At 38.1% G+C, this 65365-nt stretch overlaps 2 protein-coding genes across 4 annotated transcripts; one reads left to right on the forward strand and one right to left on the reverse strand.

Moving 5' to 3' along the window:
- The first annotated feature begins 18739 nt into the window (after positions 1–18739).
- Positions 18740–23782, forward strand: LOC145043940 (uncharacterized). 3 transcript variants are annotated; one of them, XM_078992716.1, is made up of 11 exons: positions 18740–19177; positions 19516–19653; positions 19779–19895; positions 20071–20467; positions 20552–20610; positions 20691–21055; positions 21145–21247; positions 21343–21402; positions 21954–22037; positions 22142–22258; positions 23188–23782. In XM_078992716.1, exons 2-11 carry the CDS (start codon positions 19558–19560, stop codon positions 23494–23496), a joined length of 1707 nt encoding a protein of 568 aa, XP_078848842.1. In that variant the 5' UTR covers positions 18740–19177; positions 19516–19557; the 3' UTR covers positions 23497–23782. The 3 variants fall into 3 exon arrangements, with proteins under 3 accessions (XP_078848842.1, XP_078848839.1, XP_078848841.1); XM_078992713.1 differs by having other exon boundaries at positions 18742–19177; positions 20071–20610; XM_078992715.1 differs by having other exon boundaries at positions 18742–19142; positions 20071–20610.
- A 26661-nt stretch (positions 23783–50443) lies between these two features.
- On the reverse strand, positions 50444–59690 carry LOC145043941 (Transducin/WD40 repeat-like superfamily protein). Its single transcript, XM_078992717.1, has 24 exons — positions 59587–59690; positions 59236–59410; positions 58919–59028; positions 58520–58685; positions 58300–58400; positions 58115–58187; positions 57879–58014; positions 57624–57784; positions 57264–57388; positions 57085–57184; positions 56869–56965; positions 56745–56796; positions 56559–56660; positions 55561–55707; positions 55306–55468; positions 55004–55234; positions 54761–54915; positions 54081–54209; positions 53550–53863; positions 53348–53459; positions 53115–53269; positions 51670–53032; positions 51166–51360; positions 50444–51093 (listed from the first exon to the last, which is right to left on the reverse strand). The coding sequence occupies exons 2-24, from the start codon at positions 59366–59368 to the stop codon at positions 50617–50619; spliced, it is 4797 nt and encodes a 1598-aa protein (XP_078848843.1). The 5' UTR covers positions 59369–59410; positions 59587–59690; the 3' UTR covers positions 50444–50616.
- Between the last annotated feature and the right edge of the window lie 5675 nt (positions 59691–65365).

Genomic DNA, 65365 nt, shown 5'->3' on the forward strand with positions numbered 1-65365 from the left:
CCGCACCAATCGCCTTGAGCACACTCGTGAAAAATCTAAGAGAGACCACAAAACCTACTAACTCGTGAAGTTCATTCATATGGACTTCCTTTATGAACTATATATAAGGAATTCTTAAATCGGAGAATAATGCAGGAAAAATCTAATTCTATAACAACTGACTTGTCTTTACTAGTAGAAACTTACCATCTGATCTTTTTTTTTCTTTTTGCAAACTCGTGACAGAACGATGCCACCAAGGAAAAGACCCAGACCTTCGGGCAGCACAGCGCCACCACCTCCGACGCCACCTCCCCAATTTGATCCCGAAATGTTCCAAGCTGCAGTAACAGCAGCCGTGGTAGCTGCAATGTCACAAATTGGCACAAATAGCACTGGTGGTGCTGGATCTGGAGCCACAAACCCTAACCACGGGGATAGTGCAGGACGCACAAGGGAATGCACTTACAAGGACTTCACAAATGGCAAACCCGATTCCTTCGATGGAAGTGGGGGTGTCCTCGCACTAATTCAATGGTTCGAGAGGACCGAAGCAATCTTTGAGATTTGTGCTTGCCCCGAAGCGAGCAAAGTCAAGTACGCGACATTCACCTTCATCGGAAGAGCTCTCACTTGGTGGAACGGCAAAGTTAAATCGCTTACGCTTGCAGTGGCTAACTCGTTAAGTTGGGAGGACTTAAAGAAGATGATGCTGAAGGAATATTGCCCAAGAGGTGAAGTGCAAAAGCTGGAGCAAGAACTATGGAATCTCAGAATGGCAGGCTCCGACCTTACAACTTACACCAACCGATTTTGTGATCTAGCACTCCTTTGTCCCGCTATGGTCACCCTGGAAGATAAAAAGTTGGAGCGTTACCTCTGGGGATTGTCCCCCGAAATTCAAGATAGCGTGCTGGCCTCAAGACCAACTACCTTCGACAGCGCCAAGGAGTTAGCACAACAACTCATTGACCATCATGCCCACCATGACACTATGACAACCACCCTTACCCAAGCAAGAGGAGGGAACAGCGAAAGAAAGTTTTGGGACAACAAGAAGGACCAATCAGCCCAAGGCCTCGCTAAGAAGCAACAGATCCTTGCTGTTCATGCTGCCACAACCATCACCACGCCAACTCCCATGAAACCATACGCTGGAACACTTCCAAAATGCAACAAGTGTAACTTCCATCACACTGGGGCTTGCCGAAAGATGCATTGCAAAAACTGCGACAGAGAGGGGCACACTGCTCGTTCCTATAAGGCACCAGCACGACCCATCAACCAGGTACCTGGCTCTGGAGTAAGCCCAACCTGTTACGAGTGTGGAGAAACGGGACACTTTAAAAGGGAATGCCAAAGGACAAGAGATGCCGGTGGTGGTGGGAGGGTGCTTGCAATCACCGAGGGAGAAACCACTCCGGAACTGCCCGCAAATATCAGTACGTGTTCCTAACATCGACATTTAAATCCCGAATTTCTTTATATGCTAAATCTAGCATCGATTAAAGCATGCATAGTAGTAATCAAATTCTTGTACTACGAAAAGTTATCCCCATCTTTCCCCTAAAGCCCTGGATCCCCATTCGAAGTGCAAATTTCGGGACGAAATTCCCTTTAACGGGGGGATGATGTGACAACCGTCAAATTCTGGTCAATTCAAAGTCAAATAAAGTCAACAAGTCAAACCGGTCAACTCAACTAACCCTTGTGTACCTGGACTTACGTTCCGTATTTACTAAACAACCCACTATTCTAATAAGAAAACATAAATCGAAAAGTACGTACAACTAGATCTCTTTACGGTAAGTGGCAAGCCAAACCGATAAAACAATGATGCTTACTCATCGGGAGTGTGTAAGATCCTTAAACAAGGCTTAACAGGGTTTACGAACCATGCATTGCGATGCCGAACACTCACAACTGTCCCACACGGAACCTCTCTCAATCGTTTTCACTCTATCTCTCTCTATGTCAAATCTCTCCCTAATCTCTCCAAGTATGTGAAATCTCTCTCTAATATCTCTCTGTATGAGAAATCTCTCCAAGAATGTCAAATCTCTCCCAAATCTCTCCAAGTAAGTGAAATCTCTCTCAAATATCTCTCTGTATGAGACATCTCTCCAAGAATGTCAAATCTCTCCCAAATCTCTCCAAGTATGTGAAACCTCTCTCAAATATCTCTTTGTATGAGAAATCTCTCCAAGAATGTCAAATCTCTCCCAAATCTCTCCAAGTGTGAGAAATCTCTCCCAAATCTCTCTCAAAAGTTTCCCGTAACTTTTTGGAATCATTCGGGTCATTCCGGCCCTTAACCGGGTCAAAAACGGCTTAAAACGGGGCGAAAACGAGAAAAATAGGCTTTAGGAACCGAAACCGGAGTGAGAGGCTTCTTAGGCGAGGACCGAGCCTCTGTTGGCTTCTTACGCGAGGACCGAGCCTCTGGTGGCTAAAGCACGCGAGGACCGAGCCTCTGGTGGCTAAAGCACGCGAGGACCGAGCCTCGGTCTCTGTCGCTACCCCGCCTCTCTGTCTCGCTCGGTCTCTGCTTCTCTCTGTTCCTTCTCTCGCTCGGTCTCTGTTCGCGCCCTCTGTTCTCTTCTTCTCTCCTCTCGGTTCCTTCCCTCCGTCTCCTTCCCTCTCGGTTTCTGCCTCTCTCCCTCTCGGTTCAGCACCAGAATTCGCATATTTGTCACATTTAGCCCATTTTTGATATTTTTAACATTTTAAGCCCGTTTTTCGTGATTTTAAAGCGGGATTTTCTCCAGAAATTATATTTTAACATAATAAACTCTAAATATTCATAATTTAAACATATTTTGATGAAAATCATTATTTAAATAATAAAAATCAAATGGGTGAATTATTAAAGGTGGAGTGTTGACTTTGCCTTATCCAATGTCACAAGCAACCACCCCACACCCACTCTTTGACTAACCACACCTCCCCACCTTACCTAGGTCACATCAATGTCATTTCCACTCAATTTACACTCATTCCCACGTTTTTAGAGCTGGAACAAACATCCTCTCTCCTCATTTTCTCTCATTTGCCCTCATTTCACTAAGTATCAAACACCACTTTCTCTCAAACTTTTCCCACTCCAAACTCGAGATTCAAGGCTGATCTTCACGTGTTCTTCCACTCTTAGTAAGTATAATTCATCCTCCTTATGATTATTTCACTTCATTCTACTCAAATCATGAATATCTTACACAAACTCCATCATATTAGCGTTAGAGCTTCGAATCTTCAAGTGATTCTTCAAGTGTTCTTGGGTTGAACACTTCTCTTCTTCAACACTTACCTACTGAAATCACTCAAGGTGAGTTCATACCCCTATATTTTCATGTTTTCTCAAGTTTTCAGGGGGGGAATACAAGTTAAAACACTAAGAACATAACTAAATTTTTCTAACAGCCTTCATCAGAAAAGTTCAACTCCATTCACGGACTGTTTTGGGAATCTTAAACATTTTTGTTTTCAAAACTGTACAAGGTGAAAATAGTTCAAGTTTTTAGCTTTAAGATGGCTACTTGCACATCTCCATACGATTTTTCTACAATTTATGGTGATTTTTACAAAACTGCCTATCATTTCAAACAACAATCCGGACCAGTCTGTGATTTTGGACTTTTTCACCCAGGTTGGAGGTCATTAAAAATCGTGATAAAAATTATGCGTAAACTAGACACATTTTTTGAACTCTCAGAATTTACGGATCTAGTTTTCGACTTCGTATGATTTTTCTATGATTTTTCCAAAAACATGGCAGAATGGCTAAAGTTAGCCAACAGCATGTAAATATCATAGCACTTTGTATTATGTTGAGCAAAGTGTATAAACATAAGTTCTAATATTTGAATGTGTTTCCTTGTTAGTTTATCATTATGAACTGAAACTAAGTCATTCATATTAAATATTATTCATTCATTTTAGAACACGTATTATTTAACTATAAAAAGTATAGTTTGATAAATTCATAACACTAATACATTTCCATAAAAGAGTTCATACGTATTACATACATTTTAGATAAACTATAATAGGTATAGTTTATGATACATCACTCAACGCACTCGTACAAGAAGGGTACATTCATACAAGAAATATTTATATTCACACACATTTCACGTAAACTTGTTAACCTATATTGTGAGACTCTCTCTCTCTCTCCCCGTACGTCCGAGTGCGGGATATAATTCCTGGTAGTTATAATCAGAATCTCCTTGAGGGAGAACGTGATACTTGTATATAGATCTATATTGGGTTTGACACCCCACACCTTGCTGCTAGCTACAGTTGGACCTGCAGGTCTACGGGTGACAAATGTCATTTTATTTTTCGCGACACTGAGAACGTCGTGGCAGGTTCACATAGTCATAGTATGATTATAGCGACTCACATAGGGATATAACAATCCATAAGTTTACGGGATTTTATTTTTAAAATCTAAATGAGTTTTATGTCGATTTAAAATCACCTTTTTATCTCTATGAGTATAGATATTACTGTACACTTTTGGTTTTGGTAGTTACGACTACACATCATTTGAAACCACATTTATACTTTTAAGTATGGTCAATACTTGTTATTTCTCAGTCCTCTAATTTAGGACTACATATATATACAAAGTATTAACGAGCATGAGAACATACAGAAATTTCATTTAATTCAAATGCGTCCATGTCCATTTAAGTGCATAACATTGTCTATTAATAAGAAAGGTTACTTATACATTTTGGTCTTCAGTCATAAGACTACATTACGCAGATTTTAAAGAAAATATAGGATTTTCTGGAAATCAAACTATTTTTCATCTAAAATTGTTAGACTTCAACTATAGTCGCTGAGCGTATATGTTTGAGTCATATAAGAATTTAGTCTTGATTGGCCTAGAATTGGTGGCGCCCGCCTCATCTCCTGTTCCTCGTTGGGTTGTGGACCTAGGGCAGACCCACTATATTCAACGTTTTATCTAATTTAAACCTTATATAACTTTTATACGCTGGACGATTATAGAGGAACTCTACGGGTTACTCTAGGGTTCATTAATGCATCATATAGGAATATTTCTATTCACACTTAACTAAGAAAATATTGGATTTTCTGGAAATCAAACTATATCGATTTTACAAGGAAAAACGGTTTCTACTTCAAACAAAACTCTTATGAACTCACCAACCTTTGTGTTGACACTTTTTAAAACTACTTGTATTCTCAGGAAATCAGTGAAACAGGAAAACTTCATCGCTTTGAGGATGGGACGTTAAACCGTCATCAATTTATTTTGTCATCATAATGTAATTGCTTTTGAAACATGTAAACATATACTTTGGTGTAACTTTTGCAATTATATATATGGTGGTTGTTTTTACTTTGAGCACTATTATACACGTTGTTGTGATACTGTACATGAAGTCCTCCACCCCCAGACGTTTCCGCCATCCTTGGTTTGGGGGTGTGACAGATTGGTATCAGAGCACTGTTTATAGTGAGCTAAGTATATCGAACCACATAAGATATACAAACTATAAATGCATTGGGACTAAGGTCTCTGATTTTAAGATTTCAAAACCACTATACCTTTAGGAATAAATAGCTTTTGTTAAAAGTATACATGCATGCATACATACTAAGGTCAGCATCATTTTAGGACAAAACAAAAGTAATGATTGTTGGATATCACAGGTAAGCCTGGGGATGTATGGTCAGTCTTGGGAGTGGCATAGCCTGATCAACTATGCTGGTCCGAGGAGTGATTAGCATATGCCCAAGAATGGTTTTGATGTGGCAACAAGTCTAAAAACTTACCAACACTACCACAATGAAATACCATAGGGGTATTTTGGCTTTATTATAATTACATATGTGAGAACTAAATAGATCTTTATCAATAGGTCAATAGTTGCTTAGTGGATACATTAAAATTTTATGTATCCAGGACATCATAGACTTAGAATCTGTGGATCTTTGCTCTACTTCCTGTTCTCGTTGGATTGGGGATTTAGAGTTAGGGTCGTTTATTCGAAGGTCTATCTTGTCCCGAATACATATAATTAGTATGCACTAAACAATTTGTTGAAGTACCTGATAAAGATCATCATATAATTAGCTAATTTGTATGTTTGCCTAGTTATTTCTTATATCCCCATTTCTCGCGAAGATATCATGGCTGGATTCCATCCACACGACGACCCGTACTACCCTAACCTCGACAATACCAAATGGCTCGGAGAGGAGCCAGAGAATGATTACCCAACCCCTGGAAATGGTCACCAAACTGAAGGCTATGCTGATGGTTCTGACTCCAACCCTGAAGTGGAGAACTTAACCCCGATGACTCTTGTTCCAAATCCTAACCCTTGTTCAACTTTTCAAGGCCCGACGCCTCCTTGGGTAGAGTGCTTGGAAACCTGGAGCGAAGAACAAGACCAACATATGTCGTTTAATAGAGAACGAAGTTTCTACAACATAAACGAAGGAAGCTCAGCAGATAGAATTTTTCCAATCCTAGTCTATAGAGTTGCCCGAAACGAGATTCAGGGTAGAACAACTCTCCATAGTATCGCAGAGGTTGATGCAAATGCAAGAATACATACGATCCGCACCAATCGCCTTGAGCACACTCGTGAAAAATCTAAGAGAGACCACAAAACCTACTAACTCGTGAAGTTCATTCATATGGACTTCCTTTATGAACTATATATAAGGAATTCTTAAATCGGAGAATAATGCAGGAAAAATCTAATTCTATAACAACTGACTTGTCTTTACTAGTAGAAACTTACCATCTGATCTTTTTTTTTCTTTTTGCAAACTCGTGACAGAACGATGCCACCAAGGAAAAGACCCAGACCTTCGGGCAGCACAGCGCCACCACCTCCGACGCCACCTCCCCAATTTGATCCCGAAATGTTCCAAGCTGCAGTAACAGCAGCCGTGGTAGCTGCAATGTCACAAATTGGCACAAATAGCACTGGTGGTGCTGGATCTGGAGCCACAAACCCTAACCACGGGGATAGTGCAGGACGCACAAGGGAATGCACTTACAAGGACTTCACAAATGGCAAACCCGATTCCTTCGATGGAAGTGGGGGTGTCCTCGCACTAATTCAATGGTTCGAGAGGACCGAAGCAATCTTTGAGATTTGTGCTTGCCCCGAAGCGAGCAAAGTCAAGTACGCGACATTCACCTTCATCGGAAGAGCTCTCACTTGGTGGAACGGCAAAGTTAAATCGCTTACGCTTGCAGTGGCTAACTCGTTAAGTTGGGAGGACTTAAAGAAGATGATGCTGAAGGAATATTGCCCAAGAGGTGAAGTGCAAAAGCTGGAGCAAGAACTATGGAATCTCAGAATGGCAGGCTCCGACCTTACAACTTACACCAACCGATTTTGTGATCTAGCACTCCTTTGTCCCGCTATGGTCACCCTGGAAGATAAAAAGTTGGAGCGTTACCTCTGGGGATTGTCCCCCGAAATTCAAGATAGCGTGCTGGCCTCAAGACCAACTACCTTCGACAGCGCCAAGGAGTTAGCACAGGCCTCATTATAATGCCAATTGGCCATTACCCGAATGCCATCACATGTGACGAGGCTCAGATAATCCTTCGAGTACCAGACTCGTCCCTACAACGGTTGGACTCAAACAAGAGCTGCGCAGTAGGATCAAATTCGGCACTCTAAGATTATCCAATCCTGATTACATGTGACGTGACGCATTCGACTAATGGCTAACTCCCATTATTCAGAGTCCCACGAAGCACGAAGCAAGCAACATTCAGACAAGGGTAACAATCTCAATTAACTCTATCCACTTTTAGGAACTGAGCTAGCATATAGTGCTAAGCTCATACTACCAGGCATAACCTATTCAGGCCATCCTACTTACTGTCTACTCCGTAACTAGCATGCAATTTCTCATACAACTGAAACACGAATAGTAGGCACATAAGGCATCACTCCTAGATCCTTAGTCTTATTCTAGCATGCGGTTCTACGAAAGCTGATAAACATAACATAAACTTGTATGGGTACTATGGGGAATACTTACTTGAGCTCGGCCGGTCGCGCAAGTCACACACTTCGCTCTTTCTTAAGACTCTTTTCTAAATTTTTGAGAACATTTTCTTTTAGAAAATCTTTCAATCCCTCGATTTGAGTTCAGACACTCCCGAAGATGTGTCTGAATCCCTCAAACCAGGGCTCTGATACCAACTTGTAACGATCCAATTTTCACATCAAAAAATTTGTTGTTTAAAAATGTTACTTTAGAAAATATTAATAACTAAAACATCATTTGATCATCCATAATATAAACTGAACCATGTCTGAAAACCAAAACATACAACTAATCAGAATATCAGAGTATCAATCCCAGAAAAGCTCGTAAATGTGGAAACCGGAGAGTGTGTGTGTGACATGCTGCCACCGTGCCGGATCCTTTCCCCTAGCTGAGGAGGTAGCTGAAACCAAAACTGAAACCGTAAGCACAAAGCTTAGTGAGCTCCCCCATAATACCCCATACCATGCAAGCATATAACAAACAACATTCAATTAGGAGATACGGGCCACGCCCACACTCGTGAAGATACGGGCCCCGCCCACACTTCGCTTTCTGAGAGATACGGGCCATGCCCACACTCGTGAAGATACGAGCCCCGCCCACACTTTGCTATCTGGGAGATACGGGCCTAGCCCACACTCCACTCTCGGAGAGATACGGGCCTCGCCCACACTCAACCGCCAACTCATATCATACAAGTATCGCACAGACAACAAGTGTAAATAATTCTATCATACTGGCATATATCATAATCAACTCAACTAAGAGATACGGGCTCGGCCCACACTCTAATCCTAACGTCTCGTCTATACGGGTCGGCCTTGGTGCCTTAGACCCGTTACTACTGGAAGGAAACTCACCTCGAAATAGCTGCTGGTCTGTGTGGGAATTGATCACCTACTACTGCTGCTGCTGCTCCGGAAACTCCCCAACTGCAATTCCCACAATATACTTAATCATACACTGCTAACTGTCCTTTGGGTAAAAAGACCATTTTACCCTTGGTCTAGCCCTAAGTCAATTCGGAGTCAACTTTTAGTTGACCGACTCGCCGAGTGGATCTCCACTCGCTGAGTCCCTGTCCAGACAATTGTCCTGGGTCCCTGATTCTACTCGTCGAGTTGAGCTATGACTCGACGAGTTCATCTTCTAAACTGACATTCAACTCCTTCATCCTACTTGCCGAGTTGTATGAACAACTCGTCAAGTTCATCTTCATCCGAAGAACACATATGCTAAGACTCGCCGAGTTGTATGAACAACTCGCCGAGTCTGTTTTTGATCTAAGAAGATTGCCTTGGACTCGCCGAGTCAGGGCATTGACTCGCCGAGTCCTAACATGGGTGAGTTCAACTCCCAACTCACCGAGTCACCCCCTGTGACTCACGGCTCAACTCGATACATCATGAAGGGACCAATTTGGTGACTCGCGACCAGACTCGCCGAGTCACCTATGCGACTCGCCGAGTCGCCGCCATGCATCCACCAAATACACCGATTTGCTCGATTTCAGTCCATGCCATTCATAGATCTGGACTTCTAGGACACAAATCACACGTAAAGTTTCCAACTTTACGTGTGGATATTCACCAATATGGATTTTAGGGCTCAAAATGCCTTAAAAGGGTAGATCTAGGGCTAACAAGCAACATGGGGCCATAAAGCTAACAGATCTGAGCTCCTGGAGCTCAATCTTGCCTAGATCCAGAGGCCAAACATCTTAATACGACATATAATGCACATACAAGCTTAGGGATTTGACCAAGAAAGACCCAAATGAAGTTTTAAGCATAGAATCATGGGGAAAACGAGTTATACCTCAAAGGAACTGCTGGAAGAACACAATAGTTGCTTGGTTGGCTTTCCTTCTTCTGGATCTACTTCTTTCCTCCTTCAAAACCTTCAAAAACACCCACAAAAGTCTCAAACTCTCAAGGAACGGCTTAAGACGAGGTATAAAGGGCTCTAAGGGTGAATGGGGGCTGGCTTGGGGCAGTTAAGTCGTTTAAATAGGGTGCAAACCCCTGAAACTTAGGGTTTCATCCAACAGCGGCGACTCGCCGAGTCTAGGATATGGACTCGCCGAGTCGCCAACTTAAAACGTGATCTGGGTCGCGCCTCTACTTGGCGAGTCGGACCCATGACTCGCCGAGTCCAAGGCTAAAATGGGAAATGTTCGAATAAGATTTACATACCAGAAACCAGGTGCTACAAACTACGAGTTAAAACATATATTTACCATGCTCTCACAACCACTCAAGAACCAGGTGAATGCTACAGGCCACCTCGCAGTCTTACATCATTACCACACTATCTACTAACCTAAAGAATGCCACGACCACCCCCGCAGTCTTACAATGCCTCTACCACTACTTTCCATTATAGTGAATGCTACGACCACCCTAAAGTTTTAAAACACTTCTACCACTACTTTCCATTATAGTGAATGCTACGGCCACCAACAATCTTACAACACTTCTACCATTACTTTACATTCTAGTGACTAGTACAGCCACCCCATAGTCTTATATCACTTCCATACTACCATGGTCACCGCCCATGGTCATGCCGCTTATCTTCCATTCCAACCATAATCATCATGAGTTGCACCCGCATCCGACTATACCCCAACCATATGTTTGGGTTATGCTTCGAACCCCAAAGCCTTAATCAGACAAGAACAGGCAAAGAGACTCTAACACAACCCTCAACCTGTTCCAAATCATATATCTACCAAACGAATCTCCCCCACTTTGGCTCGACTGCGCTCCTCCAATCCACAAAATTTGATGGATTTCTAATCCATTTCGCAACCTTACAATTTAAACTATAATTCCATTACTAGCCAATCTTCACGATCACATGCACTCCAAAATAGAATGAATCCTTACTGAAATCTCATCGAGCTCTACCATATAAAGTACATCACGTTGACCTCACTACAAGTCCTTAGAGACTTATCATACGACAAAGAACAATATCACAATTATTGGAAAGGGTACCCAACCGATTCCACGAACCACTTGCATTTAGATCAATTATCAACGAACCTACAACTGGCCACAATATGAATGTATGAACTTGGAAACTACCGATCTTAAATCCACGATCAACCCATTTCTTATTTTGTCAAAACCACAAAGAACCCCTACATACCCTGCATTTGAACTCTACATGACCACATCTAGAATTTCTTAAATCCCTACTGAAACTACCAAAGATATAATCGACCACTGATCATTTCTCACTTAAGATTGTTCCAATGATGACTGATGCCTCCCACATCGAAATCCTAATCTAGCTCACCCTAACATTCCTAAACACAACTTTCAGCATGCAAAATGGTATGTTGTTGACTTGGAAATGGGAGAAATGACAAAAATGACTAAGTGTCATTTATATACCCTTTAGGGTTTTCGACCCTAACACTATTTTGGGCCGAAAACTCCTAAATCTTGGAGTTTTGTGACTCAAATGATGCACAAATAATCCTAAAGTATACTTCTTTTTGTTTTTTCTCTCGAAGAATTAATATTAAAACACCCAAACGGACTTTAAACCGCGCTAAAAATTAGTAGAAATGAATTTGACTTTTTAATTGAAGTGTTTGACTGTAGAGTTCGTACAAAAGAAAATTTCGGGTTGTCACACTTACGCTTTGGTTGTAGGGTTGATCACGTATTCATGACATGTACTCGCCTTAATGTGTCTTTTTCCTTGATCATGGTCAGTAGCTATTAGGGAAATCTCGGTAAAGTTCATTGGACATCGGTTAACAACTTTCTCAAGTATTTGCAGAGGACAAAGGACATGCTTTTAGTCCTTGGTGTCAGTGATACATTGAGAGTGAGTGGGTACAATAATGTTAGCTTTCAGACAAATAAAGACAACTTTCATTCTCAGTTGGGCTGGTGGTTCACTCTAAATGGTGGAGCAGTAACTTGGAAGAGTTCCAAACAGGATACAATGGTTGATTCAACCTGCGAACCAGAGTACATAGCTACAAGTGAAGCATCAAAGGAAGCATTTGGTTGAAGAACTTCATCGGAGATCTTGGAGTTAACCCAAAAATTCAGAAACCAATGGAACTTTTCTGCGATAATGAAAGATCAGTTTCCTTGAAAGTAACATTACATCAGACATAGGGTAGAAGAAGTTCACCTCATCGTGAAGGAGGGTATCATCAGAAGAGAATCTTACAAATCCTTTGATGAAGGCTCTGAGTATGGTCAAGCACAGTCAGCATGCCAGGAGCATTGGTCTGAGAGATGATATAAGTTTTCAATAGTTAGATAGTTATTTTTGAAACTTGTAACAAAATAAATGTAATTGATTTTTGGTGATTAATGGATAATTATTTATAATGGAAGGGGTGATTGGGATATTGTTGCATATAATTGGGTGGTTGTTGGTAAGGTGGATATGAGTATTGTTGGGGATTGTAGATTGGTGGTGGATAAGATTGGTAGTTAGGGTATTGGTTGTAGGGAGGTTGTTGTTGTGGGTACATTGGGCTTTGGTACATTAGAGGGTGTTGGTAATTGGGTTGATTTGGGTAATGTACTTGTTGTTGAACTTGAAAAGCATTGGTTTGAGGTTGGTTATTTTGGTGGAATTGTTGGTTGTGTGATTTGATAATTAGGTTGGTTTTGAGGAGGGACTTGACTCCAAGGTGGCATATCAATGAGAGGTTCTTGTTGTTGTTGTCTTGGTTGTTGGGGTGGGGTATTGGCATATTGATTGTTTGGGTTTGGTTTGTGATTGTGAGGTGGAGTGTGATTCATGGCTATGTAGTTTTCAAACGGAATGTCTTTAAAGGATTTACCAACAACTGGAGAACTTGGTTCGGTGTTGGTATCACTTGAAGTCTGAACTTGATCTTTTATGTTGATTAGTGGAGATGATGAAGAAGCTTGAGCAAGTTGTTGTTGCTTTGCTTGTTTTGCTAACTTTTTCAACCTTTTTGCTTGCTTTTCAATTTCCGGATTGTAGATTAGTTCACCGGTTCTTGTAGACCTAGGCATAAACACTCAAATAACAATAACCAAATTCCCAAACAACGGCGCCAAAACTTGGTGGGATGTCAAGTCCACCAAACAAATTACACCATTTGTTTGTAAATAAAACGTAATATAGTAGTAAAAAAGGGTATTGATCATCGGGGAAATGGTTGTATTCAATCATCAATACAATCTAAAAGAATTATTGTAAATAAACTAAGTAACTACAATTAAACTAAAAGGGGGGGGGGGTGTTATGATTGCTTGAAAACTAAAAGACTTGCATAACTAAAAACTTGCAATTAAGCAAGAAAGTGAGATGCTCAAATATTGGAGAGAATTGGTAAACCAAGATAATTCAACACAATGAACATTTATGTGTTTATCATTAGGATTCAACATGAAGCTTATCATTCATACCAAATTGGTTATAGCAATCATGAAGCATGATATGCCATGATTCTCATATGTAGTATGGAGGTTGGGGAAGCCCACAACACGCCTTCTTAATCAAAATCAAAGATCCAATTAAAGTAATTGAACCTAAGAAGTTGATTAGCCTTAAGAATGAAGAAATCTCTAATTCCTAGAGGATGTCAATGCTTACACATCCATAAAGGAGTTATGATTCATAAGCTAGAGATGATTTCTACCATCATAAAACCCTTGTTCTAAGTATATTCAATGATTCAATGCTAAACCAAAGAAATAAACCAACAATTGTTTACTAAAGTACCGAGCTCATGATCAAAGCACTAAACAAGCATAGAAAATATGAACTAGAATCATAGACATAAGATAGATGATAAATAAACATAAATCCTTCAAAAATCCACAAACATTTAGAGGTTTTAGCCAAGATCTACCAAAATAGAGAGTTTAGCCACTCATGGCAATATAATAACAATAACAAAAGTCTAATTGCATAAAGAAACTACCAATAACTTGGAAAGATGAAAAGAAATGAGTATTGAGCTTCAAAATCGCCTTTTCCTAGTCTCCAATGGTGAAAAATCAAGAGTTATGGCTAATAGATCTGATCCCCCAAGGTTATGGTGTGCTAAATGACCAAAATACCCAAATTGGGCAGTTACGTGGGTACCCGCGCGACGGAGATTTCACCCACACAAGTGTTGTTGGCTCCTTATTCATCCACTCCACCCTTCCACTAACAAATATTCCTTTGGTCCCCTCTATATCCATGTGATTCAAATTAACCAATCATCTTTTAGCTTCAAATGTGGATGCTCCAAGCCCAAAATAAAAGTCCACGATCCATCTTCGCAAGCCCATTTCATCCAAGCCTTTAGCTTTTAAGCCCGATTCTTTTTTAATGGATCCGCAAAGCCCAATAATGCCTCGGAAGCCCACAAAGCCCATTTCAAAGGTAAACCATAACCGCAACAAGCTCCAAAACCCTGCAAATTTTCTTACGCAACATAAAAAGTCACCGGTATGATCCATAATAAAGAAAAAAAATACAATGCAATCATGATAAAAAGAGCTAAAATACTAAAAAAAAAACTAATAAAAATAAGGAAATAAAATAATCTATCAATGTTTTACTTCCTGAATAATATGATTATTTAAATTCCACAGCCGGTCCTACTTTTGGAAGTAAGTGGTGCATTAAGACCGTCATGGATTGGATTGTAGATTGTCTAATGGACTTAGACATAGAAATACTAATATTGCTGCAATATTCATAAGTACTTAGAAATGGAGATTTAAGTATTGGATAAACCCACACTCAAAGAATTACTTCATGGATTTTACCACGAGTAATTATGATATTATATTATCTTATGATCTTGAAATGAAGATATATGGGTTGTAATTTAAAAGTCGATTGTACATTAGTAATGTGTAAATGAATCAGTAACTTAATGTTATAAAACGTATTGTCATGCATGATTTGATGAGTAAATAATACAACCATATGAGTCAAATAATATATGTTCCTTTTGCCTTAACATGAAAAGAGATATTTCTGGGCCCCTTGGTGATTTGGTGTTGACTTATAGTGTTGGGCTCAGCCAAGACTAAACTGATGTGTTTAATTAGGAGTCATATATCATCACAAATCATAAATCGGGAAACAAAGTCTTGGACAATTATGAGCACCCTATTTATACATGTGGGTTCAATCCCATCTCATTTGTGCTTGGTTTTTGCAGTGGGTCATTTTATGTCATTATGTATATTCTTTGTGGACACGTGTTCTTTTACTTTTGCTTCATCGCTTTTTGGCCCAATTAGATTCGGATTTGTGTACTTCTTCTTCACCTCTTCCCACCTTCCATTGCTTCCAATTGGATATAGGCAACATAGGATCCACCACTTCCTCAATAGGTCTTCCCCGTTTTTCTCCTTCTTTATATCACCTACGGGTTTCTCCTTTATATCGATTACTGATGTTTCGACACCACGAACGAACAACTCCAATCTTGCCATCAGTACCGCTTTGCACCCTCTCCCAATTTGATGTCTTCACGCTATCTCCACCTGAGCTTACCGATATTGATTCTATAGTGAATCAGTTGTAGGTTATGTTAGCTATAGTAACCACCGACCATCCACCACATTGCCCGTGTCATCCAGTTTCCTTCCTCCACTGCCTCATATATCGATCTTTTATTCCATTTTGAGGCAGGTGGAGTTGATTCCTAGATAGAACTACCAAGAGCAGATTTAGCAACTATTACTTCGTCGATTTTGCTCTAGTCCTTCTCTATTTGATTATGCCTTTGATTTTCAACAAACCACCGCTTAAAGGCCATAAGATCCGTATGATTATCCGCAAGATGAAATCGATTTTTTGTTGGCGATTTAGGGCATCGAATTTAGTTTGGTTTGAAGTGTGAACCGCATCTACTTCGACAAAGAGTTGACATAAGAACATAACTGCACCTCCATTGTCGTGACCACCGCCTCCACCTAATTATGATGCTATTGAAGATGAGTACAATTTGTTTGAAGCGTCCGTTTTTTTTTTCTCACTTTTTGACTATTAAGTAGAGGTAATCATTTATCCGTGAGATTTTCCTCCATTTTTATTAGTTATTGATGCTTCGATTGATGTTTTTGCCATCTTCCTTCTCCAATTAGGAGTTATCATGGACAACCAAATAGATGTTGCAGGGGAAACAAACATCAGGGGAACGACAAGATTTGAACAAAGAAACGTGTCTATGAATCATCTGGTGGACTTTTGGGTTCTGGTGGTGGGTGCTTTATTTTTCCAAATATTTTTACCTGACTACTTGAGTCAATGGAAGCTTTTGAATCCTCTATTTCATCACCAGGTAAAAGTTAATGAAATAAACTAGTTGGCTATGTAATTAGGATATTAATAGGTGATTTTCGTGTTTCAGCTTTGTTTATGATGCCCTGGATAGTCATTATACATGCAAATTCGATCAAGGTAAGGAGTAATTCATTATTGTCATTAGTCACCAATGAAAATTTAAATGTTGTGAATCATGAAGGTCACAATTTTAGATAACTTAAACGTGAATTGTCCAAGATCATCATCTTCTTTTATTTTCAACTATGCATTATGATTTCAAACGTATACTACTAATACTAAGCAAAAGATGATGATGTAACAAATCTACAACCATAAATCTCCTTTCGTTTTCATCATTTAAACTTTTTTATTTTGTTGGGTTTTCCTATTCAACTTCATTTTAAGCCAATTGTTTGTAAACGCCCATTTTTCATAAAAACCGATAAATTATAGTTGTTAATTCTTACTCATGTCATCTTAAGTTTCGAAGAATCATTTTAATTTTGATGTTGAAAAAATGTAACAAAAGCCTTAAAAAATGTGAGTACAATTTAGACTACTTGAGGAAATGAAGATACTAATTTTACCCTTAAAAAACAAAACGTGGGCCCTTTTTAACTTTAATATAACTCAAATTTGCCAATAAGTTCTCACTTTCTCACTTTTGGATTAGACGTGAGTTACTTTTAAACTTCAAATTGCAAGAACAATTTGCAATTAAATGGAATTATTTTGCTGAAAGTTGGAAGAGCTGTTGAACATATAGGATATTGGGCTATATTTGCTGCTCAAGATGATTGTAAAACCTATTGTAACATGTTTTTGGTTTCTGCATCCAATCGCAGGTGCTCTGTTGGAAACCATTTTATGTTACTATGGGATGTTCAGTTCAAGTTTATATATACCGAGAAGATTAAAATTTAAGGTATGACTATTCAATTTTTTATACGACTTAAAGAGTACACATCATGTGTTTGAGAAAATGCATAAATGATTAAAATGGTTTTAAATGTTATAGGGTGTCATTTGTTTCTCCTTACTGTATCTCCACTCACTATAACTATAATACATACATCCAATGGTGTAGCGGTGCAGTTACATCAATTGCCACAAATGTCTTGTGTGTTGTCAAGGCAATATTGTAAGTATGTTTTTCTTATCAATCATATGTATATTACATTTATAAATGACAAAATAAAAGAATATTATTGACATTAGAATTGATATTTTCTGAAAAATTATGCATGATTACAAGGGCTTTTTAGTAATTTCTTGTATAAAATTACTTTTTTAGTCCTTATCAGGAGTACATTTGTTTGGATGAGATTTGTTCGAATAAGGAAATAAATAGAAGAATTAAAGAGCTTTTGTTTTTGGTTTAGTTCTAGAATGTATCTGTATTTTTATTATTTTCTTTTATAAGCAATCTGATTTGGACAAAATGGGATGCTACAAAGGAAAGCAAGACTTCTGGTATTTTGCATTTCTGATTCATAACATGCACAGTCGTATCGGTGACAGTAGGATCATTTTTAAAGCAGGTTGTAAAAGTGATTTAAGTTTTATTTTTTTGTATGAACTATGCACATTTCTAACTCAAGAAATTCAATAAAGATCAGTAATAGAAGTGAGAGGTACTAAAATAGTTTTTCTTTTGTTATGTTTTTATTAAGGAATTCGACCGAAAGTGTATGATGCGACAATTTTCCAAAAAAAAACATTGCGTTCTTATCAAATCCAAACACAGTAACATACTTTCATTGTACTTTATAGTTGGAGAGCTCATAGTACTATAGTTGGAGAGCTCATAGTACTGAGCAAACGAGTCGCCAATAATCTCCTTAACACCCTCTTTAACCTAATGTCTTTCATCAATTTTCTTTAATGTTAGCAAATCCAAACCTTGCAAAGCGGTGTTTCTTATCTAGTTGTGTATCATACTAGATAAAACTTTCTAATTAATTATAAATGCCTTTATAAGAAGAAAATTTTATATAGGCGTAGTGGGTAAACAAACAATAAGTTGTGCCGCAACCACTTTTTTAATGACAAAACTAATTCTTTTAAAAATAATATCTATAGATTTTGGAGTCATAACATTACTATGCATGACCGTTGGATTTTGTAATCTATTAAAAATATAATTTAGTAAATTTATCAATGATAAAAAAAGTATATATTAAAAATAAATAGTATAAATATAAATAACTAACAAACAACTTATTATTCCTTTTATAAATCAAAGCTAATCCGAATTAAAAAATAACTAATAAAAAATTCTGAATAATAAAATATTATTGTTATAACTTAATAATATTAAAATATAATAATAATAAATATAATCAAAACATTACTATATTAGGATTTATTTAGATTTAGATGAGAAGAGAAGTGGGAGGAGCTATGTATATATGTAACCGATGTGTAGTTGTTACGTTACAGAGCTTCTCTGCATCAGTCCATGGCGGTGGCCTACCAACACCTCTCTCTCTCTCTCTCTCTCTCTCTCTCTCTCTGCATCGAAGCTCTCAAACCTCTCCTCTCCTCTCGTCTTTTTCTTAATCTCTCTCTGAACACTGACTGAATTTGTTGCTTTTTTACTCAACAAACACAAGGACCCCTAGTATATCTCTTACCCCATGGACATTATTATATGCACATTCTCTCACATATACAGAGTAACCATGTTTTTTCGCAATTCCACCACCTTTTCCCGCTCACTACCACCTTAAAAAAGTATCTTTCTCCGACGAAAGCTTCTCTCACCTTTTTTGAATTTTGAGAGAGGATCTGACTAGATATGATAGGTACTGTTCGTTCGTTTGAAGATCATTTTCGTAATGTAAGTTCGTACTGTTTTATTTCGTTAATCGATGCTTTTCTTTTGGTTTTATGCTTCAACCCTTTTGGATTTAACGAAGAATGGGGAAAATCGAGGGATTTATTTGTTTTTCTTCTTTCAAATCTTCCTTCTTGCTCGATTTATCTTATCCGATCTCTGAAATTTTCGTCTTTCTTATGTTTATCAATTAGTTCACTGTAGGTGTTTGTGAAAATGCCGATGTGGCGCTTTGCTTTCTTTTGTTTCAAATCTCATATGCTTGTCTCTGATTTGTTTCTTCTAATGAACTCTGAAATGAAAATCTATCTTACTCTTTTCACCAAATGAATCTCATGTAGATCAATTATTGAACACCCAAAAGATTTGAATTTCCGAACACGATGGAAATCCAACGACACAAATCAACACCTCCCGGAAAACCCATTCTCAATCGACGCCTTACAAGAAGAGAAAGAAAACTTGCTCTGCTTGAAGATGTACGCCATTCATATCTTTCTCTCTCTCTCTCTCTCTCTTCCCCTTTACACACACAGAATCTGATTCCTTGATTGAAGATTAATCAATTTCGATCCTTTTTGGGATGAATTTATCGCATTTGCAGGTGGATAAACTGAAGAAAAAGTTAAGACAAGAAGAAAACGTACACAGAGCACTTGAAAGAGCTTTCAGTCGACGTTTAGGAACTTTACCTCATCTCCCTCCTTATCTTCCTCCACAGGTTTCTACTTTAAACCCAATCCCTCTTTATCTCTTCATTTTTCTTCCTAATCGAATATAATCAGCCCCAAATCTTTCCTTAAATTCATCACATTTCAAAGGGTTTATACACATTCTCGCAAAGCTTTAAACTTTTCTACAAATTGAACTTGAATCGTGTAAAAATCATTCGACAGACTTTAGAGCTGTTAGCTGAAGTAGCTGTTCTCGAAGAAGAAGTTGTACGTTTGGAAGAAGAAGTTGTAAATTTCCGACAAGGTTTATATCAAGAAGCTGTTTATCTATCATCAAGAATCAGCATCGGGAATTCCGACAACGACCCATCAGGAGAACAATCTTCAAAAACCACAACTTTTAAGCAAAATGGTGAATCAGGATCCTCAATTTCCCAAATTGAAGTTGAATCCGAAGCATCCAAACCACCTCAACATAAGCCCTTGAATTCCCTCTTGCGAAGTGGTTCATGTAGATCATCATACTCTCATAGAATCGGGAGCGATTTCTCGAATAGGGTTGTTGATACTGCTGATTTGAAGAAACTCGATTCGTCAATTGGAGATGATGGCGTTTTAGGTAAAGAAAATCGATCATCTTCTAATTCAAATAGCAAGATTACAAATTCTCCTGAAAAGATAACCAACGAAGTGCAAAATTCAGCGAAGAGACCTCAAAATAAGCCTGAAATTGTCGAAAAACGCACTCCTTCTAAACCACAGGTAACATCTGAGATCTCAATCATGTTTTCTATATAATTTCTAACGATTTAACTTATATAATCACATTCGCATTACTACAGAATAGATTAATGGATCAAGAAAGGGCACAAGAAAGCTGTTCAAGTTCATCTTCAAGCGATAGAATCATGGAAGCAGAAAGCGAATGCAACAAAATATCTGAAAACGTTTTAAACTGTTTGATTGGAATCTTTTTAAGATTAAGCAAATTGAAAGCAAAAACCATGGATGCTGAAGCTTTTTCAAATCTAATGACATTGGATTTGACCGGAGTTGACCGAGGACCTGGTTTTAGGGATCCTTATGGTGTTTGTTTGAAATCTAGAAAGAGAGATATTGGTCCTTATAAAGATCTTTTTGCAATTGAATCTGGATCGATTGATTTTAAGAAGAAAAAGAACGCATCCCTTTTGATTCGTAGACTCAAGTAAGTTCTTAAATTGTGTGTTTTATAAAAAGTTTCTTGATTATTAATTTATTATAATTGAATGTTTGTTTTATTGATTATGTGTTTAGGCTTCTTCTTGAGAAATTAGCTTCTGTTAATTTAGAGGGATTGATGACACATCAGCAAAAGCTTGCGTTTTGGATAAATGTTTACAATATTTGTATGATGAATGTAAGTTTTTACTTATATTTTCTTACTTTTGTGTGTTTTTTTTAACTAAAAAAAGCAAATTACAAAAAAAAAATATATTGTTTGTAAAATGATAGGCTTATTTAGAGCATGGAATTCCTGAGAGTCCTGAAATGATGCCAACACTAATGCAAAAGGTATAAACCATTTCTTCCCATTTTGCCCTTCCATTGAAGTTCTTTGTGGGTTTATTTTTTCATGCTAAACGTGTAGGGGTTTTATAGTAATCTCATTTCTTCCCATTTTGCCCTTCCATTGAAGTTCTTCGTGGGTTTTTTTTTTTTTTTTTTTCTCATGAAAGTGTATTATTGTAATTTCATTTCTTCCCATTTTGCCCTTCTGTTGAAGGTTTTTTTTTTTTTTTTTTTTTTTTTTTTTAATGCAAAACCTATAGGGGTATTATAGTAATTTCATTTCTTCCCATTTTGCCCTTCCATTGAAGTTTTATTCGTGGGTTTTTGTCTTGCTAAACCTATAGGGGTATTATAGTAATTTAGTGATGAAATATATATTTTTTTTCTTATGAGAATTGAAAATCAAAGAAAAACCTTTATATTTTGGGCAGTTTTGCGGTTTAAAAACTAATACTTCATTTTTTTCCAATCAAATCACTATAGTTTGGGAGATTTTATTGAATTGACCATTTTACCCTTGTGAAAACAACTAAACATTGATTCCATGTTATCAGGCAACAATAAATACAGGAGGATATTTGTTAAACGCAGTCACAATTGAGCATTTTATCTTGCGACTTCCTTATCGATTCAAACTTGTAAGTTACACTTTTTCACATATTAATATAATAAAATCATAATAAGTTAGTTATATTTCATTTTTTTTTTTAAATATAAACTTTATTTTTATTTTTTATTTCAGTCATACCCAAAATCTCCAAAAAAAGATGAGACTGAAATCCGTGACAAATTTGGGTTGGAATGGTCCGAACCACTGGTCACATTTGCACTATGCAGCGGTACCTGGTCTTCCCCTGCAGTAAGTTTTTTATTTTTTATTTTTAATTTCAATCTGGATAAATGACGTAATAAAATATTTGAGAAAATGAGGACAAATTTGTAAAAACTAAAAAGTTAAGGATTCAACGAAAAATCTCATTTCTTTTTATTTTCTTGATTAGCTCGTTTTTTCTGCATCAAGTAAAGAAGAAATCATTAGGGCATATCCACAATTGTTAGTCCTTTAAAAAGTACTTTTTTTGCCACACTAGTTTTCTACTACCTTTATTTTTAAAAAAAAAATCTTTATAAAGGCTTTTTTAATAAGCAAATATTTATCATCTAATGAAATGTTTTACAAAAGCTTCCCTCTCTTCTAATTAATCGTTTTGATATTGGTGTCCTTTTGATCAAATGTTTTCTCATAAAAATAAAATATGTTGTTATCAAAATAAACATACAAAACTCTAAACATATTTTGGGATCCGTACATTTTTTTTAATAATATTTGATATTGGTGTCATTTTGATCATCTCGACAAGTCATCTTTAATGATACTTTTTTGTATATATAAATTATATTCATTTCTAAATTGTAAGGTAAAATGAAAATGTTATTGATGGGAGGGGATAACGTGTCAAAAAGATAAATATACAAATTAAGCACTTATGTGAAAATAAATGATTATTTATTTTTTATATTTTTTCAAATTAAAAAAAGAAAGTCTTCATCTCCAATGATTAGAAAATCTTATTTCAATAGTAAACATTTTTTATATATAAAAAAAAAATTCCCATTGGATACGCTCTTAGTCTTAAATCCATCAGTATTCAAGCGTTAAATAAAAATCCTCTTATTATCGAACGATTCAAACTTCTTAATGGTTAAGAGAATATTCATTAAGATCATTAAGCAAAAAAAAAACAAAAAAAAAAACAGAAATATCTAAAACTTGTGATATTATTATAGGTGAGAGTATACACTGCGTCACAAGTAGAAAACGAGTTATCAACATCAAAGCGAGAATATCTTCAAGCATCATTTGGGATAATAAAAACAAATAAATTAATAATACCAAAAATGTTAGATTGGTATTTATTAGATTTTGCAAAAGATTTGGAAGCTTTAATGGATTGGGTTTGCCTTCAATTACCAAGTGATTTAAGAAAACAAGCACTTATGTGTCTTGAAAAAAGAGGAAGAGGAATAGAACCTCTTGCGAATAAAATTCAAGTCATGGAATATGATTATAAATTCAGGTATCTTATTCAAAGATGATAAAATTATATACCATTTTTGGACACATGGAGTTGAAAGATAAATCATATATTATGCATTAAAATTTAAAATAGAGCAATTTGATGTAATGATGTTACATTTTTTTGTTTTGTTATTGTTGTTGTGAAGAGTTTGTTAGTGTAGAATGGAAGGGGGTTTTGTACATAGTACATATGAGTACAATATACATAAAGAAAAAAATTTGGGGTCATTAGGGTGTTGGATTAATTTACTTTTCTTTTTGTATTTGTAAGTTTTACATAAAATTTATTTTTAGAGTTGTTTATTTATGGAATTATGATTTTATGGGTTGATGAAGTATTAAGAAGGCTCACCTCTAGTCCTTTTGGTTTCTTGATATTGAATTGTGAACCCTCGGATGGTTTAGAAATAGACAAAATTACAAGAATGGTCTCTGTGGAATGTTCAAAAATGCTATTTTGGACCAAACATGTTTGGACTAGCATCAATAGTTCAAAAGTTTTCATTTTGCTGCAGTTTTGGTCCAAAACAATTTAAAAAAAATCTAAAAATGACAAATTTGTTTTTTTCCATTTGTTTTTTGCTTTTTCTTTTGTTATTAAATTATTTTTTAACTAAAAAAATATAAAAAATAAAAATCTCTCTGTCTCTCTCAATGAAAATTAGGTTATGTTCTTCAAAATCATCTTCAATCAACATCAGTCATAAAAAATCCATGTATTCGATCAAATCATTAATGAAAAATTGTATTCACCTCATCCATCTGAATCGAATCATCAATCAAACAATTTCGGCCAGCCTTCACTCCTTTGATGAACATATCCGGTTCAACCAAATCGAAATCTCATTCAAGCAAATTTGAAACTCGTCAAATCAAATCAGTACTCGGAACAACTTCCTCGATCCAGGTTACATGTTACCGTATCTCTGATGAAGATCAAATGTAAACAATTACCTTCGGAATTAATCAAACCTTCATGATTCTTGTAGGGAACATTTATCGGAGTCGACTTGTTTAGTGTCATCCAAGAAAGGATTATTTTCCGTTTTGATACAACATTCTAATTCACGTTTCTTCCCTTAAAGGTTCTATATCATGTGCCTTTTAAAATCCTCGGAGACGAAGTAAAAGGTTGGTTAGACACGACATACTTGTCTGAATCTGGAAACCTTCGTATCTCACTCAAGTTCCTCGTAGATGAAACTTTCCTTCACATTTTCTCTGATTTGCCCATTTTAGATGAATATTAAGAAATTAGTTTAGATTTTACCGATGAAGGTGAAGAAATCTAGATCAAAATTGATATTTGGGTTTTATTGGGGAGGAGAGATAGGGATGAAGGAAGGAGATAGGGGAGATGGCGATAGGGTGGTTTACAGTGACGTGAAAAGATGGTGATCAACAATAAATCAAGAACAGAAGGGAGGAGCTGTTGATGGTTTACAGTGACTCTACCTTACTGGTGGTTGTGGGTGACAATTTGGTGGCTGTGGGCAGCGATCGATAACAACGAACTTGTCTTCTTAGGAACATATTGTGCTTCATCAAGATGGTTACCGGAGTAATGAAGCTTCATCGATTTGCGTGTATGTGTGTTTTAGGGAAGAACACAATCACGTAAGAGAGAGAGAGAGAGAGAGAGAGAGAGAGAGAGAGAGAGAGAGAGAAATATTTTCTTTTATTTTTTTATATTTTTTAGTTAGAAAATAATTTAATAACAAAAAGAAAAAGCAAAAAACAAATGGAAAATAGCAAATTCATCATTTTTAGATTTTTAAACTGTTTTGGACCAAAACCGCAGCAAAATGAAAACTTTTGAACCATTGATGCTAGTCCAAACCTGTTTGGTCCAAAGTAGCGTTTTTGAACATACCACAGGAACCATTCTTGCAGTTTTGTCTTAGAAATATAATGCAACCCCTTGTAAACTTGTGCTTTTGAAAAATTTCAGTCCAATTTTGAATTTACATGTCGAGGCCGGTTCTAATTAATTAGTCCCATTAATCTTATAACATTTTATGAGAATGAATCATTATGTTATAACTATTTCATTGTAAAATTTGTTAACGTGAGCTAAAATGGAATGATACTTGTACGTGTCCTCGAATTTTTATTGTAAATTCGCAAGGCAATGTTTTTAATCTAAATATTTAACATGCACATGCAAAAGGCACCTTTTACTAGCTACATGATTCAAAAGGGGAATAAATTGGGTGTCTTGGCAAAAGGTATTGCCCTTAAGGAATTGGGGGTTTGTAAGATATGAATTTAACCCATAAATTTGAATAGGGAAAATGTATTCATTTGGTAACTTTTTTTTTTTTTTTTTTTTTTTTTTTTTTTTAAATCTTATTTACCATTGAACTTGTTGTAGGTGTTCACATAAACCATTGAAATCGGCTATTGAAGGTTTACGACAATTTCTTATCTCCGATCATCTTCGAGCCTCCGGCAAAAATGAGTTTTTCTGGCGGACTTTTTCTCAACTATCATCCAAGCGGCACCCATCGCCGGTGTTGCTACTTAGTTTTCTCCAATCTCCCCTCTCTCATTCCTATCGATTCGTTGCTAGAAAAACAAAGAAGGGACGAGGCAGCAAGCCACCTGCCACCCTCTCCTGCCATCACCGGAACCCACTTGCCACCTCCCTTTTGCCGCCGATAAACCACCATCACCACCTCCTGCTGTAAGTCATCCAGCCGAGACCCAATGATTCGTCGGAAAACTCATTTTTGCCGGAGGCTCGCCGGAGAAATTGAACGGAGAGTCGCCGGAGATAAAAATTGTTGGAAATCTTCAATAGCTGGTTTCAATGGTTTCTGCGAACACCTACAACAAATTTAATAGTAAATCATATTTTAAAAAAAATAAATAAAAAAAAAAAGTAACCAAATGAATACAAAGACAATAATTAATTGCGCATATACGACATTTTTCCAACTCATGAACTCGTAAAGCCATATAAGTAATTGCGTAAGACAGATTGAATTAAACAAGTTATGATATCAATTAAACTACATTTAAACGGGTTACCCCTAAGGAATTGGCGGATTGAATTAAAAAAATATTTGCTAAATGTTGATGGAAACTAAAAGTAGAGCCAATGTATATGGGGTCTAAAATTATCATGTCAATTAATAAAATTAATGGTCATGATAATCTAATCACGGGCTTTGGTTTTAAGATCGAGCAGGATTTGGTGGAGGATGGAATTAAACTACAGAAGCTATTCAGAAGAGAGGTTATAAATAGATCCGATATTATGTTTTTGGAAAGATGTGTGGAATTTGCAAGAGCTCATGAATATAAGTGTTGGTTTTGAAAATCAACTAAAAGTTAGAAAAGAAGCTAATCATTATTTAATATTAGTAATCAAATTTTGTATTAGAACCTTAAAGAATTCATATCAGTTTTGATCAACAAAGGACAAATAAGTCAACTTTTTAAACTTAAAAACTATTTAATCTTTATGATTTAACTTATAATCACATTCACATTACTACATAATAGATTAATGGGTCAATAAAGGGGACAAGAAAACTGTTCTAGTTCATCTTCAAGTGACAGAATCATGGAAGCAGAAAGCGAATGCAACAAAATTTTTGAAAATGTTTTAAACTGTTTGATTGGAATATTTTTAATGTTTTGGTCAAAAATTAATAAGTGTAAACATGGGGGCGTTGAGGGTGGGTAAGGTGGGCAACTGCACAATGTCTAATTTTTATTTAAAAATAAAAACTTATAATAACGATAAGGACCCTTTTAATTAGTTCGTTTTGGGTCTTTGAGAATATTTAATTCCTGAGGACCGGCCTTGAGTGTAAATCAATCAAATTATACGAAAGGCTGTTGTGTTGTAATCGAAGTAAGTAGGTAAATCAAGAGAAAGTGAAACAGGTACTTTATAAGGAAAACCCACTGATCCTTGCTAAGATGCCGACACAAAACATTAGGAGGTGATAATAATCACCTGCATTGGTTGATTGTATTGATTAAAGAAATAATTATTGAGAATAGCTTGAATATCTAAATACAAATGATCGATTGAGTGTAAAATCATGTGTTGTGTGTGTGTTACATGTGTATTTATACTCTAAATCCTATAACTAGAAGTTCGATTTTCCCGGGGGATCCCGTTGAATAGATATTTGCATGTTGCCTTGACTTGGTATTTTTGGGTCTTAAGCTAGATTAAAATGTTTCTTTGGATTAGGTAAGTCTCTTGTTGATTATTTCTGCATATGCGAAGAATTAACAAGAAATATATTTATTCTTCTTATTAGTAAATAATATTGATAATATTCAGGATCCTGACTTACTGTAATGTTTGTGATAGGATCCTGATTTAATTTAAGATTCGAGATCCTGGACATGTTTCAGGATCTTGACCCCTAACAATTGCTTCCAAATTATACCTACAAAATATTTTGGATTAATTATGAATATTTGAAAGAATATAATTTTAGTATATAATTAAATTAAGATAAGAGTTTTGAAATTCAAACTCTAACGGATAGAAATCTAGCCGTTAGTTTAGTCATGATTATCTATCAAATCGTTTCGCTTTCCTCTGTGATTTTCGAATACATAGAGCATATAAGTTCCTGATCCTTCTTTACGTCTTCTAGCTTTCATCCAAGGGTTTCTTGTTATCTTTGAAGGTATTCTTCTTGCTTTTTTCTCATTAATTTTCTTTTTCTTTGACTATAGGAAAGAAGGCAGTCTGTTCTCGTGCTAGAATCACCGCCTCCTCTAACGAAGACTTAAGTGATCAAAATATCTTGGCTTACGAAGAGACATGCTCTTTTGACAGTGACAATATTAAATCCCTGAAAGTTATTTTTAGGTCCTTGGAGTTGTTTCTAAATTTTTTGAGGTTACCCAAATTTCCAACATCCAAGCCATGCCAGTGGTCTGGAGGATCCTCTTCTGGATTGATCAATTGAATCATTCCATGGATCTAGACATTGGTTCGTCTGAATTAACCACGTCTATGATCTTTCAACTTTTGGTTCTTCCCGTTTCTTATTCACAGTCAAAACAAACAAATCACATCTTATTTTGAAATCCAAAAAAAAAAAAAACAATGGTCCTTGGAAAGAAAAATATTTCTACGTGTGACGTGATTTTATCCCCAATGGAGATCTCCTGCCAAAAACCTAGGTTAAAAAGGGTAGGATTTTATTTTATTATGTTAAGGATCCTGAAATTCATGCTTCCTTATTTTGTTTGTTTTGATGCAGCTTTCAAGTTCAAGGAAGTTGCTCCAGCCGCTGAAGATACTAAAGGAGAAGGTTGAAAGTTTTCTTGCTTTGCCAAAGGCTGAAAGATCCTTCAAGTTCTAACAACCCAACGTCCAAGAGAGTTCCTCCGCTACAGTCGCAATCTTGACCGGTAAGGATCTATTGTCTATTTGTAACACCTGGTTCCTGGTATGTAAATCTTGATTGAGTATTTCCCTTTTAAGCCTTGGACTCGGCGAGTCATAGGTCCGACTCGCCGAGTAGGGACGGGACCCGAGACACGTTTAAGTTGGCGACTCGGCGAGTCCATATCCTGGACTCGGCGAGTCACCGCTGTTGGATGAAACCCTAAGTTTCAGGGGTTTGCACCCTATTTAATCCCCCTTTCCGCCCCCAAGCCAGCCCCCATTCACCCTAAGAGCCATATACCTCGTTCTAAGCCTTGTTTTGTGGATTTGAAGCCATTTGGTGTGTCCTCTTGGAGATTGGAGTGTGTAGGGAAGGAGATCAAGAAGAAGAAGAGGAGGTCAAGCATTTGGGAGCAATTTTAGAGTGATATCTAAGGTATGGCTCGTTTTTGATGGGTTTTGGTCATAAGACATCCTATGTGCTCATACAAACCCTAATGCTTGGATCTAGGTTTCTCTATTGTACATGCTTTGAATCCGAGACTATAAACCCTAATTCTAGCATATGGAAAACGATATTAACATATAATAAGGTTTAAGAACATACCTTGATTGTTATATAGCAATAACAATCCTAAATCTCCTTGTATTGACTTTGGAATGCTTAGAGTCACAAGTGTCACTCCTCTAATGGCTTACAAACACCAAGAGCAAATGGAGAAGGTATAAAGAGAGAGGAGAGAGGTTAGAATTCATCTCTAGGACTTCTTGGGAAGAGATACACGAATTCATGAGCCAAGGGGTGTTTATATAGGTGTAGAGATAGGGTTTCAGTCATTATCCTTATCTAGTTGCTTATCCACAAAGCAACCCATAAGATAATCCTTGAATCCTTATCATAGTCGAATTCTAAGGCCTTATCACCTCAAATTCGTTCACCCTATATTTAAGATAATCCTTACCTTATTTTGTAACTATCACATAATTACAAATCAGCCCCTCTAGTTTAATTAATTACACTTGATCACAAAATTAATTCCTAATTAATTATTGACCAATATTAATTAAACAAATATGATTTCTCCTTTAATATATTATTCTTATAACATATTAATAAATCATATTATCCTCTCTTTCTTTATTTATTTCTCCAATCAAGTTGCTTTGGTGAAGGCAACCCAAAAGGACCATGCACCATCGGGTCAAGTACATACCAAAATAGTTATGGACTTAGACACTAATCCAACAGTCTCCCACTTGGATAAGTCTAACAACTATTCTGCGTATGACTTCGGATCCCGATCTACAATCGTAGCTTTCCAAAGCCGCTGTCAACTCTGATCCTATCAGATACGCGTGTCCTTAGATAAGGGATCATATATTCCTCCATTCTAGATATCATATGAGATATGATTTCTAATCATTCTCTTTGTACTATATCTCGATTCCCGATTTATGACGGCTGACTAATTGAACAAATCAAATTAGCCCTAGCCCGGCCGAGCATTTACGTTTGTCATCACTAAACCATCGAGGGGCCCAAAGATATCGCTTTTAACCTTATTTGGATAAAAGGAGTGGATAAACTTTGATACAATGCTTGCTTGCACTCATTCACCGAATTACACACAACAATATGTTTTATAACACCAAGTTACTAGTGAGTTTACATATTATCAATGTGCAACCGATTCGCAAGATACAACTCACACATCTCAGTTTCAAGAATATAAGATGTTATCGTCTCACTAATCACTCGTGATACAATTCATGGAATGATCCAAGTGAGCGTGGGTTTAATCCAATGCTCAAATCATATTCATAAGCACTCATGAACGTTGCAGCAAACATTTGCTTATGTCTAATACTCTTCTAGACAATCCACACACCAATTCACGACAATCTTCATTCATATCTACTTCCAACATATGAATGATTGTGGCCCGTTCGAATAATTCGATTATTCTTAATAAATTCAATTATTCTGGAAGTCAAAACATGCAAAGTGAAACACAAGAATAATACTAATCCCATATGGCCTCAACCCTTTGAGTATAAATAAAACTCCTTTTATTTATCACCATATCAATTACTCATTATTTGTCGTTTCGGGTAATCAACTTCTTACTTGAATTATTACACTTGTCCCATGCACCTAGCATGCACACAATGTTTACCTATGGTTCTTACTTTTGTGAAATAGACAAATTGCACACATTTCCAATCATTCTCATTTCACAACTCCAAATCCATTTTCATAAGTGTAAGAATATCAAATTCTCGCTACTTATAGAATATGCTAGATCTTAACACTTTATGCAACGATCCTTTCGTAATGTCACTGCACCAAAGTCACAAAGACTATTGCCAATGATATTACAAAGTCCTCTATCAGAGATTGTTACAAGACAATTCCTTAGATATGATGTCTCTCACTCAAAGTACATTCCTTTGAACATCCTTTTGCATAAAAGTTTCTAATCTAGACATAGATTTTCAATATTTACTTCCTAATATGAACACGCTTCCATATTTTCCTGATGACAACTCATTCTTAATAGAATCTTTTCTATTTGTAATGATGTCGATATGGTCCATCCAATATGGAAACATTTCCATATTTTCCAATACTATACTTCTAACTACTCACAAGCGACCAATCCTCGTCGAACTTTGGATTGTCCTTTGATAGTTGTTTAATTATTTTAGTCAAAACCAATTCTAGTCCCTTTTCCCCTCTAAATGCGCTAGACATTTGGAAAATTTTAGAATGGTTAAACATTAAAGCATTTGCAATCGATCCTATACCCGAAGCGTATGGGACACGACGCATAATGTTTTATTTGCTATGTTCTCAAAATTCAAATTGTGAAAAGGAATTTCGTAATCATAATCGAAATTTTAAGAACACACAATGTACCTTTGATTAAATTTATTAACATTCCACAACCTAATCCTTTAGATTTGAAATGAAGCATAATATTCTCTCCCTTAATTATAGCAAAACAACTTTATAACCCTTACTACTTTGCAAGGTTTAACTCTTGTTTTCTATAATTAATATTGCCAACTTTGCAATACGTGCCTTAATAATCATACAATCATAACATTTATGCTCCCACTATCATGATGATTATTGTAAAAACATAACACTTATGCTCCCACTAGCTTTGACATGTATTCATAAACATCTTAACTTTCAGAAAGACAATACCTATTGAATTTCATAAGTCCATGTTTCTAATACTTAGTGCTTTGATAATCTTTTATCAAGGCTTCTTGAACTTATACACCTTTGCCTTTAGATAGTTCATATGTGTGTCTCAACAATTAAGACTAATTGCCAAACCTCACAATTCAAATTATGGAAAGGGATACCGTAACCATGATCGAATTCGAGAATGCAATTTTACAATCACTATCTTCTTAAAATCTTTCTTAGTGAAAGCATTTCCTCACAATCATTTTCATGAAGGAGGAAATCTTATGACACTTAGATTTAAATGATGTATTTGTTCCTATCCATGTGAATTTGTTAAAACCAAAGTTTACGACAAATTCAAACTCATATGGACCAAGCCTTTTTTAATCTTGATTTCTTGCCTTACGGTAGCATAGCTGCCCACCAGGTCTTCCAAGTAGTTAAGCATCTCACCCTTTTCCTATCAATGTACCTTTCATTGATCAAGGTGCTTTGCCTTTTATGCGTTCAAAATGAGTACTCATAGGACTCACATGCATAATTAACTTAATTGGAACAACACAGAATCAAAATATCGTCAACACGATAGGTTGTAAAACTCAACTCGTGTGCTAGTGATGATCGATAAGGTTTATTTGATTTGTTCTTGAAACCTTTCCAGACCATTAAGACTCCCACTGACTCCTTGACATATAAGATTCTTTTGTCAATAAATATTTCTTGACAAACAAATATTCAAGAGTTAGTTTAGTTTTTATCCAAACACTTCATAAATTGGTCCTAGTCGGTCTTTGTCTTATTCAAGACATCACAACTTTCCGCATTTGATGAATGTTATAAACCTTTAATACTTTTCACTCATTGCCACAATCTTAACTTTAAGACTTGTTATTGGAACGAAGTATTATAGACTTCTTGATTTAACCATTTCTTCAATCCTTGATTCCTCTTCTTAAACATAAAATTGTACTAAGACTTACTTAGAAGATCAATTGAGATATGGTTCTTAATCATTAAGACCCATTATAAAGCATAAAAGCTACTCTCCCTTCTTCTTAGAATGGAGAAACTTTTATCTTTCTGCGTACTTGATTCTTCTTATTCGTTCTACTATTGATCTAAACCCTTTAATCAATTCAGAGTTACACTTAATCTTGTAAGTATATAATCATATTTACTAAACCTTTAGCAAATCATGATGAATATCTTTGTTACTCTTATGGTGAACTTGATCAACACACAACTTTGTGTACTCGATCTCCTAGTCCTTCACTTGACACTTTGTCAACGAATTAGTCTAATTATCAAATATGAAATTTCTCATTCATCATGCAACCAAGTTGCGTGATTCCAAATTTCTGTCCAATTGAAACTTTGGGCGATGAGAAACTCTCCCTATTTGGTAAATTCTCGACATTTACATAAATAACATAACTAAGAATCATATCCATTCGTTGTAGAAATATGCAAGCATCAATTTTTATAACGATTTCATTGCAAGGAAGTAAACAAATAAATAAATAAGTCAAACAAAATTTATTTTATTTATAAAAGCAGCAGAAAAACATTTGTCCTTACAATGCAAAATATATTGAAAACTATGTAAAAGGAAAATTTCTAACAACTCTATCATAACTATCTAAGCTCAAAATCCAATCTTCAAGTCCATGCGATCGAGATCCATCTCTTGTGATTAGATTCATCTTGCTCTCTTATCAAGCTTCCTTTCTTTTCACCGATCCTTCAAAACATTCAAATGCAATCTTATCACATCATGTATTAACAATCAATGAATAGGAACTTAGCGGAGTTTGACAGTGGATTTTACCTGAAGCGTAGTCATACTTTTGAATCTCCCATCTCTTAGATCTCTTAGGTAATTAGGGCAGCTTCGTCTCTAATGCCCCTTCTCTTGGCAATAAAAGCAAATTGACTCTTTTGGAACAACACATGGAACTACTTCAAACATCGCCTTTCTCTTATGATCAAACTTTTCGATCATTGCATGTCTTTCATTGCCATTGTCTATATCCATAGAGGTCTTGAAGGCAGATTCACCAATCAAATTTGCTTTTCTATTGCGCCAAACCATTGCTGATTCAGCAGCAATAAGCATATAGGTGAGATCAATAAGGGTCACGTCGTGGTTCATCATATAGTACTCTCTTACGAACTCACTATACGAGTTAGGAAGTGACTGAAGAACCCAATCAACAGCCATCTCTTCACCGACAACGGATCCCATCATTCTCAACCTATCAATGTGTGACTTCATCCCTAAGACGTGTGCACACACCGACTTTCCTTCTTTATTTTTACTTGCCAAAAGGGCTTGAGTGATATTGAACCTTTCAATTTTACAATCTTGTGGGTTAGGAAGAATAATTGGAGGAGGAGGAGGAAGTGAAGCATGATTTCTTGTTCCTCGATCGAATTGTGGAATATCATCTTCATGTGGAATGCTTGTTCCACGGGATTTGGAAAGACCATAGTTGTCGAACTTTGACATCGGGAGAAAAACGAATTCAAGTTAGTTAATAGATTGAGTCCTTAGTAAATCACCCAAATGAAATACTAAGGCTAGGACCCAACACAATATTCTACAACCTAGAAAAGGGATGCCGTAATCTAGTTGCAAAATATTTGAAGGTAAGTGAATGACGATTCACTAATTTCCACCATGAAAAATGAAAAAGAAATTTAAGTTTTAAATCTATGAAAACTCCTAGATCCTTTGAGATTCATTGAACATTCAATGGCATGTTTAAATCTCGATATGCCCCTCTTGTTTGTGATTGGGATGCCGAGGATCACAAAGCGGGTGTGAATAACCATGCAAACTTACATGGTGTCCTCACATGTTACAATCACCTATTCGATGTGCCGGTAAACCACACACGCTCCACCGAACTATGACAAACATTGAGTCACCCTTTGCAACCTTTGCTTAGAACCATTTAGTGTGCCGGTAAACCACACACGCTCCACTAACGTCTTCGCAAGGGCACAAAGTGTAATTTCATGGAATTGCATCAATTCACTTTTGCCTAAGTAACTAAGATTGGGAATTTGCAAAACATTTAGGTACTTTGTATTTCATTATACTTATAATGGAAGGTTTCGTCCTATCCTACCCGTTCGGCTAACGACCCTCCACTAGTCAAGAGTGCGGTGGGTAAGAGTGGATACCCATTCAATCGCCATTTTATAGGCAATTTCCTTAAACACTCCTTATAGACCAGCTTCGTGAATGAGGCCTACTAACGGTAAGACTGACTTTTACTCATACATATATATAATGTTAGACTTTTAATGTTATATATATATAATATAGGGTGCATTTCATACTTTTAAAATACTATGTGGTCAAATTTAATAATTATACCTTTAATTCAATTAAATAGCAAACCAAAACTTTTATGGATTTATTAAATCTCTTTTAATTATACACCTTAATTAATTAATAAAACCATAAGGGTGTGATTTGAAGTTTTCAAAACAATACTAGGGTTTTAGAATTTAACACTCCTAATTAAACCTTTTTAATCAACTTTTAAATTCCAAAACTTGAGGGCAAGTTTTGAAACATTTCAAAACAATTTAGTTTTAATCTATCTTAAAATTTCGAATTTATGACATTTAAATTAAAATTTTAAATATTAAAACTCTTGATTTAATAATTATCTTGAATTAGACTATTAATTTAATTATTAAATCATAAGGGATTATCTAAATAATGAGGATAATTACCATTTATACATTTAAGTTATCCTAATCCCTTAAATATCTATATAGATTTCGAAAATATGGATAGATAATGCAAGATCTTGAATTACCATATATAACAATTAGAGGATAATTACAAGATATGGGGAAATCCAAATCCCTAAAAAATTAGGATCTTATCTTGGGGAGGAGGCAAATTTCGAAAATCAAGGGATTATAACAAATACTAGATTTCGAAATTTAAGGGTTTAAGGAAAGGATTTGAAGATCTTATTCAAACTCTTGCAAATTAGGGTTTGCAAACCCTAATCTTGAAAAACCCTAGCCTCTTAGGGTTTATTGGCAATAAACCCTAATATATCAGGTTCATACAATTGAAACCAAACCAATGGCTCTGATACCACTGATGGGTTTTGGTCATAAGACATCCTATGTGCTCATACAAACCCTAATGCTTGGATCTAGGTTTCTCTATTGTACATGCTTTGAATCCGAGGCTATAAACCCTAATTCTAGCATATGGAAAACGATATTAACATATAATAAGGTTTAAGAACATACCTTGATTGTTATATAGCAATAACAATCCTAAATCTCCTTGTATTGACTTTGGAATGCTTAGAGTCACAAGTGTCACTCCTCTAATGGCTTACAAACACCAAGAGCAAATGGAGAAGGTATAAAGAGAGAGGAGAGAGGTTAGAATTCGTCTCTAGGACTTCTTGGGAAGAGATACACGAATTCATGAGCCAAGGGGTGTTTATATAGGTGTAGAGATAGGGTTTCAATCATTATCCTTATCTAGTTGCTTATCCACAAAGCAACCCATAAGATAATCCTTGAATCCTTATCATAGTCGAATTCTAAGGCCTTATCACCTCAAATTCGTTCACCCTATATTTAAGATAATCCTTACCTTATTTTGTAACTATCACATAATTACAAATCAGCCCCTCTAGTTTAATTAATTACACTTGATCACAAAATTAATTCCTAATTAATTATTGACCAATATTAATTAAACAAATATGATTTCTCCTTTAATATATTATTCTTATAACATATTAATAAATCATATTATCCTCTCTTTCTTTATTTATTTCTCCAATCAAGTTGCTTTGGTGAAGGCAACCCAAAAGGACCATGCACCATCGGGTCAAGTACATACCAGAATAGTTATGGACTTAGACACTAATAAAGTCCATCATGGCTCATTTCCAAACTTGTATGTGCATAATATTTCGAAATCAGTTGATTGGTCCGAAGATCCAAGCATAGTTGAGCTCCAGGAGCTCAGATCCACTACCTTTATGAGCCTATATTGCATATAAACCTTAGATCCACTCTTTTGGTGCATTTTGAACCCTAAAAACCCCATAGATGGATATCTACATGTAAAGTTGGAAACTTTACGTTTTATTCATGCTCTAGGAGCCCAGATCTACGAATTACATGGATTGGATTCGAGCAAAATCGCATTTTTAGCTCTTACATGGAGCGGATTCGGCGAGTCCAGTCGCGAGTCTTCGGGTTTGTCCCCTTTTTGTGATGTCGAGTCGTGTGGTGAGTCCAGGAGGGACTCGGTGAGTTGGAAGCCAAAACTCACCCATAGTGGAACTCGGCGAGTCGATGCCCAGACTCGGCGAGTTCAAGGCAATCTCCTTAGATCAAGATCAGACTCGGCGAGTTGTTCATACAACTCGGCGAGTCACAATATAACTTGTTCTTAGGATGAAGATGAACTCGGCGAGTTGTTCATACAACTCGGCGAGTGGGATGAAGGACTTGAACATCAGTTTGGAAGGAGAACTCGTCGAGTAGACGCCTAACTCGACGAGTAGAAACAGAATTCAGGTCAGTCGTTTGGACATGGACTCGGCGAGTCGGGTCAACTGGAAGTTGACTCTGACTTTGACTTAGGGCATGATTAGGGGTAAAATGGTCATTTTACCCAAAGGTCAGTTAGTAGTTTTTGACTAAGTGTTTGGTGGGAATACAGCCGGAGGATTTCCGAAACAGCAGCAGCAGCAGTCAGACTATTCCCACGAAGATCAGCAGCTACTCCGAGGTGAGTTACCTTCCAGTAGCGGTGGGTCTAAGGCCACAATGTCGGCCCACTAGTAGGAGATGTATGATTAGATGATTGTCTCTGTGATATTCATCTAGGGTTTCTACTACCTGTGTTATGTTTATGTGGTTGTATGATATGATGCTATGTGCTATTGATAGTAAGGAAGATAGTCCTCAGGTTACCGGTCGATAGGGCCGAAGGGGCAGTCATGCCCAACCATGCTAGATATACTATGTGATATATGTGCTATGTGTTAGTAGTAGGGGGTGAAATAGTCCCCGGTACCCGGTCGAGAGGACCAAAGGGGAGCCAACACCTAGATATGCTAGGCAGTATCCGGTTGAGAGGACCAAAGGGGAGGCCAGCAACCAGATATGCTAGGCAGTATCCGGTCGAGAGGACCGAAGGGGTAGGTCGGGCACCCAGATATGCCTGACAATTTATGTATGTTATGTGATTGTATGGTTTGTGGTACAATGGGGGAACTCACTAAGCTTTGTGCTTACAGTTTACAATTTTGGTTTTAGGTACCTCTTCATCGAAGGGGAAGGATCTGGCTCGGTAGCGGCACATCATGCACACACATTGGGTTATGCATTTATTAGATTTCCTTGGGATTTATACTCTGATGTTTCGATTGGCTGTATAACTTGACTTTTGAACATGGTTATTTTGTGATGTAGTTTGGTCAAACAATGTTTTTATCTATTAACATTTTTTAAAGTAATGTTTTAAAAACGAAATTTTTGGACGTGAAAATTGGGTCATTACAAGTTGGTATCAGAGCCCTGGTTTGAGGGATTCGGACACACCTTCGGGGGGTGTTTGGACTCAAATCGAGGGTTAAAAGATTTTGGAAAGAGAAAATGTTTTCTAAAAGGGTTAAGTAAAGGGTTTTAAGAAAGAATAATGTGTGTGATGTGCGCAACCGGCGAAGCTCAAGTAAGTATTCCCCAATGTACCCATACAAGTTTATTTATGTTTATCAGTTTCTGTAGAACAGCATGCTAGAATAGGACTAAGGATCTAGGAGTGATGCCTTATGTGCCTGCTTTACGTGCTTCAGTGTATGAAAGAGCTGCATGCTAGAGCTGAGTAGACAGCAGTATGGTAGCCTGTTTAGGTTATTCCTGATAGTACGAGTTTAACACTGTATGCTAGTTCAGTTCTCTCTTCGAGGATAGAGTTACTTGAGATTGTTTTTCTTACGTCCAAATGTTGTTTGCTTTGTGCTATATGGGCTTTGAAGTGATGGGAGTTAACTGTTAGGTGAATATGTTTAAGTCACATGTGATCAGGGTTGAATAATCTCAGAGTGTTGGATTTGACTCTATTGCGTAGCTCTTGTTTGAGTCTTAATCGTTGTAGAGATGAGTCCCTTACTCGAAGGATTATCCGAGCCTCAGCGCATGTGATTGTATTCAGGTAATAGTTAATTGGCGTCACCAAGAGGCCTTCAGCAGCTGAAGGCTGGGTTGGGTGGAGTTAGAGGTTTCCTAGGGTAAGCCTAGGATAATGAGTAGCAGTGATCAACAGTAGGGGAAGGGACCTGGTCGAGTCGAGGCGGTCTTTGGGGAAGGTACGGATAGATGTGGAAGGTAGTATGGGCCCGTACTACTGGAAGCAGAGGATCCGTACCCGAACCGAGGAAGGCTAAGATAAGACTAGGGAACTAGTAGTGGGTGGGCTCCCTCCAGGGGTATTAGTATCGCTAATAGTTGTTATTTCTTTGTATTTCAGAATGGTGGTACTACGCCCGAGACCAGCAGTTGGCAGTTCAGGAGAGGGATCAGGTTCCGAGCCAGTAGATGAGAGGCTACGCGAGTTCATCGTGTCAGAGATCACCAGAGGTATCCTTGAGTCGACCCCCATTATCTTCGGGTCGATCAAGGAAGGGATCATCGAGTTGATGGAGGATCGCCTCGCGGCGTTCAGGAGCGACATGGCATCTGGCCAGTCGGGATCTCGCACGCTGTCCTTTAAGGACTTCAGGGGCAGCGGTGCACTGGATTTCCACGGGGTGAAGGACCCATTGTTTCCAGGCGGTGGATTGCAGACATCGAGTCTGCACAGTTGACTAGCTTCTGCCCTGAGGGGTCAAAGGTGAGGTATGCAGCAGGGTGTTTACGAGACTGAGCTCGAGATTGGTGGGAGTCAGTGGGTGATTCTTTGGGAGCCTCAGCTATTGAGGCTATGACCTGGTCGGACTTTGTGACTAGGTTTAGGGCAGATTTTGCGCCGGCTTTCGAGCTTCAGCAACTGGCCAGGGAGTTTTTGGATATGAGGCAGACGAATGAGACTGTGGCGGAAATCACCGCCAAATTCCGGGAGAGGGCTTTGTTGGTGCCCCAGTATGCAGGTGACGAGTATATGAGGAGGACCCGTTATCATGATATGCTTCAGGATGACATCCGAGAGCATGTTAGTTTTTCAGCTTGCCCCACCTTGGACTCCATGATTGCCAGGGTAAGGGAGAGGGAGATAGATTTGGAGCACATCCGGAAACGGAAAGCAGAGGAGGGGCTTCAGGGAAGAAGCCCAAGGGATCAGATGTGGGGCCAAAAGACCAACAGGGACGGGGCCGCTGCAGGAAATGCGGCAAGACGCACGAGTAGGCGTGCAGGTTGGGATCATCAGGCTGCTACAAGTGCGGCAAGTTTAGGCACTTTAGCAGGGATTGCATTGCTCCGGAAACAGTTATTCAGACATCGGAGTTGTGTTTTCACTGCAACCAGAAGGGCCACAAGAAGGCCAATTACCCCCAGTTGACAGGTTCAGCGCCGGTAAAGGCGCCAGCTCCAGCGACCCTGCGGATCACTGATGGCCGACAGGGCAAGGCAGAGGCTCCAGTGGTGAGGAGCCGAGCATTCCAGCTGACCACCGAGGAGGCACACACAGCACCCGATGTGGTGACGGGTATGATTCTTTTCTCTCTCGTTTATTTATATGATGTTATGATATTGATATATGCCCGGTATATGTATATGTGTTAGGATCGTTCCATGTGAACGGTATCCCAATCCAGGTGTTGTTCGACTCGGGTGCATCCCGATCGTTTGTGTCCCTTGCGCTTAGCAAGAAGTTTCCTGAGTCTTCGGGCATGCTGGATTGTCCTTTGGAAGTAGAGATTGCTGATGATCGATCGGGGCGAGCATCGATGGTATTTCGGGACTGCGTATTGCGTTTGTTCGAGGAGCGCTACTTGGTGGATTTGGTTCCCATTCTGTTGCGTGGTAACAAGGTGATCATAGGCATGGACTGGTTGAGCCCTAATGGGGCAGTGATAGATTGCGCACAGCAGCTAGTGCGAGTCCAGACCCCAGGTGGGGGAGAGTTAGTGATTCATGGCGAGAAGCCACAGCGCGGACCCACTGTATGTTCAGCAGCGAGGGCTAGACGTTACCTTCAGCAGGGATGCGCAGGATATGTTGTGTACGTGATGGATACCCGAGAGGCAGGTAATGCGACCATGAGCGAGGTTCCGGTGGTGCGAGATTTTGCAGATGTTTTCCCAGAGGAGCTTCCTGGGATACCTCCTGAGCGACAGGTGAAGTTCAGGATTGACCTCGTTCCTGGTGCGGCCCCGATAGCCAAGGCACCATATCGGATGGCTCCTCCCCAGATGCAGGAGTTGTCTACGCAGCTACAGGAGCTGCTAGACAAAGGATTCATTAGACCGAGCAGTTCACCCTGGGGAGCCCCGATTCTGTTTGTGAAGAAGAAGGACGGGTCGCACCGGATGTGTATAGACTATCGGGAGTTGAATAAGGTAACGGTGAAGAACCGTTACCCACTCCCGAGGATTGATGATCTCTTTGATCAGCTTCAGGGAGCATCTTGGTTCTCCAAGATTGATTTGCGTTCGGGTTATCATCAGATGAGGGTCACAGAGGAGGATACGCAGAAGACCGCATTTCGGACGCGCTATGGCTACTATGAGTTCGTGGTGATGCCGTTTGGGCTCACCAATGCTCCTGCCGCGTTCATGGACCTCATGAACCGCGTATGCAGACCGATGTTGGATCAATCTGTGATAGTCTTTATCGATGATATCTTGGTTTATTCCAAGATGCAGGAGGAGCATGAGGAGCATCTGAGAGAGGTTTTGGAGACCATGAGGAGGGAGAGCTTGTATGCCAAGTTCTCCAAGTGTGAGTTTTGGTTGCGCGAGGTGCAATTTCTCGGACACCTTGTCAACCAGAATGGGATTCTGGTCGATCCGGCCAAAGTCGAGGCCGTGATGAGATGGGAGGTTCCGAAGTCTCCATCTGAGATTCGAAGTTTCCTAGGTTTGGCGAGCTATTATCAGAGGTTCATTCAGGATTTCTGTAAGATAGTTGTACCCCTAACACGGCTGACGAAGAAAGTCGTGTTCTTTCGGTGGGGACCCGAGCAGCAAGCAGCATTTGAGACACTGAGACAGAGATTGTGCGAGGCGCCCATCTTAGCCCAGTTAGAGGGCGTAGAGGATTTTGTAGTTTATTGTGACGCGTCTATTTCAGGGTTGGGCGCGGTATTGATGCAGAGGGGGCATGTCATTGCCTACGCTTCGAGGCAACTCAAGCCTCACGAGGCGAACTACCCGACGCATGATCTGGAGTTGGGGGCTGTGGTTTTCGCCCTCAAGATTTGGCGACATTACCTCTACGGGGTTCGGTGTACCATTTACACGGACCACAAGAGTCTGAGGTACCTCATGGATCAGCCGAATCTGAACATGAGGCAGCGTCGGTGGTTGGACGTGGTGAAGGATTATGATTGTGAGATCCTTTACCACCCGGGAAAGGCCAACATGGTGGCCGATGCGCTTAGCTGCAAGGCGGCGATGATCAGGGATATTTGCATGAGGATGACCGTGGTGACTCCCCTGTTGGAGTAGATTCGGGAGGCTCAACAGGAGGCTATCAAGGAGGAACATCGGAAGAGTGAACGTGTGGTGGGTCAGGTTTCCTCCTTCGATTATGATAGTCGAGGACTATTGACACTACACCGCAGGGTGTGGGTGCCGTATCACAGAGGCGTGCGCCAAATCCTGATGGAGGAGGCGCACAAGTCCCGATTCTCTATTCATCCCGAGGCGACGAAGATGTATAGGGATCTTCGTCTAGATTATTGGTGGCCCTGCATGAAGCGGGATGTGGCATGGTACGTCGAGCGGTGCTTGACCTGCAGGAAGGTCAAGGCCGAACATCAGAGACCGCATGGGAAGATGCAGCCGTTGGACATCCCGTTGTGGAAATGGGAAGACATCACGATGGATTTTATCACAAAGCTTCCCAGGACTGCGCGCGGAGTAGATTCGATTTGGGTCATCGTGGATCGATTGATCAAGAGCGCCCATTTTATTCCGATCCAGGAGAGCATCTCGGCCGAGAAGTTGGCCGATATCTACATCAGGGAGATAGTAGCACGGCACGGGGTGCCAGTGTCAGTGATATCAGACCGAGATGTGCGATTCACTTCCAGATTTTGGAAGAAGTTTCATGACAAGTTGGGCACTCGTTTGCATTTTAGCACCGCCTTTCACCCGCAGACGGATGGTCAGAGCGAGCGGACCATCCAGACTTTTGAAGATATGTTGCAGGCATGCGTGTTAGATTTCGGTGGTAGCTGGGATACCTACCTTCCCTTGGCTGAGTTCTCATACAACAACAGCTACCACGCGAGTATTGACCGTCCCCCATTCAAGATGTTGTACAAACGGAGGTGAAGGACCCCGATATGCTGGGGTGAAGTTGGCCAGAGGCTCATGGGGAGCACCGAGGTGGTGCTCGAGACGACTGAGAGGATCCAGCAGGTTCGGAGCAGGCTTCAGACTGCTCAGAGTCGGCAGAAAAGTTACGTCGACAAGCGTCGATCCGACTTGGAGTTCCAAGTTGGGGATATGGTTCTCCTGAAGGTGTCGTCTTGGAAAGGCGTCATTCGGTTCAGGAAGCGGGGCAAATTGGGCCCAAGATTTATCGGACCGTTCAGGGTTGTACGCCGAGTGGGCAAGGTGGCGTATAGATTGGATCTGCCAGACGAGCTCAGCCAGATCCACAGCACTTTCCATGTCTCTCAGCTGCGGAAGTGCTTAGTGGATGATTCAGCAGTAGTGCCGTTGGAGGATATTCAGGTTGACAACAGCCTGAATTACATTGAGCGCCCAGTTGCAATCCTCGACAGGAAGTCGAAGGATTTGAGAAACAAAAGGGTGGAGTTAGTGAAGGTGCAATGGCAGCACCGCAAGGGTTCGGAGTGGACTTGGGAGCCGGTGGATGAAATGATGGAGCATTACCCCAAGCTGTTCCAGGATCAAGCAGCAGACTTCGAGGACGAAGTCTAAAATAAGTGGGGGATATTTGTAGCACCTGGTTCCTGGTATGTAAATCTTGATTGAGTATTTCCCTTTTAAGCCTTGGACTCGGCGAGTCATAGGTCCGGCTCGCCGAGTAGGGATGAGACCCGGGACACGTTTAAGTTAGCGACTCGGCGAGTCCATATCCTGGACTCGGCGAGTCACCGCCGTTGGATGAAACCCTAAGTTTCAGGGGTTTGCACCCTATTTAATCCCCCTTTCCGCCCCCAAGCCAGCCCCCATTCACCCTAAGAGCCATATACCTCGTTCTAAGCCTTGTTTTGTGGATTTGAAGCCATTTGGTGTGTCCTCTTGGAGATTGGAGTGTGTAGGGAAGGAGAACAAGAAGAAGAAGAGGAGGTCAAGCATTTGGGAGCAATTTCAGAGTGATATCTAAGGTATGGCTCGTTTCCCCCCTTGTCTCCATGCTTACGGCCCCAATAAAGTCCATCATGGCTCATTTCCAAACTTGTATGTGCATAATATTTCGAAATCAGTTGATTGGTCCCTAGATCCAAGCATAGTTGAGCTCTAGGAGCTCAGATCCACTACCTTTATGAGCCCATATTGCATATAAACCTTAGATCCACTCTTTTGGTGCATTTTGAACCCTAAAAACCCCATAGATGGATATCTACACGTAAAGTTGGAAATTTTACGTGTTATTCATGCTCTAGGAGCTCGGATCTATGAATTACATGGATTGGATTCGAGCAAAATCGCATTTTTAGCTCTTGCATGGAGCGGACTCGGCGAGTCGCTCATCTGACTTGGTGAGTCCAGTCGCGAGTCTCCGGGTTTGTCCCCTTTTTGTTATGTCGAGTCGTGTGGTGAGTCCAGGAGGGGCTCGGTGAGTTGGAAGCCAAAACTCACCCACAGTGGAACTCGGCGAGTCAATGCCCAGACTCGGCGAGTTCAAGGCAATCTCCTTAGATCAAGATCAGACTCGGCGAGTTGTTCATACAACTCGGCGAGTCACAGTATAACTTGTTCTTCGGAAGAAGATGAACTCGGCGAGTTGTTCGTACAACTCGGCAAGTGGGATGAAGGACTTGAACACCAGTTTGGAAGGAGAACTCGTCGAGTAGACGCCTAACTCGATGAGTAGAAACAGAATTCAGGTCAGTCGTTTGGATATGGACTCGGCGAGTTGGGTCAACTGGAAGTTGACTCTGACTTTGACTTAGGGCATGATTAGGGTTAAAATGGTCATTTTACCCAAAGGTCAGTTAGCAGTTTTTGACTAAGTGTTTGGTGGGAATACAGCCGGAGGATTTCCGGAACAGCAGCAGCAGCAGTCAAACTCTTCTCAAAAAGATCAGCAGCTACTCCGAGGTGAGTTACCTTCCAGTAGCGGTGGGTCTAAGGCCACAATGTCGGCCCACCAGTAGGAGATGTATGATTAAATGATTGTCTCTGTGATATTCATCTAGGGTTGCTACTACCTGTGTTATGTTTATGTGGTTGTATGATATGATGTTATGTGCTATTGATAGTAAGGAAGATAGTCCCCAGGTTACCGGTCGATAGGGCCGAAGGGGCAGTCATGCCCAGCCATGCTAGATAGACTATGTGATATATGTGCTATGTGTTAGTAGTAGGGGGTGAAATAGTCCCCGGTACCCGGTCGAGAGGACCGAAGGGGAGCCAGCACCCAGATATGCTAGGCGGTATCCGGTCGAGAGGACCGAAGGGGAGGCCAACACCCAGATATGCTAGGCAGTATCCGGTCGAGAGGACCGAAGGGGTAGGTCGGGCACCCAGATATGCCTGACAATTTATGTATGTTATGTGATTGTATGGTTTGTGGTACAATGGGGGAACTCATTAAGCTTTGTGCTTACAGTTTACAGTTTTGGTTTCAGGTACCTCTTCATCGAAGGGGAAGGAGCTGGCTCGGTAGCGGCACATCATGCACACACATTGGGTTTCGCATTTATTAGATTTCCTTGGGATTTATACTCTGATGTTTTGATTGGCTGTATGACTTGACTTTTGAACATGGTTATGTTGTGATGTAGTTTGGTCAAACAATGTTTTTATCTATTAACATTTTCTAAAGTAATGTTTTAAAAACGAAATTTTTGGACGTGAAAATTGGGTCGTTACACTATTTATTTTGAAGGCTCCTGAACTGATTAAGACTCTTTGCAATTTTGAGGATCCAAGGCTACACACTCTAACACCCATTTCTCACTCCCTGATCTTGATATGACCATGTCTAGTGGCCAACTGGTGGTGAAGAAAGAGAATGCCCCATATTCTCTTTCTCTAAAGAGAGCCTCGATTGATCTGACTATCAAGACTCCGGGATCCCGGAAGAGGAAGTCGGTTGAGTCCTTGGATTTGGAGAACCTCGGGGCGGACGAGGCGCTGAGGAAGTTGATATCTTTTTCTGTGACATCTTGTTAATTAAATAAGTAAATAGATATGATTGATGAACGAATAGTTGCCCGAAATCTGTATTATTTAATGGGGAGTGGGTTTTGGGGGAGCCAAATGTTATAAATTAGATTATTTGGGGGTTAAAGTATAATTTTGGGACTTAATTTGTAAGGATTTATGGAAGTGGTGACTAAAGAGTAAAATTTGGAACTATGTTGAAAAGAATTTGTAAAGGGAGGGGCTGTTTGGAAAATTACGGATTTGACATGATAGGGATTTTTGAAGTTAGGGTAGAAATGGTAAATATGGGATCGAAATTGAAAGAAAAGGATGGATGAGGGACCAGATGTCTAGTTATGGAATGAAGTTATGGGATCCGGGTATATAAACCTATCACCCTCTAAACCCATTCTAAACCCTAACCCTAATGGGTGTTATAGCCGCCAACTTCACCTTCACCTTCACCCTCCTTCTCTAACTCCGGCGCCGCACCACTCGTATGCCGCCTTTCGCCAGCGGTGTCATTCCATTGCTACTGAAGATTTGTTCCGCCACTAGTCATCATAATGGAGCCTCTCAACAACTAAAGCCAATCAACATCGTTGTTGAACAAGCCAAGCTGCTGCCGCCGCTGCCATTTGAGTCCGAGCACCGCCGTCGCATTTCTCGGATTACCGCCGCTGCCCGATCCCATTGAAGAGAAGATGTCGCCGATGAGGTTCGCAAACAGTGACTCCTCGTTGCTTCTGTTCCAGATCACGAATAACCACCGCCACCACCTTGCCGTGTTTTTCTTCCCCATCCCCGTTTCTGGGTTCCAGTCTTCGTTGCCACTCGTTGAGGCTGAGTTGGGAAGTTTCGTTTTCCAGAACATGTTCATGTGTGAGTGTGCTTCTCCTATTGTTGCGTTATCATGTAGTGTGGGTGTGTTGCTGCTTTTGTTGCGCATGTGTGTGTCGTGCGTGTGTGATTTTGTTCGTCGGAAATGTAAAGGGACCACCAAGGCCACCAGCCATGGTGGCTGCCACCATCTACCACCACTGGCCACCACAGGGTGGCTGTGCGTGTGTGTGTGTTTATTTTGAGATTAAAGCCTTGTAAAATGTAAAAGAAAGTGAAATAATGAAAGAAAGGATCCCTAACCACCACCGTGAGGTGGTGGCTGCCGCCTCCTACCGCCACCAACTGCCATGTTGGGTGGCGGTGTGCTTTGTTGTGTGGACTCGTATGGGGTGTTGGACAAAGTGGGCCTGATGGAGCAGTGGGCCCAATGAAGCCCTAATGGGCCTAAGGACTTAACTTTGGGCCTAGTCGGATTGTATTGCCCTAAATGCCATGAAGCCCTAATTTTGGGGATTGATTGGGACCCGCTCTAGAATTGGTTAATAAACTTAAAATATTGATTAAGAACATTGACAAATTAACCTGAAGGCAATATCAGACTTAATGGATTAAGTCCTGAATGGGTTAAGAAGGAACACTTAGACCTAATCATCATTTTATGTGAAACCCTAATTTCATTGGGCTTTAAGTTGGGCATTTCTATTGGGTTTTGATGATTGAGATAATAATGGGCCGTCCAAGAACAAGCAATTGGGCTAGAATAATTTAATGGGCCTAAGGTAAGGCCCATGTAAAGGGTTTGGGCCCAATTTGGAAAATTAGCCCATTGATGGGCCATAGTTTGGGCCTTAATGATTATATAATATTGGGCCATTAGAATGTTGAAAGTTTGTACTAGACTAAATGGTTGGGCCTTTGAATAAGACTATGTTTGGAAAATTGGGCCATATGTTGGGCTTTGGCCCATTACTTGAATATTAGGTCTTTGGGGTGTGAGTTGGACCTTGGGCTTGGAACCTAATTATTAATCGGGTATTGTTTCATGTTGGCAGTTCGAGAACCTGTCAACCAGCAGTTGGGGTTGCATCTGCGGGACTTCAACAGTGCTAGGTGAGTCTCCTCACCATACCAATGGGTCTAAGGAACCAAGGCCGGCCCATTCAGTTAGTTGTAGTGTTTATTGTAGATTCACTAATGATATGTCTGGTATGCATGTATATGTGGTATGCTAGTGATTATATGATATGTTATTGACTATGTGGTATGTGTTATTCTAGCTGTCTTTGCGATACTTACATGGAAGACTATGGGGGGAGCCCATGGCACCAGATGTAAGACCATGTGGAGAGCCCATGGATTTCCTACTAAAGACCATGAGGGAGCCCTTGGCACTTGGATGTAAGACCATGTGGGGAGCCCATGGATTTCCTATTGAAGACCATGGGGTGAGCCCATGGCACTTAGCTGTAAGACCATGAGGGAGCCCATAGCATCCTGGAGTAAGACCCTTGGGGGGGGGGGGGGGGGGAGCCCACGACATTTGTATATGTTTATATGCATGGTTATGTGATTGATATGGTTATCTGATTAATATGGTTTATGTAGTTGGTTTAGCTAATGTGGATTATGTGGTTATGTGGATTGTGTAGGGTATGCTCTGGGGAACTCACTAAGTTTTGTGCTTACGGTTTACAGTTTTGGTTTCAGGTACCAATGATTTGGAAAAGGAGGGCTCAGATTGATCGCAATGCACACACCTTCCGCAATGAATGACTTTGGGATAAACTCTAATAAATGTTTTACTTAATGATGATTTGAAATGTTTGAAATAAATGGAATCAATGTTTTAGCTATATTAAAAATGATATTTTTTACCCTTGATTTTTGGGTCGTTACATTTTCACAATCTGTAAGTATCTTTGTGCTTTTTTCTGTTTAACTTCAATTTACTTATCGTAGTCTTTTACAGTTATTGATCACGCCTCTCAATCCACCGAGGATCTTAAGGTTAAGATTTACCAGGCGGAACATGCCTTGAAAAAGCAAGAGGGGATCAACACTGAGCTTTTGCAGAGGGTGGAGAAGTTGAGTAAGGAGAAAGTGGAGAAAGAAGAGGAGTATGCGTTGGAGATGTGATTGCTAAGGTTAAAAGTAGAAGCCGCTGAAGCCATCTGGGAGGCAAAGATCAAGTTGGCAGAGGATATGGAGAATGTAAGATCCTAGAACACGACCAACTGGCGTGAAGCTCTGGCTAAGTTGATCGGAAAGCATGTTAATGCAAGTTAGGATCTTGCACAGAAAAAGAAGAGAAGAGGTGGCACCATTGTGTTCTCTCCTGATCTCTCATCGATTATTTCATAAGCGCAGGCAACACCATCTTGAAGGCTGAAGGTAGGTAGAACCATAAATATTTGTGTGAGAGAGAAAGGGATATAGAGTCGGTAAGGAAGAGACAACGTAATTTTCTTAAATTAGTTAAATTAGTTATTAGGAAATAATATATTTTATCCCTGATGTACACCTTTGATATTTTTTAAAAGTTTAGAATACCATTAAAATTGCTAATAATTACAATTATTTCATTCTTGATCTAGGTCATTAAATATTTTTAATATAACGTTCCACTTTTAGTGATGATATTTCCAAAAAAACACGAGTTAAAAGAAGCAGTCACAAAGGAAAAAGTATGACAACAATATCTTGTGCGTGGGTGGACACCGCACCAGCACATACCGGTTGGTGTGGTGTTCACATCAGTCTACGGTGTGCGGTGGTGGAGCATCATCTAGTGTTATGACCGAACCTCCGATAACTAATGCATGAACAAGAAAATCAATAACCCGAGTAACCACACCTAAAAAGCTATAACTAGTCATGATCGGGCTTTCCCTATAGGGTTCGAGGTTTTTATCCTTTTTTGACAAATATTATTAGGTGGAACTTGTAAATTATTAACACTGTTAACAAATTTATGTAACCGTGTTTTTCCATCCCGAACCAGGACCCAAAACCTTTCGAGCACACTTCAATAAGCAATAAAAAATATACTTCTCTTTAAACAAGCTTTAACCTATCTCTTATACAACAAGCCTCATAAAACAAAAACCACCATTCGAATCCGTATACACACAAATCAAATCTAAATTCTCGGGGGTATCTTAGTCTTTACACACAAAAAAAACCTACAACACACATTCATCACTCACCCAAAAGGCGAAGGAACAGGAGCGGGTCCCACAAGTGCATCGGACCGCTTAATACTCCCCATACCACAAATAATACACCCAGGAGAAGCCAAAGCCGAAAACTTAGCCCCACAAACATCACAAACATCATACCCAATAGTCGACAATCGGCTAAGTGTAGCACCACAGAATTGTGAAGGGTCTTCAAGTGGGTCGATTGACTTATTGGTCAAACCCCTTTGTAAACATATCTCAATCAAGCTTCTTAATTCCTCTTGTTTACCCGGTGGAGCTTTTGATAAAAGTAATTCAAGCATTTGTTTGGCATATCCGTAATTTTGCACGTCCATGTTTCGTTTGATGGCTGTTCGTATGCAATTTATTCTGTGTTTTGCTTGGAGTGGTAGTGACCCGAGGTGACGTGAGAGTCTTGCCATTTCGTCTTTTGCGCTTATTGCACTTGCACCTTGGACCTTTTGTAGTCGCCCGATTTCCTGAGGGTGGATTGTGTAAATTTGAGTTCTATTTTAAGTTTTAAAAAATTAAATAGTAATAATAAATAATACCTGAAGTAGGGTGACTGCGATTTTATACTGAGCACAAATTGTGGCTTGTGCTTTTACATCAGCTCCACGAGAATTATCCTTTGCTAATGCAAGAAAAGCTTCATCAAAACATGATAACGCATCTGGTAGTTGATTCTGTTCAAGATGCACTAGCCCAGTCTTGAAACAAATCGAAGCACCAGCCCCACGTGGAACCTATTATTTATCACAACAAATTTTAATAATGCATATTCTTTTTCATTTAGTTACGTTTTTGGTCCCTCAATCTACCTCATTTTTGCAATTCACATCCCCAAAAGGTTTTTCTTGCATTTTTCATCCTTATTGGACTTTTTTTTTTTGGTCCCTGGGTATTACAGATTTTTGCAACTTTGTTCCAAAAATTGTCATGTTTTACTTGGAAACCACAAGGACCAAAATTGTAAGAGACGAAAATTCGGGACCAAAACTGTAATTTACTATATTTTATATGATAAAAATTTTTAAAAAGGAAAACTTATCCACCTGTCCAGGTCGCACAGATGTTGGAGGAGGAGGCTCAGAAGGTTTCACTACATTCACAGCTCCCGGACCTTCAAGGGAGCTTAAATCAAGCGGCTGGGTCGACACTGGAGCGTTGACTGCCGCCTGAAGCGGCGGCATGGCAACAGGTGGAGGAGCCATGGATTGTGGTGGCACACCGCCATCCGGAAGTCCAAACGACTCTGTAGAAACCGGAACATTCACAGGCACTTGAGGAATTTCACTAGCGGGAGGCCCCGATGGTCTCCCTTGAGGATTCTGATCGTATCTCGAAAGATAAGTGCCAGGTGGCGGCAACGCAGCTGCCACCTGTAACGACGGAATAGTATTTTGAAAAAAATCCTCCGGGATCGGCCGCGGTCCCACCGCCGCTCCGGTTGACACCGCCGGACCACCCGCTGGAAACACTGGCGGCGTTTGCGTGAAATAACCGGCACCAAACGGATCAATCGGAGCTGAAACAACTGGAGGATTGTTTACCGGTTGAGGAGTATTAATATTAATATTAATATTATTATTATTATTATTATTATTATTAATATTCATTCCGGCTGATGATTTAGTTCTAATTGGTGCACCCAAAGCATCAGCTAATTTAAACTGTTTAGTCGCTTCCTTAATTTTATCCAAATCCACAGTAACAGGAGCAGCGGTTTTTTCCTTTATCTTTATACGCAGTCTAGTTTTGGAAACACCTTCTTCATCGCTACTACTTCCATCGCCAGCTGTCCCATACATCGATTTCTTAAATTCCTCTTCGGCTTTCGCCTGTTCTACGCTCGAATCCGCCTTCGTAAGAGAATCAAGATTCATCAATTGAGATGATGACGTGTCATTAGAAGTGGAAGCAACGACAGACGTGGAAGCAACAATTTTATTATTATCTTTAATTTTCACTAAACTATCGTCGCGAACTTCGACGATATTACCCCTGCCTTTGATTAATCCGAGGTAAACTCCGATGTGGTCGGTTGACAACGAGGGGATACTGCCGTCGTCGGTTCTCATATACGGCATAACTTCAGCCGCCAATTCCCATTGGGGGATGCTTTTTGTGCTCGCGGGTGTTTTAATTACCCAATTGCCCCCGCCCCATTCGGGTCCTTTAGGAACCATGGATTCAGCGGCGAAATTGGCGAAAATACCCTGGGTCCAACCGGTGGAACGGACTCTTAATATTCTTTCACAATAGCGTCTTAATTCTGAATCGGTGTTTTCTTCTTCTAGTCTTTGAGCAAGGCGTCGCATTGCGCTAGGGTTGAGGTGGCAGATGAATAGGTCGAGTAGGCTTTCGTAATCGGATATGACTTCGAATGTTTCTTTTGCACTGTCGAACTGACCATACCTGTGATTTTTATTATTTAATAATTAATAATTTGCTAATTTTAAGAACGTATGTGAGAAAAGGAGGTTGATGGAATTTGTACTTTATGCAGGCGTATCCGAGTTGTCGGAATCGGTGGAATAAATGGGAGGTTGGAGGGCATTGTGGGTAATCTCTTGATCGGAGGAATTCGTCTTTTAGAACAGATAAAGCGGTTGAAAAGCGACGCGCTTTGATGGCATATGATCCTCGTAGCACCTATTCAAACCAAAATTTTGACTACAATATTTGGATAGAATTTTGAATTTTAAAAGGGAAATATAAATTTTTAGTCACCTGAGTAAACTGAGGCCCTGATTGTGACAACGATACAGCAAGATCACCACACACAGGTTCACCAGTCGCAAGAATATCAAGAGATCTTGGAGTAATCCGTAAACTATCAAACCTTTAGAAAAAGAAAATATCCACGTCATCACATAGTCAGATTTTTCAAAAAAGGACTAGAAATAATGTGGATGAAATAAAGATTTGAAACCTTGATGTTATTTGGTATAATATCTCTGACAAGTCAAGCTTCTGTTCAAAATTTTGTTGCATGGTGCCAAATCCAATAAGGAGAGGTTCTAGAAGCCCTACAAGACAGTGTTTTATATCCAAGCCCTTTTTTTGTCTTGGATTTATTTCAGTTGGATTTGCAAGCAATAATCTATCGTTTAAAGTCCCGATTAGCACTGCATTAGGCATGCTGCTGGAAAGAATGGTTCTCACTTTTCCATCCCACCCAAGAACACTGATGGCAGTGGTGGTGGAAAATAAAAGAGCGGGCCCCACCCAAAGAAGAGATCTATAGTAATCTTCAGTTAAGAATCCAAAAAAATTAAAAACTTAATAGCTGATATTTTCAATTTTGGTTCCAAAAAAGTTTTCTTTTGCAATTTCGATCCTTATTTGAGGCATTTGTAACGTTTTTGGAGCGACTATTTTTGGGATCAAAATTGCAAAAACCAGCTATACCCAAGGACCAAAAATGTAATTTATTCTAATTATCTGAAGTAGGTGAGGATATTGAAGGAAGGCCTTTGTCGAACTTTGTATAAGTGCTTGCAAGAATATCAAGGTCAGCAGAGACGATGAGTACTCTCTGTGTAGTTAATATTCCAGCAACAGAGCCTCTAAGAGTTTCTTGCCAGTGAACCTGAAAAATAATAAACAAATTAAAAAGTCAGACTAATAATTTATAAAGTAATTTACAACTTTGGTCCCTGAATTTAACTGTTTTTCCCCCAAAAGTCCTCTTGTGATATTGGTCATATTTTTGAAGTATCCTAACGATTTTGGTAATATAGCATCCTACTTCCATTTCTTTCTATTACAGCATGGAAAAATCACAAAAGGGTAATATAGTCATTGTACTTGGAACAGGGACCGAAAACACAACTTACTAGTAATTTACATTTTTGGTCCCCAAGTTTAGCTAATTTAAGCAATTTTCGTCCCAAAAAGTTCTCTTGCAACTCTGGTCCTTATTTTCAAGTATTCTACAGGCATGATGGGGGGGGGGGGGGTAATTAATTTTTTTTTTAAATATTAAGTAAATAACAAATATTTGTAAAAAAATCAGAAAAGTCTATTTGGAACAAGGATGAAAATCGTAACAAAACCTCAAATAAGGACCAAAATTGCAAAAATGTAATTTATTCTAACTTCTATATGAAATACAGCATAGAAAAAAGTTAAGTTATCAACCTGCAAAACAATCTCATTTGGCTTCAACTTGATTGACTTTTTCCCTTCACCTTTTGTTGACATATTAGGTCCATCACTAGTAGCAATGCTGTATCCTTGAACAAGCTTTCCCATTCCAATTTTGTCCCCAAAACATGCAAACATCAAAGTTGACTCTACAATTCACACTTGACTTTGTAAGCAGTTTACTACAAACAGAATTAAAAAAAAAGAAAAAGAAGAAATTTTTACACTTTTGCTTACCAATTGGAGTCGAAAAAATTCTGTCAACTTCAGTTTCAAAAGTAAACTGAAGTGGGCCCTTGATAGAAGACACATCAAGTTCTTCATATGGTTTTTGATCATCTATCATGTTTTTTTCAGCACCTGGTTTTGGAGAGCCTCCAGGTAATGTATATACAGAAAGCTCAATTTTGTCTTCATCAAGAATGGCAAATTGTCCATCATTTAGCCCAATAAATGCAACATCTCGACCTGAAAAGTTTACAAAAATCATGATTACTAAATTTTATGCACTTTTAAATTTGTGAAAATCCTAAACTGACCTTTGATTGTATTGGCTTTACTGTTGGATGATTGAGAGTTTGTGTTTTCCCAATAAAGTACAACTTCACTTGAAGCACCATTAAACTCATAAACCACAAGAAACAAGTGTTGCTTTCTACTGTGGAGTAAATACTTTCCATGGAACTCAACATGCCCTGGCATCTGAAAGTAGATAACTAAAATCTCAGTATAAAATAAACAGTTTGTGTATTGTTTTGTACACAATTATCAAAAGGACAAAAACGTCATTTTACCGATGGAAAAAGCTTCTTGTAGATGGTTTCGGCTCCAGTAGAGAGATTGTATGCCATTAGGTTTACACCTTCTATGTAAAAAGCTCTGGTGGGATAATGAAGAACACGATTCTCTTTACTGAAGAAATTTAGCTCCAAATGAAGTGGCTGTTACAATGAGAATTATTTTTAGACTTTTTTTAATGTATATCAAAGGGAAAAGTTATATATAAGCCATTATGATTTTTTAATTTTATTTTTTGTTTGCATAAAAGGCGTTGATGTTTGGACTTTTTTCAGTTTCGGCTATTATTGACATACAAAATAATGGTTACCGGTTTTAGTTTGCTTACATGGACAATTTTTAATGAGGATCTGATGTGGCAAGGGAAGCGTCCACATAAGCATGTGTTATACTGATGGACATTTTAATATAACATCACTTTTTTGGTAATTTCAAGGGTTACTTTCATAAAAGACCTTATATTTTGTGGTTTATTCCGGATTAAACCTCGATTTGATTTTTTTTCTTGAAAAAGACCTTGCATTTTTTCATTTGTTCCGATCTGGCCCTTTAAGTCTTTTTTTTTTCAGAAAAAGCTTGTAAAACGTGAGGGTTTATTCAAGAAAAACTAAAAAAGTTGAAGGTTTATTTGGAAACAGATGGAAAGTTGAGGGTTTTTTTCGGAAAAAATACAAGGTTTTTTCAGAAAAAAAAAAATAAAGATGAGGTTTAATTAGGAAAAAACACAAAATACAAGGTCTTTTATGAGATCCTAATTTAAAATACTTATATGGAAATTTCCCTTGCCACATCAGATGCCACCTCATTAAATTTTGTCTATGTAAGCAAATCAAATATAGTATTAACCGGTTTTTATAGGTGAATGACAAGCTAAAATGGAGAAACTTTTAAATACTAATTTGCTTTTATACAAAAATAAACAAAATAATCATAATGGCTTTTTAGATAAACAGCTGATAATGTAATGGCGTTTCTGTAATTTTCCCTAAATTACCTGGCAAACTGGAACATCTTTCAGATAATTTTTAGTATCTAAAATGGTGATAAGAGGCATGCGTGATATTGGGGCACTTTTTGCATGTCCTTCCATGAAATGCTGAAAAAAGCAAGATATTTATTAAATCAGAGAATTTTTTTGAATTTTGATTAAAAAGTTTATAAGTTATGAAAGTAAACATACACTGTACAGAAAAGCCTTCCGTGCTATGTCCGAGATTGTAAGCTGACTGGGCCTAAAGTTAAATTCAAGATCAAGAAACCATCATGTTGAAATCGGCAACACAAATAAAAAATGACTAAAATACCCTTTTGTATGATGCTCTTGTAACTGGGCTTGAAGTTGATGGTCTGCTAAAACTCCTGATGATCCAAGGGCAGAAAGTTTCTCCTTAATTGCAGATGCTATCAAAATGACAAAATCACATGCAATTTAGTATAAAAGGGTAATTTTGTCATTGTTATATACAAAAAGTATTTTCTGAAAAAGTGGTTAAAAACTTAAAGGGTGAAAGAAAAATCACCTGAAGATCCCCTTGCACTTTGCAAAACTGCAAAAAGTTGCTTCCTTCCTTCCCTAGTGTAAGCAGCTTTATTTTTTGCATTGTCGCCACCTGTCATATTCTGCTAGAAAGAATAAAAAAAAGTCAAACTTTTTGATATCACCAATCTATTCATATAGAAAAAGTCAACAACACATAACTGCAAACATCAAAGCTGCTAGATTTAACTTTGGGTGGACTTCAAGACTTCTAATTCTTGGTAATGGATAAACAGTTTCACCCCCTTGCTGTGATAGCAGACGTGGGATATCAATCTGTTCAATTGCTACAAAAGATTAAAAAAAAAAAACAAGATTAATGCATTTTACAAATATATAATAACCATAATGTACTTCAGTTTTAACATTGCTATTGTGGATGAAAATTTAAATACATTGCTTATGTTGTTAAAAGAGTAAAGAAAGTTGCTATTTTTCTGCAACTTGCTCATTATATTAAAAACCAAATGTATCCATTATTATCCACCATATTAGAAAAGAAAAGAAATAATAAACCCTTACATGCAGATTCAAAAAAGTTAGCTTGAACTAGAGTTCTATTGGTATTTGCTGCACTTCTTGTTTTCCAAACTTGAAGACTTCCATCTTTGGATAAGGTAACAAGTACACACAATATAGGAAGCCATGCAACTGATATAATTGGTTGTGAACCCACTTGTGTTCTGCAAAGGACATGTAGATGTATAATTAAAAACTAGCATATAAGGGTATATTTGGAAAACATGTGCAATAAGCTCAAAAACTTAACTAACTTACATGCCAATCATGAAAGGTCTTTCAGTTGAAACATCCCAAGCAAGAAGAGTACCACGCCTATCACCAACAAAAATCCATTCTAGAGTTGGATGAAAAGCAAAGGCTCCAGCACCAATCAGCTTAATGGTGTTATCAACTACATAAGATTGATTACATATTCATATCAAAATAAATGTATGTTCTTTAGGTTGTGGATTAAGAAAGTGTAAACAGAAATTGTTGAGTGTAAATCTTACGTTGTAAAGTGTAGAGAACAGCGTATGTATGGATGTTATAAGCTCGAATCAAACCATCTGCATAGCCCACATACTGAAATGGAAAAATGAAATTGATATAAAGTTGTTTTTAAAGATCAAAAAGAAAGAAAGATTAACATATTTGAGAATGAAAGAATAGTTAGCTTATAGAGAAGAAAGTTTACCAATACAGCAAGGCGTGGATGACAAGCAAGATTGACGATTGGTTTCTTTAAATCTGTCTTTATTTTTGTTGGTGCTCTTCCTCCTTCAACAGTTCCAACAACTTCATGCAGCAAAAAAAAGAAGATTTAGATAAGTGAATTTGGTGATGCTGGACATGATGAAGGTGTGAAGTACTGGTTGTAAAGGATCAAAGATGAAAACTGATGAAGAAAACTAAACCTGTAACACTCATCCTGCGATGGAAACCAAAGAAAACTACTGGTTGTAGAAGGGTTAAAGCCAGATGGACTTCTGTGTCAATTGTAATCCGTTCCATCTTCTTTTCCGGGGAATGCAAAACCCATGTTTGCTCTGTGTCAAAATCACATGATCTGATTGTACAATCCTGCAATAAGTGTATAAAGTTTACATACATTAGAACATCAATACTTCAAGTGTAGATGATGGAGTGATGGATTGAAAAGATCAAACTGTATAGCATCAAGGTTAATATTATAAATTTGTCAATGTTCAGAACTTTTAGCTGTCTATGCATCAGACAAAAGAAGTTCTATTTGATTTGACAGGAACTGTGTTGAAAATCATGAATAGGGGGAAAGAGAAGTTTAGGAAGCTAACCTCAAGTATAGCTACGACTGCATGTCCACTAGTGGGACTATAAGACATTCGAACTACAGGAGCACCAATGTTGATCGAAGATATCTTGCTACCAGTGTATGCATCAAACTCTGCATATACACACAAATTGTTAATACTACGATCATTACTGTGGTTCTATCACTTGAAAATAGTGCCAAGTTCTACAATTCCTCTCATATATTCTACATGTCTCAACGATTAGTAAGCTAAAAGCAACAAGGGCACCGTCCTCTGAAAGATCTATTTTGCTTAAAAGTTGATTTGAACATCCGATTAAACCATAAAATCAAGCATACCAATGATGTAATTTCCAGCAGCGACGGCAACCAACGCTTGACTGGGATGAAATGTGGCAGCGTGAGGCTGGAAAGGTTTCGAACTGCGACCAACATGCCGCAGATCCAAATGCTGCACTGTCGTCCACTCCATCGATCTTTCAATTCTTGATCCCCCGACAAAAAGCAATACAGTCTACATGAATAGAAACAGAAAGAGTGATGAGAAAAAAAAACGATCCAATCAAATCAAAACGGAATTTGACTAGTTAGAAAAAGGCAACACAAACGTGAATACATCAAAGTTACCGATTCCAATCAGATCGATGAGAACTAGTCTGTAATTGTGTGGAATTAGAAGATATTGCTTACCTGTAAATTGCTATGGAGGATGGAAGCTCATATGATGAACACAGCGAGAGAGACAGTGAACGATGACGGAAAAATTGGTGTCTGTGATTAAACGGAGAGAATAATAGAACGGTCCAGCCGGTTAGTTTGATCGTCATTGACATCTGAAAATGGTCCGACCCGACTAAAGCCCATTTAGCCCAAAATACTTGTTAGGCCCAAAACTTTAAGGCTTCTTAAGCAGCTCAATTAGGTTTGTTAAGTAGCCCAAAACACTCTCTTAAATGATGAAACTAGGGACGAAATATGGATTTAGAGGGAATTAGTTGTTCATAATTTTAATTACCATTTTCTTTCAAATTATTTACTAAGTTGTAGTTTGTTTTTCTAAAAAACCACTTCTGATCACTTATTGATGTGGCCCTTCGCAGCTGCTTGTTTTTCAGAAGACTTCTGGTTTAAAAATTGTTGCGCGTGTGTTGTATGACACAGCACTAGACCATTTCTTCAAAATTCAAACATCTTCACACCTTACTCTAATTTACTGCATCAGTCTGCAGACGTTAAAAAACAAACAAACTTTTTATTATATGTTGTAGTCGTTTGGTCCACCTTTTCTGCTACAGAGAGTTGCAGACATGGTCCACAAACTTCAGACATTGTCGTTTCGAAAAAACAAACAGCACCTAAGTAAAACAAAACAAAGTAACAACAAAACAATATTTGAAATGAAGATCATGCTCCAATATGTGAAAAAACTTGTTTGAAATTCAATATTTTATTTCACTAAAATAGATCATTTGTATGTTTTTTCAGAAGATAGTTATATTGTCCGTGGTTGCTTGCTTGCTTAGGTATAATTAAGTTTAAAAAGGATTTTTGAAATGAAATGAGAATAATGGTTAAAAAACATGATATCATATAATATAAAACTAATGCTCGTGACTCGTGATATTCAAATAGCATAATGAATAATATCAAACACATTCGAATCATTGGAATTAGAATATATGAAATGGAAAATGAACATGCTTGGACGAAATCATGGAAAGGGTCGGTGATATCACATCATATTAGAGATTGGTGGCTCGTATAATTCTCAACAATAAATCCAAACTCGTCAAACTAAATATAACATTTAATCATTTATTATGACAAATGAATTGTCGAACATAAAGAGCAATTAAGCTTATATATTATCAAGAAGGTTCATCATTGCCTTAATATCATGAATCTGCACATAAATAGCATTTAATCCAAATTAGACACCCTTTCTATTATTTTATGTGATGTTTTGTTTGTTGACTTTGAATTATAGAAGTTGTCATACACTATTCATAGGCACAACTTATAATTACAATTCATCCCTTGTTCCTTGTCCTCTAAATGGAATACTAATATTGATCACATAGTTAAAACGACTTATATATCCCTACTACACTCATAAGGCCACATTTAAGTTAGCACTCAACTTATGTACATTTCTCCCTTTCTTACTTTGAATGTAGACATGATTGTATAAATTTTCAAAGCAAGCTAAGGGTGGTAAGTTCATCGATATAACTTGAGTAAATTTCTATCAACACAACTTACGCACATTTCTCCCTTTCTTACTTTGAATGTAGACATGATTGTATAAATTTTCAAAGCAAACCAAGGGTGGTAAGTTCATCGATATAACTTGAGTAAATTCTTATCAACACTCAACTTATGCACATTTCTCTATTTTCTTCTTTGGTAAAGGGATATGGTAACAAATATTTGAAAGTTATATTGAAGTCATCTAGAATTACAGTGTTACAAGTTTAGCATACTAATAGAACACCAGTTACACACGAACTTCTATTACAATATATATATATATATATATATATATATATATATATATATGTACAACATACATACACATCTAAACAAAACTAACTAGAGTGTACGTAAGCAAGACTAATTTTAGTTTCCCAAATGATCAAACATGACCCATGAATCTCAAAATAACATCAATATCATAGCACTGCAACTTTTCTACAAGATCTGTTCATGTGTTCTCGATATATAGGGCACCTTCAAGTAACCAACAACCACTTGTTGATGCAATAGCCATGGAAGGAATGTTGGCAGGACACCAGAACTTGGATTATCTCGTCCTTGTTGAACTCCTCAAGACACATCACACAGTCATCGTTCGTGCATGTACTACTATCGTATATTTCCTCCTGTATGATTTCACCATTAAGTTTTGCCTTTGCTTCTGCTTGTCGATCAAGGTGTGCTTCTTGTAACGCTAAAACAACCACAAGATGGTGGAGGACATGGGTGTTTATTGGCGTTTGGGTTGGTGGTGATATTATTCCGAATTCAATATCTTGATCATCATCTTGTACGTGGCCATGATGATGTTTAATGTAACACTTAACACAGACAACACGAGTTAACCAGGTAACGTAAGAGAAGAACCCTACAGTACAAACTATATATATGAGCAACGAATGACTAGTCATGGTTGATGATTAGCTCTGGTTATGGTATAATTCACTTGTAAGTGTGAGTCTGTGATCATATATTTATATATATAATGGGATGAAGATTCAAATAAGGAAAGAAAAACCAAGTTGATCTGTGGCATGTAAGACTAGTTCGTTAATCTCTAGTAGTATTATATAAGGAACATCTTGTTTGATTTATTATATTGAAATGTTTTTTTTAATAATCTTTTTACAATTATAATCTTAAAGGAAACTACCTTCGCGGTATATTGAAAACATATGCTATAAAAACTATAGACTAAACATCACGTAGGCTTAATTGTGGATTAAATCCCAAACTATAAAAAAACCATAAAATGATACAAAATTTCAAAGCAGGATGTCATAAAATGAATCATGCGATGACAAAAAATCATGTAAAATCAACCATGGACTAAAATTCACGATATAAAATTGTCGGAATCAACGAGTTTGCTCAGTAACAGAAAAGGTTGGGGGACAATGTCCCAACTCGCCGAGTTGTATGAACAACTCGTCGAGTCCCCCATAGTCTAAACCCATTCAATCGTTTCTAGTTGGGTTCAATTCTTCCAAACCATAGATATGGTCCCCTAGGACTAAGTTATCACGTAAATTTGCTAACTTTACATTCATGCATGGTGCCATGAAGCTAATAACACCAAAACGCAACTCCTAAAGGGATCTAAGGCATGGATAAGGGCCAAGACTTAATAAAGTTGGAAACTTTGAGTCTCATAAGGATATGGATATCTAGATCTGGAGTCATAACTCCAAAACATGCTTGCATCCATGAATGGTCCCAAAATAGGCTCCTTAAGGCCCTAAACTACTCCATGACGAGATCTAGTAAATGAATAGTCAAGGTATAGACTTTATACCCCAATAAGGATGATTTGACAAAGAACTCTCTAGATCCAAAGCTTCTTCCTTCAACCAAGCACTTATAATGTCCACTTCTTCAAGGAAATACTGAGGAATCACTCTCTTTTCACTTACACACACTCAAAAGGCTCAAGATTATGAATTAGGGTTTTGCTGGACCGGGGGAGGCGATGAGGGAGGCCACAATAATGTGTTAAGGTCCTTAAATAGGGTGTAAACACTAAAAATTAGGGTTTCACTCTGGCAACCCTACTTGTCGAGTTGAGGCTTTTTAACTCGTCGAGTAGACTTCAAGTCCCACATCCAAGATCCGTTTCTACTTGACGAGTTTGGGGCTTCCATCTCGTCGTGTACCTTTGCAAAAATAATTAATTTGGCTTAAAATACATACCGGGATTCGGGCATTACAATGTTTTTATGAGAAACAATCATTTTCCTACCCATGAAAGAAGAAGTAAAAATATATAAGAAAAAGAGAGAATTGCCTTCAAATAAATCACCGATAATCGAAAGATAGCAAGGAAAAGTAAAGAAAATTGAGGAGCTAATCATCCCTATTTATACTGCAAGAATAGCTTATTTGATCACTTATATAGGCTAGTAATTCCCCCATAAAAATTTAAATTATCATAGCCGTTAAGGATTAAATTCAAAATTTACCTTTATCTCTCTCTCTCTCTCTCTTTATTATTTACTTTAAGTTATCCCTTCAATATTCTTGAAACCAACTCACTTATTTTCAGGAATAACTTGGGGGCAAATGTTAGGGCTAGGATCTCGGAACTACTTTAAGACCCTTAAGTCTAAGGATCCTCAAAGGCTCAGGATCCTCGAACCTCAGGATCCTGAATAAACTCCAGGATCCTAACTAATAGTTTTTATTATTTATAACGGCCATATATTCTTTTATCTTTCTCACATGTGAAGAAATAACTAGTCAAAGTCACACTCTCAACGAGTAGTCGTCATAACCATGCAAAATACCTGGAGGACCAACTCAAGCAATGTCTATAAGTTGATCTCGGAGTATCCTCAAATTTTCAGAGTTCTAGTTATCAGCCTTTGACTATCTAAATCATTTGTATTTTTCACACTACACACGATTTTTTGGCAAAATACTAGCACTTATACTCGTGCTCATTACATTTTTCTCTATAATTATTCATTCCAATCAATAAAATCATCAAGGCAGGTGATCATTATCACTTCCCAAGGTTTTATGTTGGAGATCCTAGCAAGGATCAAGGACTTTCCGTGTAATCATTGGTGTAATCTTGTTCTAATTTCGTTAATTACTTCATTAACAACACCACAACATCTCATACACTTTGGTTGATATCCACTTAGTCAATTTTTTAGCAAAACAAAAACCTAATCAATTTTGAATATATGTCACTTCAGAGCGTAAAACTATTTTCTTGAAACTTAAATCAGTTCTGATCAAATGATGCAATTGCAATACAGATCTCAACTTCACAACAAATACCCGATGAAACAATTGCAATGCATATGTGAAACTACACGATATATGCACAAAACGTCGCAAATTGAACGAATACGTGTGACTACTAATGAATTATCTAAAGAAAGAATCTTGATAATGAATTCCGATATATCCAATTCAAACGAGATAAAGATTAAAGAATTCCGATTGAAAAGGAAGAAAGAATAATCGGATTGCTATTCAATATTTGAGGAAATCGGAAACTAGAAGGAGATTTAAAAATGGGCTAATTTACATACATACACTTAACGAAAAAATGATTTGCATGTTTTTAAGGTTTACATGTTAATTAAATGATTGACTGAGAATTTGTTCAAATTCACAATATTTACCATATAAAATCTGTGCAGATTCACACTGTGAATTTGTGCAGATTCATATAGTGAATTTATACAAAATTAATGATTTACAGTGCAGATTCACATTATGAATTTGAACATATAAAAAAAATATTTTTTTATCAAATTTGATATCAATAGAAAGAAGATAAAAAGTTATAAATTTATATAATTTCAGAATTTTTTTTCAATAATAATAAGATCTCTAAAACTTGAAAAAATAATGCTTTTTTTTTGTTTTATTGTTTAAATTGTTCGTTGTTGAACTTTTGCATATATATATATATATATATATATATATATATATATATATATATATATATATATATATATATATATATATATATATATATAACACCCAAAGTTTGGAAAGCCAAGAAAAGAAAGAAAACCCTAATTTTAAGGGCGACTCGGCGAGTCCAAGGATGAACTCGGCGAGTCCGATCGGGATCCGGGTCGAGGAGTAAGTTACCGACTCGGCGAGTCGGCCAAGGTGACTCGGCGAGTCTGGTCTGAACGAGAAAAACCCTAAAATCGGGACTTGGAGCCTATTTAAACGCCTCATTCTCTCC

This window comes from Lactuca saligna, chromosome 4 (genome assembly GCF_052625555.1).
Source record: "Lactuca saligna cultivar CGN05327 chromosome 4, ASM5262555v1, whole genome shotgun sequence".
Classification (NCBI taxonomy): domain Eukaryota; kingdom Viridiplantae; phylum Streptophyta; class Magnoliopsida; order Asterales; family Asteraceae; genus Lactuca; species Lactuca saligna.

Excerpts from the sequence above, each read along its gene's own strand:
- LOC145043940 (XM_078992713.1), top strand. The coding sequence starts at position 19,558 with ATGGAAATCCAACGACACAAATCAACACCTCCCGGAAAACCCATTCTC. Across the intron at positions 19,654-19,778 it reads AACTTGCTCTGCTTGAAGAT|GTGGATAAACTGAAGAAAAA; the intron begins GTACGCCATTCA and ends TCGCATTTGCAG. Across the intron at positions 22,259-23,187 it reads GTACCTGGTCTTCCCCTGCA|GTGAGAGTATACACTGCGTC; the intron begins GTAAGTTTTTTA and ends ATATTATTATAG.
- LOC145043941 (XM_078992717.1), bottom strand. The coding sequence starts at position 59,368 with ATGGAGTGGACGACAGTGCAGCATTTGGATCTGCGGCATGTTGGTCGC. Across the intron at positions 57,785-57,878 it reads AGACCTTTCATGATTGGCAT|AACACAAGTGGGTTCACAAC; the intron begins GTAAGTTAGTTA and ends TGTCCTTTGCAG. Across the intron at positions 56,966-57,084 it reads AAGTGCAAGGGGATCTTCAG|CATCTGCAATTAAGGAGAAA; the intron begins GTGATTTTTCTT and ends TCATTTTGATAG.